The sequence below is a fragment of the Ptychodera flava genome (genome assembly GCF_041260155.1).
Source record: "Ptychodera flava strain L36383 chromosome 3 unlocalized genomic scaffold, AS_Pfla_20210202 Scaffold_25__1_contigs__length_14229661_pilon, whole genome shotgun sequence".
Classification (NCBI taxonomy): Eukaryota; Metazoa; Hemichordata; class Enteropneusta; family Ptychoderidae; genus Ptychodera; species Ptychodera flava.
Window position 1 is genome coordinate 7734830 of NW_027248279.1, and position 72089 is coordinate 7806918.

Below are 72089 nucleotides of genomic sequence, written 5' to 3' on the forward strand. Positions count from 1 at the left end.
GCATGTACGCGTTGCCCTTCCAGCTTGTGTGGTCTCTTACATTAGAGAGAGTTTTCTATCACCAGATGGAACCTATAGAGGTTTTTATTCCCGCCAGATGCGGTGATAAACCAAGACTGGACGTTGTTGCACCATGTGGAGTACATTTCCATGACTTTACCTACATTTTTTAAAAGTAGTGGGCCATCAATTGACACAACTTACCTTGGTAGGAGAGGAGGACCCATCATTTGACCAGAATAATTATATCTATAGTGTTATGAATAATAATTGAGAACCATAAAACATTTTTTTTCAATCAGTATATAAATTTCTTAGGGTTTAAAGTCCGGCGCCAGAACATTATAATAATAATAATAATAATAATAATAATAATAATAATAATAATTTATTCATTTATAAAGCGACTAAATCCACACAAAAGTGTGATCAGAGACGCTAGGTAAAATACAATCAATTTTAAAAGGTTACAAGAATTAAAAACAAAACAACAACAAAAAATACAATGAATGAGTTCAGTTAAAAGCAGAATTAAAAAGAAATGTTTTAAGACTTGATTTAAAACTTGCAGGCTTGGGAGCGACGAACCTCAATTGGAAGTTCGTTACATAAAAAGGGGGCGGCAATACTTAACGCACGGTCCCCATATTTCTTTGTGCGCGACCTGCTTTGACACAGTTTAAATTGGTCAGCGGACCTTAGATTACAGGTTGGGACGTACAAATTAACCATGCTGGAAAGATAAGTTGGACCGAGTAAATGGATACGTTTATAGGTGAAGATAAGAATCTTAAAAGCAATACGTTGAGACACAGGCAGCCAATGCAACTGAAACAAAATCGGGGAGATATGCTCAGTGACTCTTGAGCGAGTAACAATTCTGGCAGTTATATTCTGGATACGTTTAAGGCGATTAATTAAATATTTCGGAAGACCATAAAGAAGCGAATTACATGTAATCAATGCGTGATGTCACAAAAGCGTGAATCAACTGTTTCGTGTCTGATCTAGAAAGATATTAGTGAATATTTGCAATGCGTCGTAAGTTAAAAATAGCTGAGCGGCAGATATTGTTGACATGAGGGTACATCGTAAGACCAGAATCCAGGATAACTCCAAGACTTTTTGCCTGACTTTGAGCAGGAATCAGGGTGTCACCGACCCGTATCCCCTGTATTCTATCATCCGAAGCATTACTGGAAGATGCAGAGAAAGTTACAAATTCAGTTTTATCATCATTCAAACAAAGGAAATTAGCAGACATCCAGGACCTAACTTGTGAAATACAAAGTGCAAGATTGCTGGCTGTCACAGAAGCTTCATTGATCTTAAAAGACATATATAATGATGAATCATCTGCATAAAAACTATACAGGCAACCATGACTTGCAACTAATTTCCCCAAAGGAGATGTATATACATTAAATAGTATAGGGCCAAGAACGGACCCTTGTGGACCCCGGTATCAATTTGACGGAAACATGATTTTGTGGAATCGATAATAACACACTGGCTACGGTTAGAAAGATATGAGCGGAACCAATTAAGCGCATTTCCTGAAACACCAAGAAGGTCTGACAGCCGACTTAATAAAATATTATGATTAACGGTATCGAACGCTGCAGAAAGATCAAGTAAAACCAAAAATACATCATGTTTTGCATCAAGTGCTAAAAATATGTGATTAGTAACCTTTAAGAGAGCAGTCTCTGTGCTGTGACCAGCTTTGTACGCAGATTGTAACGGATCACTCAGGGAATGACTAGCAATATGATTGGTCAGCCTAGTAGCAACTATGCGTTCTAATACCTTTGATAGAAATGGTAAGTTAGAAACAGGACGATAATTTTTAAGAATCTTATTATCGAGAGATGGTTTCTTGAGTAGAGGTTTAACAACAGCGTGTTTAAAATCAGTGGGTACAATACCATCACGTAAAGAGTCATTGAAGAGCTCATTTATGTACGGTAGTAACACCTGTAGGATTTCTGGCTGCTTCAGGATCTTTGTAGGAATTGGATCTAGGCAACATGTGGACGAAGGAGATGACCGAATGGTACGCAAGACTTCCTCAGTGGTTGTTGGCATTAAAGATTCGAAGCGACACTCAGGTTTCAAATCGCAAATCGGTGACGAGCGTTGATGGTGAAGATCGTTGGATGACTGGCTCAAGTTCGAAACTAGAGACTTCACACGATGTAAAAAGAAATCTGCAAAGTGATTGGCGATTTCTGACGGGTTATCATGCTTCGGAAGATGAACAGATCTCCGAGGTTGGCCGATTAACCGTTCAACGATATTAAACAACTGTTTCTGGTTGCCTTTGCTATTGTCAATGAAGTCTGAATAATAATGACGTTTGGCGTTTTCAACGAGGCGAACAACGTGAGTCCGCAACTCTCTGTAAATCTGTCGATGTACTTCTCGTTTAGATTTTCTCCAAATCCGTTCAGCTTTCATTCTTTTTGATCCTGCATTCGTAACAGACTTGGTGATCCATGGCGCAGGTTGTCTATTTTGAACAAATTTCACACGCATAGAGGCATGGTTATCAAATGTGTCACGTAATACGCGATTCATTATGTCCAATTTTCTCGATACCTCGGTGTTTGGCTGAAGCTGAATCGATGATGAGAGATCATTGGCGAATGAATCAGCAGAAAAACACTTCATGTTTCTTGATATTATACGCTGCCGATTTTCTGCAGAGCAATGGCGATGGTTGTTAGTGAAAAGCAAAGGATAGTGATCAGATATGGTATAGATAGGTTCAACTCGGACGTTGGTAATGGTAGTATCATCAATGCGTGTGATTAAGTGGTCAATGGTATGACCAGCACGATGAGTGGGAGCGGAGATCCATTGACGCAGGGAGAAAGAGTCAAGCAGATCACGGTACTTCCCGGCACTTGTGCAGTTGTGATCGTCGACATGGAAGTTAAAATCACCAACGATGATAAATGGCGAATTTTTTCAAGGTGAGATGACAAAAAAATCGTAAAATCCTCAACGAAATTATCGACAGTAAGACCGTTTGTCTTATTTGGCGGAGGGCGGTACACAGTGACAGCAGCTATGTGCGATGACGGAGTCTTTATACGCATTTCCAGCACTTCTATCGAATTAAATGAGCTGGTTAGCGGAACTTGTGACACTGATAATGACGAGTCAAATATGACAGCGACACCTCCTCCACGTCGACTCCGAGGAACACTGATGATGTTATAACCGGGTGGGAGAGAGTCAGAAACTAATGATAAATCACTGGCATCGTTGTGAAGCCATGTTTCCGCCAGGAAAAGTACGTCGAGGTTGCATTCATGCATGAATTCCTTGACGGCGGTAGATATATTACACAGTGAACGGCAATTCATGAAAGAGCAACGAAAGGCATTGTATTGTTTCTGAGATGAAGCAGGTTTTGAAACCAACAGTGGTGGATTTCTGTGCATTGTTTCAGCAGTGATTGTTGTACTGACAGGGATATTAACAAGGTTGGCGTAGTTGTTTGAGAGACTGTGATTGGTTGGATGGAAACGTTTCAGCAGGTGATGAGGAGTTATCTGAGTTTGGATAGGTCGTTGCATTAGTCTGCCAGCAGTGCAGCCTCGCCTGGTATTCGCAGTCTTACAGATGTTCAGATCTTTGAGACACTTCCACAAATTAGCATTAATTCTAAATAAAGCAGGACTCTTCATAACATTCCATCCAATATTCATCAAGGTGGCAGCGTTGTACAGCATTGAAGGCATGGTTCAGAATGGCGATAGTGATTCGGTGTAGTTGCAAAAGACAATTTCAAAGTTCAGAAAAAACTCAGGAACCGCAAAGTTGACAAACTTCGGAGTTAGGTAGATGTGGTGTAGGAACATTCATGAACAAGCCAAACTGGAGGTAGACGCGACCCGGGCGGAAATAACGTAAAAAATGGGTCAATAAAGGAGAGGTAGTCGAGTGCAGCTCACAGCGCAACTCTTGTTCCCCATAGGGGTTTGGGGATTAACATCGTGTTTGCACAGATGTTTATTGGGAAATGATTTTGAATGGGCATGCATATTGGACTGAGCGTTTACGTGAAGGTTATGTTTGAATCATGTAACAACTGTTTCCCAGGCATGGTTTCTATTGTTCTGAAGCCGATTTCCTCTAAAATCTTCGTCACTTCCACCTGCCTTTAATGTCACGACTTGTCACCTGACCCATCATTTCACCGACATGACTTGTCACATGCCCCATTTCACCAAATTTGGTCAATAAGATGTAAATGAAAAATGTTTAAATCAGTTGGACTTGCTTTGAAATTACAATATCTAAAAAATCCTCTATTGTTCTTTAATTTCATAAAAAAATCACACAATTTTGAATAAACTAAACATCAAGAAAAATGTGAATAATGGGAGCAATGTTTCTTTGATCAACATAATGTGACCTTTTGGGTTCAAAGGTTATTTTGTCAATCTTAAGATTTTCGCCAAACAGTAATGTGCAGGGGTGCACTCACTTCCTGCCTAGGTTGGAATAAAGATAGATATTGTAATCTTGCTGCATGCAAATGTCAAAAATACACCATTTTTGTAGAAATCAAAGCAAATACATTGTTTGATTGTGCTATTATCTCACTCGAGTGTCACTGTACTGGCAAAGATATTATAATAATGATGTTCTGCTTTACTAATATCTTTTAGTTTTTTGTCATTTGGAGAGCAACAAAATGTTTTCATTATGATTGACTTCAAACTGAGAGACACTCATTTTGCCCAATCTAAGGCTTTTTCCCTGTGGATTGAGCCATCACTATTTACAGGACAAGCCATGGGATAGATTTGTAGAAGCTGGAAAATTTGCTAAATATTGTAGACTATTCCCTTGCTACAATGACAGAAGAATCAGTTTATGTTTTGAGTTACATCTGCAACTTTTTACAAACGACCATTTTAGTGTTTCTTGAACCTTAATTTAAACAGATGCAGTCAAAGTATCGGTAACCAGGCTGTAAGGTCATGCAGAGGTCGTGAAATTGAATCAGGGTACTGGTGTTATAAAATTATTGGAACCTATTGTCTAAATTCTAAATAAAAAATATCAATAATGAAATAATTACTCTGTGACTGATTATTTTTATTATCTTGCTAGAAAAAAAGAAGTCATTTATTTCAATGCCTTACCGTCAAACAAGTCAGCATACAGTACAAAATACAACTTCACCTGTATTTTACAAAGGTATTAGAGATGTACAAGCGTACATCGCATACTTGTGTGCCTGGAATTTGTTCCTTTCTATAGGATTGCATTAAAGGGTAGATCTCGCCAAATTTTGATACTATTTTGTCTCTATTGTGGTAAACATAGCAGTGACGCTCTTGCTGGTGTGATTATAGAGAAAACAAACATATTTACACACAATGGGACCTCTGTGAAACATTTTCTTCATGCACGTTATGGCGTATTTTGAGAAAAAAGCAAAAAAATATTCACTTTCTCACTTTGAACCATTCGGCATTTCAGGAAATAGCCGAGCATGCCTCGTTCTTATTATTGTTGCAATGCACAGGTGCGTGTGATGCCGATGTACATGCGTAGAGAGAGGGGTCTCTCTATGCATGTACACCGGCAACCCAGGCACCTGTGACTATGTGAGGTAGCTAGTAGAAATAAAATGTCGGCGGTACTGTAAGAATTGCTGGAAAAGCCGCTTCTACTATCATTTTCATGACAATTCAAATAAAGCTCAGTTAAAAGAAATAAACAAGTGATCAAACAAAATTCTATGGTCACCGCTCTTAATTTTGAGTTAAGGGAGCGTTCAGTTATTATGGCCGGGGTAGGCCGGCAAATTCTTCCTGCGCATCAGTCAAAATAAGTGAACCCCCCTACCCATTGTACCAAAAAATTGATGACCCCCCCTTTCAAGATGACAAAAATTTCATGAACCCCCCCCCCCCCCACACACATTGCTTGAGTGAAGCTGCACACACAAACACCTCGGGGGTATGGAGCAATAGAATCCCCCTAAAAGAGCTTAATTGTTTATAAATGACCTTCCTTACAAAACTCAAAACGTGTAATGCTCAGATTTCCCCTTCTGACTTGCTATAATTTTGAAATTACCCCTCAAAGGGGTTGGACAGGTGGATCGCAATATTTTTGCGCAAGCGTGTGTGTACAAAATTTTGATATTTGGATTTAATTAAAAATCAGCTGTTGATAATGTTGATTCACTATACATGGTATACATATATTTTCTCATACATGTATGAGAAATCTATGTAATACTTTTGCAATGCAAAACTATATCTGTGCATTTATAGATATTTGATAATTTACATACATGTACTTAAATGAAATAGGGGTGTTACAACTGGCATGTGGACAACAAGTTTGACCTTGGAATTTCACCAAAAATGTTCATCCACTATACATGGGAGTCAATGATAAAATTTTGAATAATTTTTTTTCCAATGAAAAACTTGGTATACTTGTGCATATACAGATGTTCAATGATTAACATAATTTTACTTGCTTAGAATATGGTGGTTAAAGATGCATATTATGTGTACAAGAAATCTGATTATGGAACTTCACTGAAAATGTTCATCCACTATACATGGGAGTCTATGAGAAAAGTATGAATAATACAAAAATAGGTAAACCCATGTATTTATGTACTCTCGATTATTGATATCAATGTACTTGATTAGATTAGGGTGGTAACAAATGGATGTGTTCGCCAGAAATTGGATTTTGGAATTATACCACAAGTAGATTCACTGTACATGGGCGTCTATGAGGAAAATGAATATTTTTTTCCAATACAAAACTATCAAACTCTGTGTATTTATAGACATTTGATAATTCATTTTAAAGTTCTTATTAGCCTAGGATTGTTAAAGGTTGATATGTGTGCAAGAAATTGGATTTTGGAATTTCACCAAAATGTTGATTCACTATATATTGGAGTCTATGAGAAAACTAAGAATAATTTTTTTACGATGCTAAACTAAATTATATTACCATGCCCTGCCCGTCGGATTTTGATTGGGCGAGCTGAACCACGTGACTGACCACAAATACACAATAATGGTTTGTTTACATGCCCGTGAATATGAATAATAAGATTAACAACTCAAAGTATCGTAACTGTATAGCTATAAACTGGAGCACTTGTGGGTCAAGTTGAGATACTTTTTTCTGAAAACATCTCCGGATTTGCCAATTTTTTACAGCGCGCGTGACAGTGCGTCGCGTATTGCTCAGTTTCTGGGGCCCAGTTGTCGTTCGCTCCGGAAATTTGGAATTTTTGTCGGGTTCGCTGATAGTATAATGGAAATAACAGACTCCGCCCTGACCATTAACGTTTATTTGTGGGCGCGGGCTCGGGGAAAGCCAAATTAACGGGCTCGGCAAGCCTCGCCCGTTAATTTTTGGGTTTCCTCCCCCCCTTGCCCACAAATAAACGTTAATGGTCAGCGCGTCGCCCCTTATTTTTATATTATTTGTACTTTTATAGGTGTTTGATAATTGATACAAATGTACTTGCTTCAAATAGGGTATTTAAAAGTTCAGATGTGGACAACAATTATGATATTGGAATTTCACCTAATGGTACTAGTAGTCTCAGCACAGGTAACTGTTAAATAATTTCCCTGACAAAACTTGCTATATCTCTAACATGTAAGTAATAGGAATTGTTCATCGCCTCAGTGCAGTGAGCTTGATTTACAATAAGACAAGCCTCAGTTGTCAAGTCAAGATGTTCATGTGACAGATAATTGTACTTTTGTTCAGATTTACAGGTGAATAACTTCAGAGAATGAAATCATGCAACGAATCATTTTTATCTCCCAGAATACTTCTGAACACCGAAACTGTTTTTGACGGGACAGATACTTATGAAAATTAGGTGACCCCCCTCTGAGCTGTTTGAAAAATATATGACCCCCCTTTTGCAGTTTTCAAATTTGAGGTGACCCCCCCTGGATTTTGCCGGCCCACCCCCGGTCATAATAACTGAACGCTCCCTAAATTGCATTGAAATTTTTTGCCTATAGAAGAGGAATTGGTGAAAAACTGCTGACTTGACGTTTTTTTTTCTCATAAATGTTAATATTCCTGGTCTTTTATCTCACAAATGAGTGCAATGGTGACACCGATATTTTATTACACATTTTGATAAACTTGCAAAAAGAATCCAAAAATCGACAATTTAGAAAAAACAATACTAAGTCTTTCATCTTTACTGCTCATATATCCACAGGCTACCCAGACAGAATGAATAAGCTTATTATTGAGTTTTTCTCACTGTTTTCTCTATCAGTTCCTCTCCTTTTCTTCATCACAGTCCCTCTATGGATATAGGGACTGTGTCTTCATGCTCTGAATGATCGGAGTAAATAAAATAAACGGTTATATAATCTAACCTAGCCTCTTATAAACCCTTTATTCATTTTACACCCATTACAAGGACGTTTATCTCTCATATACACATCTTGTAATTAATAAGTCAACACAACTAATTATCCTAATCCGCGGACTTATCAAGAGTTGGTCAACATTGCAAAGATAGAGATGTAAATGAAAAAGGAGACGGTATGAAGATCTCGGGAAACGTGTCCCGAGGACGTCGGTAAACATAGTGGACGCTTATATATTCATGATATGCGCAAACAAACACTGCTCATTATTCAAAAATAAACGGGAAGTTGGATAGAAAGGAATGCTGAAAACGCGCATGCTTTTCGTTGCCAAGTGCCAATTTCAAACATAACCAAGCAGACATGGCCCTGCTCCATGTAACAAGTGCCACCCAGAAAGTATCGACCGATCAAACAGAAAAAGATCGCCGGAGTGGCCATTTTATGAGCTTTTCAACAAAATTATATAGATGTATGTTTCACGTCGTCAACGTCGTTTTCTTGGAGTGTATATACCTAGTATAATTTACAAACCGTGTCGTGATTCAAGGCACAATGGTGACACATTAGCAGCAGCGCGCACTGGAGAATTTTTGCCAGCACTGTGAATTTTAAACCATGCAGTCACCGTCATTTCTCTGCACTCGCTATTAAATCCATGTCTACATATCGTTATTTTCTGTCTTAAACTACGTACGAGCAACAGGCCTTTGACGTCAAAGTCGGTTGTTTTCTGATATACGGTAGCAACCAAGCTCATGACTAGAATGACTCTACAGCGTCAAAGAGTTAATCTCGCCGGTTAATTTTTCGCCTAATAAAAGAGAGTTGGTCGCTACATGGAGCTATTTCCCAGCTCTATGGTCGCTACTAGTCTAAGGAATTCATCGATTTCAATGGCGCCTTAAGCTGTTCGTGTACACTTCCCGAAAGAAGCGGCGGACGGGCTATAAAACTTCTTTTGTACTGTTAGGCTAGCTGTCGATTTTCGGACGGGATTTCTGCCTTTTACGGCTTGTTTTGACTTTTACGTTTTTGCACCACAGCCATGGGAACGTCCATGTTCTGCCCGACAGCACGCTTGTCGCAACTTTGTTCGTCGATATTTCGAAACGTTTCCACCCAAATTGCAATTGCAACTCATCAACAGCTTGGTTATTAGGGGCCTACCACGACCAGAAATCCGCTCAAAAATTACCAAACTATCGCCGTTTTTCCAGCTTTTTTCCGACATGACTACTTGCAGACCGTTCTTTTTTCTAGCGTACAAGCGAGGCTCAGAGCAGCCCGTCACTAGAGTCACGTCAGCGGTGACCTCGCAACTTCTGAACACAAACTGACATCACCGACAAGTGAGAATTTTTGCCAGCACTTTGAATTTTTAAACCAGTCACCGTCATTTCTATTCACTCGCTATTACCTCCATGTCTGCCGGTAACATATCGTTATAGAGAAGTTTAGTTGCACCACCGTCCCTCCACCCACGGTGGAGGGACGGTGGTTGCACGTAATTACGTTCCATCATCAGTACGGGAAGCGTCTTTGTCACGTGATAACCAGACTTCGTGTACGTGTAGAACAGACGTTCGTGAACGGCAAACAACACCTCTACGCATACAAAATGTAGTCATAATTACGTGTAGTATTTTTTAGATATTCTTGATGATTTTAGCGAATTTAGACAGGAAACCTTGTAAACTATCATTGCTAACACCTTTGATATCATAATATTTCGTAGAGTTTGCACCAGCGCAAGAAGTACTTGCTATATGATTTCCTTACATTAACGAAATGTTGTCTCATTCCACTTGTTATCTGACGCCGCCCTAAAGATTTCTCCAAACCACATAAATAACTGTATCAAAGAAAATCGGCCGATTTAATTCGAGGATACAACAAGCTAGAACATTCCTGTCATAGAGAAATTAATGTTTCTTAAAACTTAACCATGTTTCGAGCAAAATACAGCAAAATTATCGAGGACTCACAGCTAAACTAAATGACTGACAAAACCTTAGCAACACCACCCGATTGAGAGAACCACTCTTAACCACACGAACTTTGACCCCAGTCAAAATCAGACTTGTCCCTGGGAAATATGTTTACAAGTTTGCCCACATATAAACAACGTAAAGGTCAAAGATTAAAAGGCTTTGACCTTTGACCTTCCGACTGCGTGCTTTAAGGACGTCCTCATGCCATGAACTGCACACAAGGCACTGGTAGGGTTTGCACTGTTCGCGACCATATACATGTTTGAAATTAGAGTAGCTGGCTCCCCTCGGCCATCGAAATACACTGGCTGCAGTAAATTTTGGATTAATGGTCATGAATGGCAGCAATTTAGTAATTTCTGAAAACATTTCAGGAGACCTTCTTACCTCCCTGTTTTAGTAACCTTTCCTATCTTTCGCGATGTTGACCAACCCGTAAAATCCCTGATAAGTCCACGGATTAGCATAATTAGTTGTGTTGACTAATTAATTACAAGATGTGTATATGAGATAAACGTCCTTGTAATGTATGTAAATAAAGGGTTAAAGGCTAGGTTAGATTATATAACCGTTTATTTTATTTACTCTGATCAGTCAGAGCATGAAGACACAGTCCCTATATCCATAGAGGGACTGTGATGAAGAAAAGGAGAGGAACTGATAGAGAAAACAGTGAGAAAAACTCAATAATGAGCTTATTAATACTGTCTGGGTAGCCTGTGATATATCCTTAAGGTAAAGGGCGACGAATTCGGACGCGCACGCGCTTTAGAGCGTTTCTTCGCAGATTTAACTCCAGCCTGCCGCAAATAGGTTATTTTGTAGCGCATGTATTTAACATCACCTGTCATTGTTGAAATTGCGCTTTTACCTAATTTTTTGACCCAGTCTCTTAGAAATACATGTGACCTATGACCTTGTCATATTTTGACCCCCTAGAAAGTTGGTTTTATTCAATATGAGCGAAAAATTAACATTTCTCTCCAATTTACATGGCGCATATTACCCATTCACCTGGAGATATTGTAAAAAGTAGCGTGGTGACACCCTTTTATTAAAAGTGTAAACTAAATGGTATTATATCAGGATTTTATTCGCCAAGTTTGGTCAAAATGACACCATTCAAAGCGACAGGAAGAAAGTTCGAACATTATGTAGTGATATAATTTCGATATCGTCATTTTGTAATCGATACTTATGTTAAAATTTCTTTACAAACATCATGAAAACTATACATTCGATAGATATGGATCTTAAGTCTTGGTGTTTATTAAAATTAACTCATTTGCTAAGCGTTTTATAATTGCTTTCTTTAGTTTAAGTGAATTATATCATTTTTATTTATTTCCGACGATGCCATTTTAACGTCCGTTTCCATGGAAACGAGCGTGGTGACCCCCATTTTTTATTTCATTTTTGCACTTGCACAACTTACAAGAATATTTGTGCAAAGTTTCAAGAAAATGACACCACAACCTAATTTTGACGTAATTCGTAGTACTTCACCTTAAATGTATATAGACTGAAATAGAATCACTAGTTTCCTCATTTCACCATTTGCCTCATGACTATTTCACTGAATACATGTTAAAAATGATATCTTCTAACTTGCATAGTGCCATTTGTTTGGCATCAACAAATGATACCGCAGTACTTTGACTTATTCTGTAAATATCAAATTCCAACAAATAAGCAAATCATCATATGTAAGATGCGAGGGAGGTTAGTATTCATTATGCAAATTGTATTAATGAACATTGCTAAATGTTAAAATTTGATGAAAATCACAACTTTATCAATGGTGAACATTCAGTTACTTCAGATCTGGCACTATATTAAGCAGATTACAGAAACTTATTGGAGACTGTTCATTCATCGGACTGACTGTTACAACTCTGAGACTGGAGCTTTGCTGTCCCAGCTGAGATAAGTAGCCTGTTTACAGTTTGTGTTCTATCCCCATCTTAGTAACAAAATTGGGGGCTCGTCCCGGACAAGTCCTAAATTTTGTTAGGTGACAGATAACGAACAAAAGGTGAACTCAGCAGTTTCCGTATAAATGAAATTTAGTACAAAAAAACTAATTGCAGGCTTGAAGTTGCACAAAATCCGCAGTATAAATCCAGTGTGGCAGTGAAGGTCTTGAAAAGTCTTGAAGTAGTAACACACAAGAGAAATGATCCCAAGTCTCTCCAAGCCTGCTGCCCCAGTATTTATACTCAAGTGGTTATAAAAGAGCATATAAGAACAATCTAGAAGTTTTATTGACATGCTAATTACTGTTCTAAAATTATCCCTCTTACACATCTAATTAATTTCAAATCCAGAACATTCCAAACATGACTAATTGAATTCAGGGTTGTAAGGTCGTTAAGGGCAGTGACCTTGAGAATGTTCTAGACTTACTAAACTTGGGTCATGATGAGTGTGGGGAAAAATGACCTACATAACAACTGTATCCACCCCTCCCCATCCTTTTTTTTCAAAATCTGTCTACACTTATGTGTTGGAAGCGGCTCATAAACAAGTTAATGCCGTCTTCCTTATCTGGATGAACCATTGAAGCTGAGAGGGGGTCAGGAAGGTTTCTCTCATCTGTTCACTCAACCTCTTCATATTTCTGGGAGATGCTCCATAGTCATCAAACAGCGTTTTCATCAGTTTCTCAACATACACTGAGAAAAAAATGTAATGGTATAAGAAAGTGAGGCTACTGTAATGGACTTATAAAAATTTACCAGTAGTAGAAGCAATAATTTATATCAAGATCCTGAATGTTATGGTGAGTATACTTACATATATGATTTCTATGTGTTAAGTATATATACATGTATTTATAAAAATCACATCAAGCATACTTTGCTGACACTGTATTTTGAGTGCTGTCATTGGTTGAGTGGTTTACTTTGAAAATCCGAGAATCTGCAATCTATATGTTCAGATAGAGGTAGACCACGGAAACTGAAGGATACAGAACAAATAAAGCAAAAGATAGATGCCATCAATCTACACCGGATTTTAATCAGATTGAATATCACATTTACTGTATATACAGTACATGCATTACATGCAATACACTAATATAAACTGTAATGCAGCACATTTGTTACCTTATGGGATGCATTAAAGCTGTACTTCATATATATATATATATATATATATATATATATATATATATATATATATATATATATATATTATATATATATATATATATGGTTATATATATATATATATATATATATAGTTATATGTAGTATATTTACCATGATGTAACACATTTATCAGTTTATTCAGTGTATCTGTCACAACATGCAAGGCTATTACCTGTACATGTACAAGCAGTGCATTTAATATTCCATCCTGCTGGTAAATGAATTACATATACTGGTGAATGCCTTGCATACTGTGACAAATGTATCGTTTGTACTGGTAAATGCATTTCATAGTGCATGTTATATTAATATAAATGCAATCCATGTAAAATTAGAATACAATGCATGTAATAGTAAATGCAATACTTGTATTGCTAGAATATGTGACATGTACTGGTTAATGCACTGTATGTAGAGGCAAATAAATGCCTGATATATGTTATATCTTACAAAAATGCATTCTACTATTCATATACATACATGAATGCATGCATATTTGTGTATTCGGGATGTGAGGATTTAAAAGTCTTCTTACTGTATGTGGCTTTCGTTTTCACTGCACGTACAATATATCCTTCTTTCTTGTACTTTGGAAACACAATAGTATACTGAAACTGGCCTTCTTCATTCACCGCATGGGTCTATCATTGTTCTCATTATAATGAAGCCCAGCAAGGATCTGTCTGTTCAAGAAGATTATTTAAAATGTAATTTTAAACGAAAAATTAAAACTCAAACAGAATTTGGCATCAACTCTATTAAAAAATATGCAATCATGTATTCCAAGCAAAACAGAACAAAATTAAAGCTGAGAGACTTTTATATTTTTTCACATTGTCTTGTAATGTGATGTAATGTGTGATATGACTAGGTTTGGAGTGCCTATTGGTCACTGTTGTGTTGACTTATGTTCCAAAGGGATCATGACGGGACGCTTGCATCTAAAAAACAGTGCACTTTTTGGGCTCTTTCTGCACTGATAATATGCAATCTAAAGTAGTTATATCAGATATAATCAGACATTACATAACGCTTAGTCAACAAGTCATCGTTGATGACACAGTCCCCACTTGTTATCGGTATTTTGATTACAGGTCCTCAAAGAGGATAGAGTCCTCTTCATTAGGTCTGTGATAAAAATACTTTTGAATGAATTCGCTTGATACATGTCTGAGTTATGGTTCAGGACATGAAAAAAATCGTAACAAAATGGTCGCACAGCGGCCATATTGGATCGCATCACAAAACAAATTGATGTGCATAGCTATGACATTGGTCGATGTCCTTGTACCAACTTTGAATAAAATTGGTCAAAACATGCGGATATGCCTGAGAAATGGCTCTGTACATGAAAAAATCGTAATAAAATGGCCGCCTGGCGGCCATATTGGATCGTATCACAAAACAGATTGACGTGCATATGTATGACATAGTCAATGTCCTTGTACCAACTTTGAATAAAATCAGTTGAGATATGCCTGAGTTATGGCTCTGTACATGAAAAATCGTAATAAAATGGCCGCAGAGCGGCCATTTTGGATCGTATCACAAAACAAATTGCCGTGCACAGCTATGACATTTGTCAATAAGCTTGTACCAACTTTGAATAAAATCGGTTGAAACGTGCCTGAGTTATGGCTCTGTACATGAAAAAATCGTAATAAAATGGCCGCCTGGCGACCATATCGGATCTTATCACAAAACAAATTGACATGCATATCTATGACATTGGTCAATGTCCTTGTACCAACTCTGAATAAAATTGGTCAAAACATGCCTGAGTAATGGCTCTGTACATGAAAAAATCGTAATAAAATGGCCACACGGCGGCCATATTGGATCGTATCACAAAACAAATTGACATGCATATCTATGACATTGGTCAATGTCCTTGTACCAACTCTGAATAAATCGGTCAAAACATGCCTGAGTAATGGCTCTGTACATGAAAAAATCGTAATAAAATGGCCGCCTGGCGGCCATATTGGATCAGATCACAAAACAAATTGATGTGCATATCTATGACATTGGTCAATGTCCTTGTACCAACTCTGAATAAAATCGGTCAAAACATGCCTGAGTAATGGCTCTGTACATGAAAAAATCGTAATAAAATGGCCGCCTGGCGGCCATATTGGATCGTATCACAAAACAAATTGACGTGCATCTGTATGACATTCGTCAATGTCCTTGTACCAACTTTGAATAAAATCGGTTGGAACATGCCTGAGTTATGGCTCTATACATGAAAAAATCGTAATAAAATGGCCGCCTGGCGGCCATATTGGATCGTATCACAAAACAAATTGACGTGCATCTGTATGCCATATAAAGTAATCCTTGTATAAAGTTTGAATGAAATTGCTCCAGGCATCTCAGAGATATCTGCGTGAATGGACGGACGCACGGACGGACGCACGGACGCACGCACGGACGCACGGACGCACGCACGGACATGACCAAACCTATAAGTCCCCCCCGGACGGTGTCCGTGGGGCTAACAACTTCAGATACCAATAGCTTGGCCGGTACTACTTTATGCCAAGGTATTGTACAGTGAAGCGGCACAAACTCAGTCTCGTGTAAACCTTGACAACCATACTATCATTTCAGGACATCGGAATTTGTTCCTACTTTTATTAATTTGAACTAACATATGGCTTGTAGTATATCTATAGGTCCTATTATGTGAAAATTAGAGTACAATGTTCAAAGAAGTTGATCAAGGCGAACGATTATCTGTATGAGTGAAGTGTGTAAGGCAGAGATGTCTTCCTGTACACCCACTTAATCGCTATCTCCAATCACATATTGCAAACAGCTTACGAGATGCCAAATAACTTTAATTGGGAGCTCCATACCCCTTGAAACCCCTATTTCAAGGGTGAATGTGCATTGAATATGCATTGTTTTTTAGATGGAAACGTCCCTAATGTAAGGCACAAGCTGTGCATTTTGATATCTTTCTAAGTGGCAGAATGTTTATATTAATGTCCTTACAAAATAATGTGTGATGACCTGTACTTGTTTTAGCATGTTTGATGCATACTTTTCTGGTTTTACTTTCGCATTTTTGGTTGCAACCATTAAATTATTTATATGTATATTGAATGCATTGTTCTGTGTATCACATCAGCATAATAACTGGCTGTTACACAAATCTACTAAAATCAACAAAAAAGTCAAAAACAACAAAAACATACAGCTTCTCCCTTTGACCCTTTCACCACCATGGTTTGTTTCAAATCCAGTATTCTATGGCAAAGTTGGATCTCTTCACAGGGAACTGGGGTTGAAAGTGTTAAATCAAAGCTTATTCACATTTACAGTTTTTCCTAAAGTAGCATTTACACCCATATATCTATAGTCATCAGACATTTTACAATTCCAGTAAATCATGTTTGACTGGATAAATATATGTTTTGCTGTATGGTCTCAATATACCTCCATCAAACGTACCTGCTTTGCATGCCTAAGTTGGAAAAGGATGTATGCTTTGGTGCAAAGTGCAACAGCAGGCGTATGAAAAGCCCCAAGAGTAGATGTCTGATAATCTGGAGAGAGCTTGCTAATGTCTTTCAGCAGGGCTTTTGATGTCAACAGACTTTCTAACTTGACTGCAGCTCTACTATCTGAAAGCAATATGAGATATACATGTATGATTTAGCTAGGTGTTGTTTCCATAGGGTGTGTGTGTGTGTGGGGGGGGGGGGTCATGTCCCATTTAGTTTTATAGCGATATGCTAACATTGGTATGTATACCAACTGTGAGCTAAAAATTCATATTCATATATAATTGTAACAGTTACCAAGAGATAGTTTCAAGGACTGGTTACTGTTCTTTGTCAACTATATTTAGGTTCAATCTGATCAATTTCTAAAATAAATCATTTTTTATCAAAGATCCAATGTTTGTGACCCTCCTAACAAACTCTTACATTTACTGAAAAAGCAGTTCATGGTGAATATTATTATTTCATCAAATATAACAAAACTAATGAAAAAAAAACAACACGGTGATTTCATGAAAATAGTTGTAATTCAAATAAATAGCCTAAGACTATTCAACTGATCAAGAATATTTCAGATAAAAGCATATGCATGTACATGTATTTGTAATTTATAATAATTTCATGTGAATTATTACCTTGCAGTGCCCGTTTATTACAATTATACCTATGGCATTGTATATAGATACTTACTTGGTTGAATCCATAACTTGTTTCTGTTTTCTCCTTCTAGAGGTCCATGGGCACAATCTGGAAAGAGCGGGTCAGGGTGATTTGTATGGACATTCTGCACATGTCCTACCAAGGAACACCATTTGGCCACGATCAGATCTCCCCTGTCATCTGGAGTAGAAACAGCAGACCAGTAAAGGTGGTTGACAATGGACTGTTTCCATGCTTGATGTCTGAGCAATCTTTTTGGCTACCAAGTGAATCATTTTTTTACCAATGCCTGTAAAAAGATAAAAAATATACATATGAAGACATGAACTACTCTACAATACAGCAATAAAGTCAACTGTTTTCTGTGACACAATTGGACCTCATCACTTGAAATGAGTATGAAATGGTTTATTTATGATATTCTGCAGAAATCAAAATATGTTTTGCTTCATCAGTCTGGGTAATATCCATATAGAGGATACTATGATTAACCAATCAGCAAACCTGCTGTTGCAACTTCATGAATAATTAACCGTGCAAACCTGGGCTCGTACATTGCAACAAATTCGGAATTTTTGACTTGATTTCACCCTTTCTTTTAGCAATGGGTAGTTTTTAGATGTGGACGCTACGCACAATGTTCAGTACGGTCAAGATGGTGACCGACTCAAGTGTATATTACATCGAAAACAACTTTGTTGGATGATTTCCTGGCCAGGTACTGCTCCTAGAAATCAGGATTTGACCCTTGTAAATTTACAGTAAGTTATTTGTCGCCAAATGTCGCCAATTTTTGGTCAAATTTAACCTTGCCATCTAAAGTATGGCGAATGTTTCAAGCTTTGAAAAGATGGGTCAACTGTTTTAGTCGGCATCGGAGCACGATGGAGCACAAGTTTTTCGATCACCATGCATTTTCCGGTATGATTGACCCTTCGCTAAGAAAAACGCGTGCTGGATCAATCACCGAGAAATTAACTAAAGCTGGAAAAGAGAACGAAAAACGTCCAATAACCCTTTGTCGAACATGGTCAAGGCGGGTGTTTTAATCACCGGTGTTTTAAAACGGTTAGAACGTCGTGAATCGACTTGGGCTGAGCCACTTCCGGGTAGCGAACAGTCTCACTCGATCAGTGGATCTGTCAGGTCAGATTGCGATCTGAGCGCAACATTTCAAAGTGAACCAACATAACCTTTGACCCTTGTTACATATACAGTACGAGATTGGGTCTTGCCTTAACCTCATTAAATACACGGTACGCCATTGGCTCTTCCCAACTATTCTCTATATGGACATTACCCGGACTGTTCACTATTAACTCATTTCTATGAGTGGTAATCTCTCTCTAAAAATAATGGTACAGTCCTTTGGCTCCAAATATGAATAGATTTCATTTGACAAAGCCTAACGTCAACTACAAAATGGCAATTCTTACCTTTAGCTACATACCACACATCATAATAATGTTTTGTATCAGGCAGTTCATCCTTTATCCACTTGGCATTTTGACGGTGCCTGTCACTGATGATTGTTGAAACTTCCAGGCCCGACTCAATAAGAAAGGCAATTGTCCGTTTCAACCCTTCATGCTCGCACCATGCACTATTTGGTACTTCATTACTCTGAAACGCCACCAATGACAAAAATTTAGTGACAAAAACATTGTGATGAAATTTTATTTGAATTTAGGCATTCAAGAATGACAATTTATCAATTATGTATCATCTCAGACACAGAATACAATTGGCAAAAACCTGCACAATAAAGGGGAAATCAGCATAACTATTGTTGTTATACATCTAGCATTCTAGGTGCCCACACATTGAGTATTTACATTTACAGCTCATTGACCTGGAATCCTTGAGTGATATGTACACACCAGTCATTACAGTATTATTGACAAAATTAAGAAACAAATACTAACCTGTACAAGCTGTATATCCAGCACTTTGTTTAGTCTTTGTTCAATCACACTGTAGGAGCCATATTTTGCGCAATGACCAGGGCTGCCAGATCGACCATCACCTGCTAAAATCAAACCACCATCAATGTTGCTGAGTTGGTTGATCATAGTTGCCTGTTCATCCTTCCATACTTTGATGATGGTTAGTTGGAGATAATAATGCTGGTGGCGAAAAAACGTACTCTTTCCAATGCATGACATATTCATGAAATCAAACAGTCTTAAGGTGGTTGGAAAGGCTAGAGCGTCAGTTATAAACTTCAATAAAACTATTAACATATAAAAGTAGTCAACATTCTCTGTGGAATAAAAAAAACTAGACATTTGGGCACAAAGGCATTGCAGAGTTATAGCCTGTTGAAACTTCTGAAAAACTGACCAAATAAGAAGAAGTTAGGAGTCCTCAGTGTATTAACTATGGTAGAGGTCCCCTAGCTTTTAATTAAATGTTTGAAAAGGGAAAGTCATTATTTGCTGTTTTTCAGGAAAGTTTGACAAGGCGGTGCTGGCATTCAGAGTGAGTGACTGCTATTGTAAATGCATTTTTAGATTCTTTGAGTGTCAAAGAGGTGTCAAAAGTGATATTAACCAAAAAACCTGCTCTGTGACTTCAAAACAGGGGTGCAAAAATGGCTTGTTTTCAACATTTTGACAGAATAACAGTTTTCCTACATAATTGTATACCAATTTAATCCAACCTTTGAAATGAGATATGGACATGGAATTTTTACAGCTATTAACAAGGTTACAGATAAGATTGTATGGCACAATTTTCCTGTATTTGAAGTACTTTTTGAAAAATCACATTTTGAAATTTTAAAGAATTTTTAATAATTTTTGATATGTAAACCCATGTAAAATCATAAAAACAATTTTATTTACAAATCCTGCCGTACAAATCTTACAATAAATGGTGTCAACATATTTATAACTAATTTGGTAATATTAATACTATCCAATTATTATTAAATTCAAATATTTATAAAAATATGAAAAATTAAATTTTAATATTTACTGGTGTCATTTTTCAAAATCATGGCTGCAAATATACAATTTTCATATCCTTTGGAGAAAGTATTAACTAAGGGAGTTATCCTGAAAATTTGAACTAAATATCTTGATTCTAACACTTGAAACTTGACATTACTCTGAGAAAAGAATTGGTGCAAAAATAGCCTTTCCAACCACCTTAAACATTGTGTACCATGCATCCAGAAAACAGTATTGCATCAGACAATAAAAGATTCCCAGCTGGCATCTTCCCCAAATATGGCTGACTTGTCCAACTGCGAACATGTCCACATTTATGGCACTTTTGATGAACATGAATCAAGCTACCGACCCTCTTTGTGATGTCACCATTGGTTGGTCCACTGCACTTGGCACATTGTGCAAAGAGTTCAAGTAACTGTTCTTTGAATACTAAAAATGTATCGTCCTTGTATGGAGGTGTCACATTGCCAGGTGGTGGTGGTTGATCACCACTGATGGAGAATGTTTTACTGCTGAAAGAAATTCATAGTAAAATTTATTATGACAAAAATACTATCTGGTTTCAACATTTTTTTTCACAATAACGATTCCAATATATGCATATTGTGACCCAGATAGTAATATCACTAAGACAAGTTTCTCATTGGTGTCTGCCAGTTGAATTCAGCTACACTAGCTGTGTCTTCATAGCTCTGTCACTCTAGAAGATTCACAAAATATTGATACACTGATTTAGTTGGCAGCAAACAAGACCACCAGACATTGTCAATGTAAGTCAATATTAAGGTGACACTAACAACAATATTGACTCTAACACAAGGGATCTTTTAGGAACCGAAAGTGACACCATGACCAAAAATACCGTCAATTAGATGGAGACGCTCACATCTTTTGCAGAATGGATTTTAATACTATTATATTTCAGAAAACAACTTGTAGTTACTAAATCTAGATACTTCTACTGATGTGATATTGGAGCAATCTCTTTGAACAGTATTTTTGTTACTTATATTAACTAAAGATTTCTGTTCAACTACATATAACTGGATGATATGCCAGTATTTTGCAATTTTTGTGAAATGAACATTGATGATATACAGAATTAAAATGCTACAGACTAAAAAGAAATTATGGATAGTATCCAAACATATGAAGCTGCAAAAATCACCTTGGTTTTGTAGGTACAAATCATCATCACTGTAACTTTGCCAGTCGACTCATCACCATCACATTCATCGCTATTGTTGTCATACTCATCATCATCATCATCATCATCATCATCATCACCTCCATCATCATCATAATCATATTCTTCCTCTACTCGGTCACCACATACACTAACAATTTCAACACCAGTATGTGACTGCACATTGCTACCCTGCTCAACAGCATCACTGATGTTACACTGGATACCAACATGACAGACTTGTGGTTTAACTGTAATCCCTAAAGAAGAAACATGCTTTGTTACTCATGATTTTCCCAAATAAATATACATAGTTTTATATGTGCATCACATTATTGTATTATGTGGAACCAAAGAAATTATTCAAATGACAATCTTTGATGATACAAATTAAGGTGAATTATAGGTAAAATAACGTACTGTGCAACAGTACACATTTAAACTCAAGTGTTTGAAACTTTTGACAGGGCACAATACACAAGTTTACCTCACAGACACTGTGTCAACATAATGTACACCATGGTAATAAATAGCTAGCTTGTATCTTACACTATCAACGTAACATAAGTACAATAAACATTTTTACTATTTTAACAGTCTATAACAAAAAATGTATAGTCCAGATCAGAATTCAATTGTAAACTTGGAAAGTGATGGACTGGAAAGGTATGTTGATGAGAGCATCCTCTGTGCAGAGAATGCACTTGTCCAGGGACCTTCCAGTCTAGGGAGATAAATGTAACATATACACAGGGCATACTTAAATGTACTTGGAATTTTAGCATGCAAAAGGAAGTAAAACACAAATGTGCACATATGCATACATGGAAATTTGAAAATTAAGAGTAAAACAAAACCATCAAATATCAAGTCATATATATGTATCACTACATACAGCTGTCAACAATATTTCTACCCACCTTTGCTCCGTCTTTTATTTCTCATTCTTATTTGAGTTCCTGTCGTCACAGTCACTTTCTCTTTTACATATGGCAAGGTTGATGTTGGTTCATTGGTTACAGCATCTGGTTCAGCTGACAGGGTACATGCACGTTTTCTGACTGGTAAAGGTGATATTGGGTTGACCGGTATGGGAAACTTTTCAGGTAACAAAGGGTACCATCTCGTCGAATGTATCCTCATCCAGTGGTGGTGCTGCAGCAGATTGTTCATCTTCATTATCTTTCAGCATCTACAAAGGAAAAATTCAACAACGGGCTATTCCAAACATTGCTTTCATGAAATAAATTGCTTCCAAGAGTTGCTTTTGGCCCCATGCACCCATTTGATTACTAGTACACTGTACTACAGTACTTTATAAACGCAAAAAAAAACTTCAAAAATGAGTATCTGTAAGGCTGCCGTTGTGTACATAACAACTATCCAAAGGTGGTCATACCAAACCCACCTTTCCTTCATAATACTTACTAGTATTATACACCTACTGCCGTAACCTATGGGAGTTTGACCGTCCAATAACTTTCCGTATTTTGTATAGTACGCGGAGTCCCGAATACGGGAGACGCGCGACGCGCCTGTTTGACCTTTGACCTAGCGATTATCGGATGTAAACAAACTATTTTACGGTGAGTTATAGACATAATAACAACTTCCACCAAAATGTATTCCTAGTATAAGGTTTAAAACACGCTAAACACAAAACTGAGTCTAAATGCAATTGATTTTTATTTTAAAAAACTAATTAAATTGAAAAAATTCAGCGAAGTTTGCTTGTACTGCACTGAAAATTAATTGGCTTCATGCCAACGCAACAATCGCGCACGTTCACTCTATCGCGCGTGCTGCATCCCTCAAAATTTACCATAGAATTAGTTTATACGGACGATTAATGGAGGGAGGTGTATAATAATAGGGTTATACACAAAATACGGCCCTGTATGGACTCGGGCTCAGTGATCGACGTATTGGACTTGCCTTCGGCTCGTCCAATACGTCACTCACTGAGCCCTCGTCCATACAGGCCGTATTTTGTGAATAACCCTATAGCATTATACAACATGGTCGACTTAAACGGTGTATATGAGCTATTTCGGTTGGTGCATTTGTGTACAATTGCATAGTTTCCTTCAATCCTCTGCAGTCCACCCTACTCAATATTGCGATGCACCTATCAGTTGTTTCCACCAGGAGGGGGAATGCGGGCTGAACAGGGGAATTTTACTTTTTTGGGGGGCATGTCAAAGTCCCTAACAATGGTCAACAAATACCTGTCAAATTACTGAGTGTGGGAAACTTTGGGCAGATAATCTTGGAATGTCGCAAAATAGAAAGTAAAAAAGAAGAGGCCATTTTGCAGCATTGTCAAATTGCCCCTATCCCAGGCACAGCATGGCGATCAAATTCCCCAGTCTTGGGATATGTTGAGTGGTCAAATTCCTGTTTTGCCCCACACTCCCTCCCCTTGGGGAAACACTGATAGGTGCATGATGGATTGGACCATGCAATTGGACAGAACACACAGTATCGTTCACGTGACATGTATACTACGCACTGACAAAATTTGCAAAATGCAATGATTAACAGGGACAAGCACATAGGGGACACACCGATTGTCACTGCCTTGCCACCTCGGAGTCGAAGCACAGGCACCGCCGTACGTAGTCGACTGCGCTGTTACCAGTAGTAGAAGTTTATATTACACCATGGAGGTAGCAGAGTCACTGAGTCAACAACAGCCGTTCCTGTGACTCGATGTATTACATAGTCCAACCACGACTGAGAACCATTCCACGACTGACCTTTTTTGTTCTGGAATTTCAAGTTTGGTCCATCCTGTAAGCATTTCCGACATAGCTACGGAATTTCGGAAATCCTAGCTACCTCCCGACTCCCGGGATATGAAGGCAGAAAATGCAAGTGCAATTTCTAGCGTGCCACGGCTGTGGCACATGTGTGAGAACGCCGTGAGATGTTCGTCTACTTCTGCATGCTTCTCGTAATACAGGGTGAGGCAAGTGCCGTAGCTTGGTAGGCATTTTGAAAGGTAGATTATCAATGGCCCCTTGGCAAATACGAATAGACAAATTTAGTTCACAAACGTGAACGCTTCCTCCATGTTCCAGAAACGAGTACAAAGTTCAACATTAGCATATCACATGGTTAGATGACTGGGGTCATCGCTAGCGCTCGACGGTAAACATCCCACTGACAATATTTATCGCTGCATTTACTGCAAACTGTAACAGATGAAGTATGTACTTTGGAGCGCATCATTTATGGATCAGATTCCTCGCCATTTTCTGGCATTGTTGTTGTTACACAGACATACAAAATGCACTTTCAACAAACAAGAGTTGACGTGTGGCCGCACCAGACAAAATCGAAAGCGTCGAGTCGGTAATCTCTCGAAGAGAAAAAAATCACGACACAATGTACACGATTGACAAACTATCACTTTGAGAAAATGATCATTAATTAGGATATGGTCATACGTTTAAATGGGGCTGTACATTATTTCAAAAATAACTCGCCAACCATTTATATTTTGTCAGTTTTTCGTACAAGTTCGACGCCAAATGCATGTGCAACCATGGCATTGTTACGCGTAAGACACTGATTTGGTTGAATATGCAGTTGATATACAAGTCGCCCTGGAAAGTTATTCACCCCCGTGCGTAAAATTTAATGTACATATGTCTCTACACATTTTTTTCCTTTTTGACAAACTTAATGTATAGCTGATCATGTATTTTGACTATATACAATACTAACAGCCTTCATTTGGCAGTGTCGGGACACCTTTTACGTCACTACCGTCACCATCGCATGCGAAGAAATTAGAAAAGGTCGCTCGACACTCACTCGGAAAAATGAAACGTTTTTGACATTTGTCATAAGTATATGCATTTATAAATCATTTTCATTCCCATCGAACTAGATCATTCTGTAAAAATATACTTACCCTTGATAAAAACAATTTCTCACGGCTGGTCTACAAGAAATTGATCCAGTAGCAGTGGTGCTAGTGGTATTAGGCAATGCTGATCGCGGTGGTAATGGCTGTGGTTGTTTCCTTTTTTTGACTGGTGGAAGATCACAATCACTGCATGTAGCCTGTGAGATCGACCTTATAGATGGCACAACGCCAGATTTTAAATCTAGGCGGGATTTATACCCAGCTTTCCATTGTGCATGTCCGTCAAAGTCATCTGGTACCCAAAAATGGGCACCACATATGACTTTACCAGTATTGCCGGTTTTCCAGTCTTTTCTTGTAAGTTTCACGAACTTGTCCCATTTAAGTCGAAGTAACCTATCAGTGGGAAAGGTATGGAAGCTGTATCGGCCTTCAAGACTGCTATTACTGCAGCCACCCACGACACATCTCTTCACCATCTTGACAATGATAGCAGAAAGCAGCAGACGATAATAATGTACGTGCAGCAGACGCGCAACAGGTGCAATTGTATTCTACGAATGATGTCATGCTTTGTTGCTAAGGTGCGAAATCCGGAAAAACACGAACGGGCGCACAACTCAAACGTACACAAAAAATGACTTCCAAACTTAATTACAGACGCATATTTATAAAGGTGGTATTTTTAATAAATAATAAAAAGGTGGCAAAACTATCTAACATGATCCATTTTTGAGTAAAACAAATATAAATTTTACGCAATATCTTGCCTTTAAAGTTTTGTTTCTCCTGATACCATTCTCAGAAAGCATCAGTAAACGTTTAATTTAAATTTTAGGAATTTAAAAGTAAAATCTATCTTCTGACAGCTGATGACAAGTTCACTTGATCTGTTTTGAAATGAACGTTTGGTGGTACTTGTCAGAACCTGTTAGAAAGTGGCTGTAAGGCATTAAAGCATGCACAGTACGACTTATTGACAAAGATTTACACAATATTCCTCTTTCACAATTACAGGGTGTGATAAAATTTATCTCTGTAAAGTCACACTATACAGTCAGAGCGATTCTTAAGTACTTAACAATGATACCGGTACAGTGAACAGTATTGTTCCTGCTTATAGTTTTTTTGACAATTAGTTCAAGCATAAATAGACAAGAAAACTAGTTGTGGAAAATGTTGTATGATTATTGTATGTTTTAACATGTTTGTCTTTCAGGTGAGTTTTCAGCAATTATGTGAAAATGTGTTTCAGTAGCTTGTATCAATGTAGCTACTGTTTGCATTAGTATATTGTGATTTGTCCAACTTTTTAAAAACATTCTAAAATAACTCAAATGTGACAAAATTTTTAACTAATATTATATAGTAATATTTGTCATACATGTACGTATAAAGATAAATAATATGTTTCTTATACAACGCAATACATTTAACATATAATTTCTCAAATGTTTCCTCTGAAGTCATTATAGGGTCATCAAAAGCACATAAAAAATTCTGGAATATAATCTGAAATACTAAAACCAGATACTTTTGTTTGACCAACAGCATCCAACACGGAACCACAGCTGATTGGTACCAAACGCTATATTGGTGAAAGAGATACGGTTTATTGGAGACATGGAGGTGAGTGTATAAGGAATCATATTGGTGGTGGGTATGGTAGTGGTAAAGCTTTCAGATAGCTAGGGTCATCCAAGCACCAATGACCAGTCTTAATTGTTGTTCTAGCCGTGTTCAGTGTAGGGGTTAAATCTGCACGAGGAACAACAATTATTATTTCACGAGTACTCATCACAATTCAATGGTTATTTCATTAGATTATTTTGAATTTTTCTAAGTCAATGACATTACGTATTAAGAATGAAAAATAGTGTCATTGTTACTTTGCTCACATTTGGAATCACCCCCCCCCAAAAAAATGCACACATGCAAAGTTCACCAGATTTTGAATAAACTCAACTAAGTTTAGTCCTAGACACGTGCATAACCAGTTTCAAAGCATTTGGACAAGTAATTTCTGAGAATATGGTTTTTTTTTTACCAGAAATTGGAAAAAACTGCCTCCAAAATACAAATAATAACATTTCGCCACAATTGAACACTTCTGAATGGTGAATTACATAAAATCATGCATACCAAGTTAGAAAACAAACCAACAAACAGTTTCAGAGGAGAAGATATTCTGGTTGTGCATACCCTTTCTCTTAAAAATACACAGCCCTTTTAAATTTCCCCTGGCATAGAACTTTCCTGCAGTATCTTCCTCTCTGTTCAACCAAAGAGACACTGTAACCTACAGAGTTCCATCATAGACAAACTCTGTGTAGCCAATGTAAGGGAAACCCTGTTAAAATAAAGGAGAGTATACATCTACAGTTTACTCGACCACAACGTTCACTGCTGTCAAAAGCTTGAAAGAAAATATCAATGAGGTAGACACATAAAATGTGCAGTTGTCTGCAAGTCAAACTCTTTAATGAATCTCGAAATCAACAATCTCTTGGAAACTTTAGCGTACTGTTTTAACACATGCATGAAAAACGAACAGCTGATCTGAATCAACGCTTACTATACTACACTAAACTACAAGGCCTTTTCTCAATATGACAGAAATGAGTTATGATACTGTAACTACACTGTAGAGATGTGTTTACATCTATCGCCAGAGCCACTTGTCCCGTTTCAATGACTGAGAACTGTATCTTGAGTCTTTTAGATGCATCAATCGAAATATCAGAAGTTCGCTTGTATAGTCGCTAAAAATAGCTCATTAAACACATGGCGCGTCTCCTCATGGGTGGTGAACTAATCCAAACTTTCAACTGAGCAGAACTCGGCAAAATCACTGAAATATTATACCAAACATACCTGTTCAAATAATGGAGAGTATACATCTACAGTTTACTTGACCACAACGTTCACTGCTGTCAAAAGCTTGAAAGAAATATCAATGAGGTAGTCACAGAAAAGGTGCAGTTATCTGCAAGTCAAACTCTTTAATGAATCTCGCCAGCTATCACGAGATTCTCAGCAGTGAAAGTCTGACACTGGTGGTACTGTACCAGCTCTCGCTAACAAGTTACTCAATTGTATCAGGTAAGTACATATAAGCTTTGTACCTGTATATAATATATATATATATATATATATATATATATATATATATATATATATATATATATATATATATATATATATATATATATATATATATATATATATATTATATACAATCAGAAAAGAAAATAAAAATAAAAAAATTGCCTACGGTTTTCACACTCTCCTGCTTTCTGGAATACCGTCCCGATATTCACAAGAAAATACAGTCTGTGATTAACCCTTCAAAACAATGTCAATCAACGTGGCACAAAGATGTTCTGCAGAATCTCCTGGGCGTTAAACTTCACAGATGTAAGATAATCTGCTTTGACCATCCACTCTGGCTTACTGCAAACCTGAGTAAGATTCAGGTGATCTGGTGGTCGTATTGTCCGCTTTGATCTCCTTAAGGGTTCCCCTTCCACTTCTTCCATGGGTTCTAAGTGTACTTCCTCCTGAATTTCCAACTGCTTGTGTGGCTCAGCATCCCCCTGTAGACTTGAGTCATTTGGTCGCACCAAACTTCTGTTCGCTTCTTTCACAACAGCACATTGTACTTCTGGTAGTGAGGAATTCTCAATGGAAAATATATCTGAAGTAGTCTCTTGTTGGCTGGTGCCACTAACCACTCACGTGAGCTTTTTGCAACCATGGCCTGTTTCTCCTCTTGGGGCACAGTATCTGGGTCTGATGCCTCTTCTGCCTTGCTTGTCGATCTTGTATAATCAACAGTCTCCTTGGGTTTTGCTCTTTGATTTTCAGATGGGCAGGTCAATGAGAAGCATGGTAACAGTAGGTTGCAATGGAGGGTTCTTCCTCTTCAACCCTAGACTCTAGCCGGACCATATACACAGGGAGGTCAGGATGGGTCTTGCCAACAACTACATACACATCTCTCTCCCATCGGTCAGCAATCTTGTGTTTCCCTTGTATGCTAACATTCTTCACCAAAACCCGGTCACCATGCTCCAACACAGCTCCCTTGCCCTACTGTCATACCTCTTCTTGTTGTATGAGGACTTCTTAGCAGCTGCCTTTGATGCAATCGTGTATGCACAATCTAGTCGGTCTCTGAGGTCTTGAGCATATTCACCATATGTATTTGGCAAATCGCCCTCAAGGTACACGTCGATTGGTAATCTGGGATGGCGTCCAAACATGAGGTAGTAGGGGGCATAACCAGTGGAATAATTGGTAATACAGTTGTATGCATGCACAAGTGGACCAACATACGATTTCCAGTCCTTCTTCTGGTGCTCCTCCAAGGTGCCAAGCATATCAAGTAACGTACGGTAAAATGCTCTGTCTGTCCATTGCCGATGGGGTGGTATGGGGTCGTTCTTGACTTTTTAACTCCTGTTATTTTGCAAAGTTGTTGAATGACCTCAGACTCAAAGTTTCTTCCCTGGTCTGAAAGATGCCTAGCTGTAGTCTGTGTGGTCTTATTCTGAGTCGGGATTGCGACTGCATAGCGTGTGAAGTGATCGGTGATCACCAGAATGTTAGATATCCTCCCTTGGATTCTTCTAGGGTCAGATAGTCCATGCATACTAATTCCATTGGCTGACCGGTCTGTATGTTCACCAATGGAGCAACTGATCTTGCACCTTGGGCCTCTTCCTTCTCACACATGTCTCACATGACTTAATCTTAGTCTCAACATCATGCGCCATGTAAGGCCAGAAGAAGCGAGATCTCACCAAGTCTAATGTTTTGTCCTTACCAACATGTCCAACATCATCATGCAGACCTCTGAGAACCATGGCTCTGTACTGTCTTGGAGTACTAGTTAATGCACCTTGTTGCCATCACCCGTAATACGACTCCTGTACAAAACACCGCTCTTGAAACTGAGTCTCCACCATTCTCTCAGTCTTCCTTTTTGTTCTGGTTGGAAGTTTTCCCACTCTCCTTGAGCATGAAGATGCATTGAATGGCGGAGTCCCTTTGCTGTGCAGCCACCCACTCATCCCTAGTCAGTGTGGGTAAAGATTCACTCCCTTGCAGCATTGGGGGACTATCTATGGTCTCTGGTACTGCTGTATTTGAACAACCAACCATCTCTGCCAAGGGAATCCTTGCAGTCATATAAGACTGACACACAGTCTCTACCGATTCACATGGCACTTCACTCCCTCCTGTCTCATAGTGACTGAGGGTATCCTGAAGTGAGTCAGAGTCGTCTCTGGTTAGGAGTGTGAGGTCGGCGAGATAGGCCATCAGCATCGGCATTTCTTGTTCCTGGTGGGTAAGCAAGACTGAAGTTATACGTTGAAAGTGCGGCAAGCCATCGATGACCAGTGGCATCTAACTTTGCACTCATTGTTAGATAGGTTAAAGGGTTGTTGTCAGTAACTACCTTGAATGAGTTCCCATACAGGTAATCGTGGAACTTGTCAGTTACTGCCCACTTTAAGGCTAGAAACTCAAGCTTATGAGCTGGGTAGTTTCTTTCACCCAGAGACATACACCTACTCGCATATGCAACAACTCTCTTCCTGCCATCTTGTTCTTGATATAGAGCAGCATCTAGACCATTAAGGCTCGCATCTGTGTGGAGCTCAAATGGGATGCCATAGTCAGCATAAGCAAGTAAGGATGGGTTTGATAACCTGTGAATGATGTCATTCAAAGCAGTCTGGCATTGGTCTGTCCACACAAACTCAGGCAGTGATGAGTGTATGGTTCTTCTTCGGTCTTTGCGCTTGCTTGGGAGTCCAGCTGTCAAATCTTTCAATGGGTTCACTACCTTTGAAAAAGGTGGGCTGATCCTCCGATAGTAACCGGCAAAACCTAAGAAGGACTTGACCTCGTTGACACTCCTCGGAACAGGCCATGTTTTCAGGCCTCAACCTTGTCTGGATCAGTCATTACGCCATCTCCTGAAACCACGTGCCCACGTACTTGACTTGACTCTTAAAAAGTTGGCATTTGGATGCCTTTACCTTCAGCCCATAATCTTGGAGAGATCAAAGACTGCCTCAAGCCGCTGAAGGTATCTTCAAAAGTGGATGAGAATATGATTATATCGTCCAGATACATAAGGCATATCTTTAGATTATAGTCTCCCATACACTTTTCCATGAGCTTCTGAAATGTGCTTGGAGCGTTGGTCAACCCGAATGGCATACAATTGCACTTGTATAATTCGAAGGGCATGGTAAAGGCCGTCTTTGGACTATCTTTGTCCGCTATTCCAATCTGCCAATAGCCACTTTTCAAATCAACTGTTGAAAACCACTTGGCCCCTTTCAAGGCATCCATACTCTCCTCTATTCTTGGCATGGCATACGAGTCTATGACGGTCTTGGTGGTCAACCTTCTGTAATCCACACATAGGCGAATTGACCCATTTTTCTTCTTGACAAGCTTAATGGGGGCTGCCCATGGACTACTTGACTCATGTATGGCCCCAATTGCCAACATACCCTTGAGGAGGGACCTCACTTCATCATACATGGCAGGGGGTATGCGGCGATCCTTTCACGAATAGGGTGGGGATCACTGAGTGGTAGCTCATGTTGTACAGCCGTACAATAACAAGATCATTGTCACGTTTTGAGAATACATCAGACTTCCTAGCTAGTAGCTCTTGGCCAGCTGACATTGAGTAGCACTCAAGTGGTGTAAGTCTATATCGCTGCCCAGTGATCATTAGCAACCAGGTGATCACTAGAATTACAATCCTGTTTGGCGGCTGTCATCTGTTGTTGAATCCCAAGCTGGTATTGTGAAGGTGATCCGGCCCATGTAACAGCATGCACATCACCAATCACATCCCCTGGCCTCACAGTTACTGTCTTGTTAGAGAAGTTCTGCAATTGCACGGGTACTCTACATTTCTTCCCAGAACACTTCATAGTTAGGGCTGATGGGTTGACAACAAGACCACCTGGAAACTTTCTTGTTCCTCTGGGTTCGAAAGTAACAATGTATTTGTCTCCCTGAGGGCCAGATTTAGTGTTACCCATATTGATAACGCTGTTAGGTTCAACTCTAACTGGGCGCCGCAGCTGGGCTCTCAACACACCAAGATTACCATCTTCACACAGAAATTGTCCCTGGCATCGGTTCTGCCTACCACCCGCCAACTGGTTGAGGCAGCTGGGGGTTTAAATGACCAGATTGCTCAGGTATAGAAGGGGCATTGTCCACCAATTGGGGAATTCGGCAACCTCTGGTTATGTGTCCCTCCTGACCACATCTGTAACAAATTACAGGTCCTCGGATGTGGCAAGTACCTTCTGGACTTCTACCTCTCCTTCTTGTGCCAGCATTTTGTTCAGGCAGATTCCTCTCTTTGCCTACCTCTACCATGACCCTGCTGTGTGGGTATGTCTTGGGGGTTAGTGCCTGAACTTGTACCATTAGCCTCCATCCTGTCAAGTCTGGCTGCCAAAGACTGCATGTGTTGCTGAATTTCCTTTACTACTGGGTCCTCCTTCACAGCGTTTGTCTTTTTGGGAACAACGGTCTGATTGGAGAGGCCAGCACGTGTAGGTTTGGCGTACGCAAATGTTTCCTTAACTTCTTGTTCTGCTAGGCTAGCGATATCTAGTATTTTTTGTTCACTCGTTCATCACGCAAACCCTTCCAAAATACAGTTCTGAGAGCTTCATCCACCGCCACTGCTGCTATACCACCTCTCTCCTTGGCCTTGTTAATTGCCAACTCAAGGTGACATCCATGGCCATATCCAGCCACTGTTTCCTTCTCTTCCTGTTTGCTTTTATAAAATTGCTGTAGTAGAGTAGCACCAGTTTCAACCACACCATATATCCCACTCAACTTTTCCAGGATAGCCTCAATGGTAACATCTAAACCCATGTGCATCACATCTATACCTGCTTCACCGTGCAGTGACTTCCTAATTGCTGTAGCCAGTGTCTCCTTGCTTTGTGTTCCATCTCTCTGCAAACACTCAATTTCATATATCCAGGACTCAAAGTGTGGATCACCTTTATTCTTTGGGTCACCAGAAAAAGTTGAAATTCTTGGTGGTTGAAACAATGCAGCTGGTAGCATGACTGTAGACTTGTCCGTTGTACCTGGACATGACACGCTGGGCTAGCGTACTTTGGTTTGACTCCTGTACCAGGTTGCCGAATGACAGGGGTTACGTCATGTCCAGCTTTACGCAGAACTTCAATCATGCGGTTCAATTCTGCCTGGTCGACTTCACCGGTATTGGTTAATTCACTCTCGTACTGTACCTTGTGACAGGGTGTATACCCGGTTGGCGTGACAACTGGTCTGGATGTCATATTGCTACTCATTCTCTTAGGTATGGTGTTTGATGCTGATGGTGTGGCCTCATATCGGAGTCGATTGTATAAACTTACGGGCACCCTAGTAATTGTCAACTTGCTGCCCAGGAACAGTCAGCCATTAAGTTTCACAATTGCTTCTTGAGCTATGGCCTTGTCAGCAAACTGGCAGAACGCATGGTCACTACGACTAACTGACTCTGGGTCGATCGGCCAGACAATATGGATGACTGTACTGACAGATGACAGGAATTCATTCAACTCCTCACATGTAGCACTCCCTGCAATGCCCTTAATATAAACCGTATGGTCCAACAGGGCTCTAAATTCACTGGGTGTACAGGTGTGTGGAAGGGTATCTATCATTGCTTGTAAAAACACAAGTATGCCAATCAGTAGGTATTTATAATAGAAGAAAAGAAAATATATACAGTTTACACAGTCTGTCTTGTACTTTCAACTAGCACAGCAACAGTTCAGTTCAGACCTCTTTATTTCTCTTCAGCGGGGTATAACTTGTGGTTCACTTTCATAGTTGACTGGAGTTACCATGGAGATAATGCTCGATACATCACCTGTCAAACACTGCAGCATAAACTTCATAGGGCACCATATGCTTGTGTACTGAAACACTTTTGCAACGGAGCCCAACGTTGGGTGCCAAATTATCTAGCCAGTGTAAGGGAAACTGTGTTAAAATAAAGGAGAGTATACATCTACAGTTTACTTGACCACAATGTTCACTGCTGTCAAAAGCTTGAAAGAAATATCAATGAGGCAGACACAAAAATGTGCAGTTGACTGCGAGTCAGACTCTTTCATGAATCGCGCCAGATATCGCGTGATTCTCAGCAGTGAAAGTCTGACACTGGTGGCGCTGTAACCACTCTCGCTAACAGGTTACTCACTTGTATTAGGTAGGTACATATAAGCAATTCATAGGCCTATCAATTTGAAAGAGTAATTCAAGCCACGCTGGCAGAGATTGATGATAAATGATGATAGAAAATCAGAGATTTTACTTATGGCCGATTGACTATATGTAATTGAATCCCCTAGAAAAGTTAGATGACATTAGAATTGACAATTGAAAATCAGTGATTTTGCTGTCTTGAAACAACTATATTTGTTGTCAATAGAACAAACACAATCTTCAAAAAAGTCTGTTCAAAATTATGACGCAAAAAAGAAGAGTTTAAACAGCAGTGTTCTGTATTGCTCTATACAGCAGTGTTCTCAAATCACTGTACAAAACATGTTCTCACATAACTGTATACAGCAGTGTTCTCACATCACTGTATACAGCAGTGTTTTCACATCACTGTACACAGCAGTGTTTTCACATCACTGTACACAGCGGTGTTCTCACATCACTGTACACAGCAGTGTTCTCACATCACTGTACACAATTGTGTTCGCACATCACTTTACACAACTGTGTTCTAACATCACTGTACACAGCAGTGTTCTCAGATCACTGTACACAATTGTGTTCGCACATCACTTTACACAACTGTGTTCTAACATCACTGTACACAGCAGTGTTCTCATATCACTGCAGTGTTTCATCTAGGCTGCGCGATTGCGGGATTCCCCCTCTTTGGTGTGCTGTGCACCGCCAATTGCATGTTGAAGGGGCGATCCTGCACTGAGGGCACTGAGCTCAGGCTAGAATGGCATATCAAATATCATGGGTGTCACACTTCGATGCATTTGACCCGTTATCGGCACCTGTTAATAGTGTGGCATTTACAGGCATTGTATAGTGTAGCGGAAAGGACTAATTTTAGTTAGATTTTGATACTTTTTGAACTGCACTGTTGAAACAATACCACGCGTTAATTTCCGTACGCTGATTTTACATATGAAAGCTTGTCAGCAGAGTTACGTTCACAAAAGTTCATTGCCCTAGATAGACATGACTTCTGTGTCACATTATCTCTGTACGATTGAGAAAAGATGACAAACTGAAGTTTTTGTGCATCGTATGAATGCCCATAACACTATGAATATAATTCTGATAGCAATAATTGACACGAAAAATTGGACTTTACTGTCACAGAAACGTGTTCAGTTCACACTGCATGCAATGAAAGTCACAAGAGAGCAGTGGCATCAATGGGTCCGGTTTTTGAATTCAGTGGACAGACACTGACTAATTTTCGGGCAAATATACCCTAAAGTTAGCTGTTTGTGACAACCAACCTTTCTGTTTGTTATTTTCCCCATTCTAAAATGACTGACAAAAAGCAAGTGGAGCGAATCTGACATCGAGAAACTCCGCATTCAAAATATGGCAGACTGGTCCGAAGCTCTAAGTTGTTCGTTTTAACTCTACTGAGTCTGCGCACAAAACTACAAGACCAGCTAGGTCACTAGAAAAAATACAGCTAAGTGGTTTGTATAGGGTAATGTTGATCCAAACTTACAGTGGTGAGGGATGATATAAGCACAGTAAAAACGTGCTAAACAAGTACATTAATTTTTCAGAAGCTGCAAAACATTCCTTATAACTACTAAAGCTTTTTTCTTGCTTTGTGTTAGTGCAGACAGTTCAGTTAAAAATGAAAAAATCCTTGAAGGTACAGTGGAATGGCTAGCTGTTGTTAATTTTTATTTTTGAATGTACTTTAAGCCCTAAGAAAACAAACATACACAATATGTACAAATAAAAATACAGAATATTGTAGCATGCTACAATTTTTTCAGGAGTATTAATGCTTAATATTAATGAGCTATCCGCCACTCTTGGAAGCCCTATTCATTCACAACAGTGATACCCAAATGTTTTGACTTTTGAAAATAATCTTATAGAGGATGGTGTTTGTAGTTGGCAGTTTGGAATGTGTAAGCAAGTGATTTATGGCTTGTCGTATGTATATAACAAGTGACATCACTGCAACATTAAAACTCATGTGTAAAGACGTCATTATATGTTTCCATTAAATCCCCTCCCCCAAAAATTAACATCCCTTTCAAAATTTCCTGTAGAGGGGGATCATTCCCCCTGGTGGAGCATCCTAGATGAAACACTGCACTGTACACGGCAGTGTTCTCACATCACTGTACACGGCAGTGTCCTCACATCACTGTACACAGCAGTGTTCTCACATCACTGTACACCGCAGTGTTCTCACATCACTGTACACAGCGGTGTTCTCACATCACTGTTGTCACATCACTGTACGCGGCAGTGTTCTCACATCACTGTACATCAGGCAGTGTTCTCACATCACTGTACACAGCATTGTTCTCACATCACTGTACACAGCAGTGTTCTTACATCACTGTACACAGCAGTGTTCTCACATCACTGTACACAGCGGTGTTCTCACATCACTGTTGTCACATCACTGTTCGCGGCAGTGTTCTCACATCACTGTACATCAGGCAGTGTTCTCACATCAGTGTTCTCACATCACTGTACACAACAGTGTTCGCACATGACTGTACACAACTGTGTTCTCACATCACTGTACACGGCTGTGTTCTCACATCACTGTACACAGCAGTGTTCTCACATCACTGTACACAGCAGTGTTCTCACAGCACTGTACACAGCGGTGTTCTCACATCACTGTTGTCACATCACTGTACGCGGCAGTGTTCTCACATCACTGTACATCAGGCAGTGTTCTCACATCACTGTACACAGCGTTGTTCTCACATCACTGTACACAGCAGTGTTCTCACATCACTGTACACAGCAGTGTTCTCACATCACTGTACACAGCGGTGTTCTCACATCACTGTTGTCACATCACTGTTCGCGGCAGTGTTCTCACATCACTGTACATCAGGCAGTGTTCTCACATCAGTGTTCTCACATCACTGTACACAACAGTGTTCGCACATGACTGTACACAACTGTGTTCTCACATCACTGTACACGGCTGTGTTCTCACATCACTGTACACAGCAGTGTTCTCACATCACTGTACACAGCAGTGTTCTCACAGCACTGTACACGGCAGTGTTCTCAGGTACATCACTGTACATCAGGCAGTACGTGTTCTCACATCACTGTACACAACAGTGTTCTCACATCACTGTACACAGTTCTCACATCACTTTTTTCGATTTCTATTTGTAGTCAGCTGTTCATAAAGTTTTCCTAAATTTATCCAGTTCTGTTATTCAGCTTTTACACTGTTATGTGTTTTGCCTCGCAGAGGTACTGCTGTTTTAAGAAGGAATTTTAAGCATTCCTTTTTACGTGTTGGAAGTTGGAACATCCAGGGTGGTTTATCAAAAACATGTGGAGATGAAGATTTCCTATCAATTGTTACCACTTTGATTTAATATGTATTCAAGAAACGTGGCTTTCGAAGACAAACACTGTTGCTTTGATAGTTATAGTTATTTTTAGATCTGATAGAAATTTACAACATAAACGTAGTATACGTGCTGCTGGGGATCTGTTGTTGTATTTAAGTAATGCTTTAAGTCAGGTATCCATTAGATGAATTCAAAATTTCTGACTTGCTCTGGGTAAAACTTGATAAGGATTTTTTCTCATTCAGTAGTAATGTTTTATGTGTTGTGTATATTTGCCTCCACAAGGATCTGTAATGCATGTAAATAATGATTATTTTGAAGCTCTTCATTCTGAGATTCTTGAATTTTCGAGTTTGGGAGACATAATTTTAGTAGGGGACTTTAATGCTAGGACAGGTAATTTGCAAGATTATATTCAACATGATGACATAAATCACTGTCCTACACCTAATGATTTTATTCCTGACTCCGTACATCATAGAATTTCAATGGATAATGGTAATTGTAGTATCAATCCCTTTGGGAGACATTCCAGCTTTTGGCCAAAGGATTTTTGACGTGGGCACTATACGGTCTAGGCCCTGAGAACCGTATAGTGCCCACGTCTATGAACCCTTACCGAAATGACAAAGTGAAAACTAGCTTCTAGCATGCCAGATTGATAAACAGTTCATGATAGTTGGAAATCAATATGCCTAAAAGATATTTACAAATAGCTACTGAAGTGTTTAAGCCCAGGGACACTTCTGTTCGTGCTGTGTATACATATACCATACATGTTATTTTTTTTGCATTCATGTTTGAAACGGGTAAGTCTGAGAGCGGATTTCAGGCCATGCACTGTTTACATGAGATAAATATGTTTAATACCGGTATATGCATATTGCTGACTTGGTTTTTTTTTCTGAAGTGCAGTTTTATAAAATAAAGCACATCTTATCTGTAGAAACCTGCATACCAAATATCATAGCTATCAGACTTGTAATTTTTGAGAAACCCTTTTTCGACGAAAAAATTGTAAAAAATTCCCCAAATTACAAAATTGTAGATTTCGTCATCGTTTGAAAGACTCATCACATTTTTATTATCCCCATTAACCCGCATACCAAATATCAAAGCTATAAGGCAAGTAGTTTTGGCGAAAACAATAGTTTGACCAAAGTTTGACCAAATTAAATCGCATATAACATTGATAATTTTGAGTGGTAACAAAAAATGTCATCTTTGTTTGTAAACATTCATTGTTTAAATTTACGACACATATTTACGAGCACTGGACCAATAAGATCTTCATGTAGATTTGGTTTTTGTTTTCAACATCGAGTGACTTGAAAGCAGTTACTGTCAGAGTCGAAAATACCATGTGGTTAATTGTCAGCCCTATACGACACAAACAAATTGAGTTTCAGTAGGGATATTCAGTCGTCGATAGAGCCACGGTCACTCTACGTTATAGCATGGAGGTAGAAAGAGGGGGCTTACTTCCGGGTTTACAAGAATGCCTCGCTGCAAAACTAAAGTTTGCTTAAATTATATTCCCTTAACGAAGAATTAGTTTCTAGTAGTCTTTAAAAGCATCTTGAGTAACTTTCACGAAATATTTCAAGGATGGACGCACGAAATACATTAGATTTGTACTACTCTATGCTCATAGTACAGCTCTGAGCTGCGCAATTGAATGAGTCTATCAATAGTATCAAGGGTACACAGCTGACTCCGTGTCAAAGGTAAGTCATGTGATGTCAGAGGTCATTGAATGAACACCTTAAAAACGCTTGTTTTTGTTCTAAACAAAGAATCGTAACCGTAATTGTCGTATAAATTGTGTGCACAGACATTTCAATTAGTTGCCAAAAAATCCCAGCGAATCGAATCTTCTGATCGCAAGTAAAACGGGGTCGACGCTTGACTTCCGTTATGAACCAGAACGAGGCTTGATCAGTTTGAACGTCAATTTGACATCAACAGTCAATTTGAACTGTTCAAGGCTGCCACGTAGACAGCTTGCAGCTGCCGGTGTCAGCTCCGTTGCTGTGTAATCGCTGTCATTTTTACACAAGAAATCATGACTTTGGTGTGTTGTGAGAACGATTCAGACGTCAGAAAATGAGTTGAGTCTGTAAAATACCATTGTAGCGGATTCCTCTGCATGTCCTGGAAGACTGGCGATTCAATGGCGATTTGACTCTCGAGACGGCGTCACTGCATGAGTTTGTACCACCAGTGGTTGACACGAATTCAAATGTTGCCATGTAATGGCAGCAGAATGATGACAAAACCACCCTGATGCCATCTACATTACTCAGGGTAAGTGTAGTTTTAGCCCTGCGGACAGGTTTGTGTGTTCCTGGCGTTATACGGCCACAGCCACAGCCCTGCAACGGTCTATGGAGATAACTGTGTTCTTGCAGCGAGATTCAAAATGGCGACCTCCATGGGCAAAGTGGTAAACAACCTGTCGAGTACGTTATGTTTCAGAAAACGAACGGCTTTGGACGTTAGGAGAAGTTCATTGCATCTTTTCTTGGGTCGGTTAGGAGGTAAAGGTAGGCAGGGAAAGGATTTTGCCCCGATAGAGCAGAATTTCGGCAAAAAAGACCGTGTTTTTGTTAAGGTCCGGATCAGCCCCAGTTATCTCCATAGACCATTGCAAGGCTTTGGTGGAAGCCGTATAACGCCGAGAACACACAGACCTGTACGCAGGGCTACTGTTGCTAAATCATTTGTATTTCTGTGTTGTTATAAAATGCATTGGCAAAATTGAATTCAGTCAGACAGCCAAGCCAAGAATTGTGGTTAATTATTCTATGGTTGTAACTTGGGGGCAATTTTTAGCGTTGTTGGTCAAAAAAATCTTTTTGTTTGAAAATTTATATTCACGATCCTTGGGTTGACCTCTGTCAGATTTATTAAAATTGTGGTGATATTTATTTATCTGTGTTTTTAGCAATTTCTCTTATTTTTTTCCTCTGCTGCCTGAATTCAATGCTTATCAAACAGGCTACTTTCTCAGTTGTCATCTGTCCATCTGTCGTCCGTCAACAATTGCCTTCTCCTCTGAAACCGTAAATCCGATTGCTTAGAAATTTGATAATTATTCACTTGGCATGACTTCACTGCTCATGCAGGCAAAGTCAAATTCCAAAGCTGGCTATCACCACAGTAGAGGGGCTGTGCTATCACCATGTGTGTCGATCAAAGGCTGATGATAGGGGCAGAGTAGTTTTTGAAAGACAAGATATGACAGAATATTTCCTGAGAATTCATAAACTTAACAATAAATCAGGCTACAAAAATAACAAAATTGTAAATGGCCAATCATACATATACTTTTTCCCGTAAATTTTTATATTTGTTCTCAATTTATGAACATTATGAGCGACAGCGAGAGCACAGTTGATAGGTTTTTTTTTGTAGACGAAATATTTCATTAGATCAAGCAGATTACTTCAGTATACTAATGTATAACTGGACAGATTTCATTTATCAACAGTAACAATAGTGATTACACGTGTGAAGGACATGTTTTCAAACAATGCACAGTACTTTTTAAGGATTCTGTGGGGAGCAGAATATAAACATCAAATGGAACTATTACTAATCATGTGTTATAATAATGTACTTCACCTTTTTTCTTAAACAGAGCTTTGTTTCACAAAAGTAAACAACTACGAGCTGGGTATCAAAGACTGACCCATAACCTTGAAGCATTAAATGGTAAGTAAAGTTCAACCTTAGGATTCCTAAATGAATAGTACTCTCAGTGAGTCTGTGCAACTCGAGCTTGGCTTAAAGAGGGAGTTTTCCAAGGGTGATATTTACATATGTTCTCGCTTGAAGGTCAATTATTCCATTTATAACTTGCGCAGATTTTTACAAATAAGATAAACTCTGTGGCAGAAGTTGCATTATAGGGCTTCATCATGGGAAAAGCTGCCAAGATTGGTGCTTTCATCAGGTCATATGGCAGGGACCATCTTCCAATGGGTATGGCATTGTCAGTAACGTTCACACCAGGCTTTGTGTATTTACATAACTATTGTGTATTTTTTTTTATTGAAATTGTGACTCACCCCACTATACGATTATTTTTAATTATTTTGTTTATTATTTGTATATTGGGTGTGAGTCACAACTTTTAACCCCAAAATTGCATTTCTCTGGCTGCATCATTTGTATGACTGATCCTCATTACCAAAAGTCAATTCCTAAGTTGGCGGCTTCTGTGCAAGTCCCTGCTGGGTCATTTTCATTTCATTTACCACATTTACTATGCAAATACTCACAGCCTTGCATGAATGTGAGAGAGTGGACAATGCCATACCAATCAGAAGATGCACCCTGCCATATCATTTGATGAAAGCGCCAAGCTTGGTCTATTTTTCTCATCATTCAAATAATTTAGTTGATGAAGCCCAAAAATGCAACTTCTGCCACTATTTTTATCCATTTTTGTAAAATTATCAAGTTATAAATGGCAAAATTGGCAATTCTTGAATAAGTGACCAAAAACAAATATTAAAAATAGCGTCAATGATGACACTGTGCTCCTCAGTGCATTTAGCGGTAGGGATGCAAGGAGAGAGGTTTGGGGAATGTTGCTGAGAAAGATGTGAAACTGTAATAAAACCTATTGGTTTTTTAGCAGTGAGCGTCCAGCTTGGTAAACATTCCATCTTGTACATGAAGGCAAAAAACATAATTTTCACATGTCCACCAAACTTGGAATTTGCATAGATGTACATAGATCATCCAAATTGATTTATCTGCAAGATTTTGTATGTTCCTTGCTACAAAATTCTGACCCAATTGAATTATAACAGGAAAACGTGCACCAATGATTGGACAGTGTGGACTGTGTATTGGATGCACTACATCTGCCGTGATGATGGATTGCCAGACGACCACACTGCATCAAAGAACTGTAGTTTAAAACGAAAATATAATTCTAAACAAGTCATTGACAATGACAAAGTAATAGGAGTATTAGTCTTGATGGGGCAGGGAATGTGGTCATTAAGAAGTATCACTGGATTGATATGTTGAGATCTATGGGCACATAGGTCTATGTCGTTGTTCCCAATTTGAAACACATGAGGCATGTCTAAGTTATTGTTCTAAATTGGGAAAAAAGATCAGACCTGTAGCTGTATTGGCCAGCCAAGAAATACATATGTGCATAATAAATGAGGTACAAGATGTGACATCTTAAGGTCTAATATCCTATCAAAATTGAAGGGTATAGAACTTACTGAGATATGCATATATATATATGTATAATCAAGGTCAAAGGTCATTGAGGTCACGTGACATTTTGAAAAAAAATGTATTGCTAATACTGTAAAAGGAGTAATAATCGCTGGGTTTAAATTTCGCGCAGTTGCTTTCACAGACATTTTCGCGGTGTTTTTATTTCGCGCATCAGTCATTTGAAATGATGACAACGTAAATTAACCCACAATGCAACTGATCAAAGTTATTTTGCCGACGCCTCTTACCCCACCCTGCGCATTGTTCGTTTGAGTGCCAGCGCACTTGATGGGTTGGTTACAGACAGATTGTAAACAATAGCGCACTGCCGATCTTCGTAGTTCATACTTCACACCTTTTCATGTAATTGAATGAATAGCGGCTGTTTACAGGGATTTTCCTGTAAACAAGTAACCGCCCGACATGGCCGACAAAGGGAACAGTTGTTCACAGCCGAAAGATGAAAGAAAAATAATGTATAAATAGAGTTCGAATTTCGATGAAAGCTCATTCGATTGAAAGCTACTGATGTGTACACATCTCAGCAAGTCTCATCGATAAATTCGCTATGTCTCTCTACAAGTGATTGAAGAAAGCTGCCTTGCCAGTTCCTACTGTACCGGGTCTACCCGATCCAAACAACGATGTTGACGTAAAAGAATGCAACATCGAGCCTGAAGCCATCGCTACAATCAATGAGGAAATATCCTCAGCGAGTAGAAAGCGAAAGCGGGGCAACTACCAGTACTACAGTGACCAGACACGGGCGAAGATTGCTCGATATGCCATTGATAATGGTGTCATGAATGCTGTTCGAAAGTTCAGTAAAGAACTCGAAAATCCTATCCATGAGAGCACTGTAAGAAGTATGAAGAAATCATACTTGAAAGAAGTCCAGGCCGGAAAAGAAAACATATCTTCATTGCCAGCAACAAGAGGTCGGCCCGTACTTCTCGGCAACGAACTTGATGCACAAATTCAGGCCTACATTCGGCGTCTCAGAATCAACGGCGGCGTAGTCAACTCCTCTGTCTGCATAGCAATCGCTCGGGGCATCGTCCTTCATAAAAATCGAAGTCTTCTGGAGGAGTTTGGCAGCCATATGCGATTACCAACTTAATGGGCAAAATCACTATTACGGCGGATGGGCTACGTAAAGCGTAAAGGCACAAAAGCTGTAAAGAAGATCGTCACAGATTTCCCTGCCATCAAAGAAACTTTTCTCCAAAGAATAACAGAAATCATCAAGAAATTCAACATTCCTCCCGAAATGGTCATTAACTGGGATCAGACCGGCGTTGCGATCATACCAGCAGGCGAGTGGACAATGGAAGCTGAGGGGTCTCGTTAGGTCACTATCGCGGGTCTCGACGACAAGCGACAGATCACTGCAGTATTTGCAGCTTCCGCCGCAGGGGATTTTCTGCCACCACAACTGCTTTATCATGGGAAACAGACCGATGCCCATCCAGTCTTCAAATTCCAGAAAATTGGGACATCCACCATACTGAAAGTCATTGGTCCAACCAGGAATCCATGATGCGATACATCGATAAAGTTATAATCCCTCACGTCGAAGCAACGAGAACGAGGCTTCAACTTCCAGCTGATCAACGTGGGATCGCCATCTTTGATGTGTATAAGGCTCACCGCGGCGAGGACTTGCTGAAGAAGTTGCATGAAAACAACATTTCTCCTGTGTTTGTGCCTGCCTGCTGCACTGACCGTCTGCAACCAATGGACTTGGCAGTGAACAAACTGTTCAAAGACTTTCTGAAGCGGGAATTCCAGCATTGGTACGGCGGCCGAGTATGTAATGCGTTGAACGATGGCGACAACGAACCCACGCTTGAACTGAAGCTTGCTGAACTGAAACCATTACATGCGAAATGGGTGGTGACGGCCGTACAACTCATTTCAACCCGCTCTGAAGAACTTGTTGGTGGTTTTAAGGAGGCTGGAATTTTGGACTGTTTTCAGTAAAAACTCTCCCAAGTGCAATTTATTGTAGGTAAAGTCGAATACACTTTGTGTAAGCACATTTCCAACCGCGAACTTACTGGTAGTAGCCGTATAGTAGTTTTTAAGTTAATTCTATTTTGTGACGATTTTTTACCTGTATTTTCATGTTTTAACAAAGAATAAGAATAATAATTTATGAACACTCGTCCCTTTTTATAGTTTTGTCCTACAATGACGACATTTTTTTTTCGATCTGATCCTGTACATCTATTTCTTCCACGGCAATTTCCGACTTTTTATTCATGAAAACATATTTTTGACGTTGTATAATTGTTATTAGCTAAGTAAAGTTTTATAATAAATAAACATGATACACATTATCTTTTTGTAGCATGATAACTATATTTGTGTGTTTAGCAATGCTAGTTAGTGTGCGAGTTTGGGCATATCAAAGAAGTGTGGTCGAAAAATCTCCCTCCAATCAAAACAAAATGGCGGTGTTTTTATTTCGCACATTTTGTGTCTACGCAAATTGCGCAAAATTTAATCCCCGCGAACAATTAGTCCTTTTACAGTAAATCCCTATATGCCAAAATCAGACCTCTACCTCTATTCGCTTGCCCAGAATTAGATATGTGCATAATAAATGAGGTAAAGCGTGTGTTGTCATAAGGTCTCCCATCCTACTAAATATAAAGGACATAGCACTTGTGGGACTTATTTATTGACATAAACGTATATTTTAGGTAAAAAATCAAGTTCACATGACATTTTGTCAAAAAATTTCTATCCTATAGGTTTCCCTATATACGAAAAAATCAGACATCCAGCTCTATTGGCTTGCTCAGAATTAGATATGCACATAATTAATGAGGTACAGTATGTGGCGTCATAAGGTCTCCATCATACGAGATATGAAGGGTGTGGCACTTGTGGTTACTGAGTTATGGACAAATATGTATATTTGAGGTCAAAGGTCATTGAGGTCACGTGACATGTCAAAAAAAAATTGTATTGCTAAGTTATCCCTATATACCAAAAATCAGACCTCTAGCTCTATGGCTTGCTCAAAATTAGATATGTGCATAATTAATGAGGTATAATATGTGGCGTCATCCCATCATACCATATATGAAGGGTGTAGCACTTGTGGCTACTGAGGTATGGACAAATATGTATATTTGAGGTCAAAGGTCACCAATGTCACGTGACATTTTGTCAAAATGTCTGAGATATCTGTGTGAAAGGATGGACGAACGGATGGACGAACGGACAAAATGACACGGACACCATGACCCAATCTATAAGCCCCTGGACTTCATTCGTGGGGACTAAAAACTGTGTCACTGCATCCTTTTTGCACTAGAATACGATGAGAAACTAAATTTTATTTTTCTTGGCCTTATACATGGGCGTCTACGGAGAACTGACTTATACATGGGAGTCTATGCAGAACTGCCTTTACATGGGAGTCTTTGGAGGACTGCCTTATACCTGGGAGTCTATGGAGAACTGCCTTATACATGGGAGTCTATGGAGGACTGCCTTATACATGGGAGTTAGAACTGCCTTAAACATGGGAGTCTATGGAGGTGTAAACTAAAAAGTCCTCCAAGTCTAACACGGCCAAATTTGATCGCATTGTGAAACAAATCGACGTGCATCTGTATGGGGTAGGGTACTATCCTTGTGCAAAGTTTGAAAGAAACTGACCAGGGCATGTCTCAGTCTGATGTCTGCGTGAACGGACGGACGGACGTACGCACGCACGCACAGACGGACATGACCCAATCTATAAGTCCCCCCAGACTTCGTCCGTGGGGACTGACAAACTTTCTTCGTGTCATTGATGGCCTTGATTTTCTTTGGATATTGACTGGACACATTTATTAAAGACGTCACTTTAGCTTGTCAATGACAGTGAAATGATTTTTTGCAGAAACTTGATCGGTCCAGCCAAGTACACATGCTTACTCATAACAGCTGGACTGCGATGATCACAACATTGTTTTGTGATATTCCGATACAAAATTAAAATAATTTTATTAATATGTCGCATTGACTATAAAGTTGCAAATGTTTCCTTGGGTGTTGAAACATGTGAGCATAGTGTACGTGTTACAAATCAACACATCAAACAGCAATGTTCATTAAGAACAACCTGCTTGATTTCCATGGACTTTCTGGTCCATCACACTGTTATGTCTGTTTCCCCTCTAGCTTCCGAAATTCTTAGTAAATTTACAAATTCACACTCCAAAGTTTTAGCGCAGATATATTTTCATTTGATATTTTGATATCATCAAGAAATGTCTGGTGATGTTCACTTCTAGATCATTAAACTGGTGGAATCTACAATAATATTAAAATCATTCAGAATCACATAATTTCTTGTTTAAGTTATAGCAGTTTGAAAGTAGGCCGAATGGGAGTCAATCAAGCTGAATGCCATTTAAATTGGAAGGCAGCAAAATGCCATTTAAATTGGAAGGCAGCAAAATTACCTTTCACCTATTGGACCACCCTAGGTAGTTTCGTGTGAACCATAATTGCGTAATTAGGGGGTCTTCATGCCTGACATCACATGATGAGATGACCTAGACTTGACCTTTCAGATAACCTCAGTTTTTCTCCTTTTCCTTTGTATTATGACTCCATTTGTGAAAGTTTCCTTTGAAATAATGGTTTTACTATCAAACTGAGTAGTTGCAGGCCAAATTTTGATACAGCAAAGTAGGTAACACTTTTGATAGACTCAAGGACGACCCTGCAGGCCCGGCCTGCAGGACTCACAGAGGCAAAGCAGGCCTCAGTGTATTCATGGACGTTACGTTCATGATGTATTGTAGTATCGAACAGCAACAGTGTTTGTTTTACGTACCAGGGGATTTGTAACTTTGTAGAAAGGAGAGTAAAGTGTTTCAATACATTGCAACTTTGTAGGAAGGAGGGTAAACTGTTTCAACATCTCACAACATTTTATTGTTAGGTGTAGTTCACACACAGTAGTTCACACACAGCATCGTACGCAGGGCTAGCGAGAGAGTTGCCGACATCGACGGTTATTTACGAGAAGTGAATAAAAGACTGGCATTTTTGGAAGCGATCGAGTAGCTGAGGGGTAGGCTGGGATACGACTTGGGCCCAAGAATGCTGAATTTCGGCAGTAATTTGGCTTTTTACGTCAAGTCCCAAAATGGATTTGAAGTCACCGACCCTACGTACGGGTCTTTGCAGGGCTGTGGTGAGTGGGGCGATTAGCTGTAGCGGAACACACAGCATCGTACGCAGGGCTAGTACAACATGTGATCATGGAGGTAGTAGGAGACTGAGGTTTCTTGCACGGTCGCGCCAATGAAATGGGAAGCTGAAATTTTCGCTCGTAATTTTGCAAACGAAACCGTAAATCCACTCAAAACTTCGTATTTTTTTTTACATATTTGAAACCCATGAGGAACGTAATTCATTCTCCCCTGCAAAGTAAAAGGAGATCGAAACGACATGCATGTCAGACAAAGACCAAACGCACGCAAGATGTCCATCCACATCCACCAATCTCGTAATTTACACCGACAGAACAAAAACAATTTGATCGAGCATGGACGTTCTAACGTAAATGCATCATTGTCTATCGCATTTTCATGTAAGCCAATACACTCACACGTACGCTCTAGGTTCAATTATAATGTCAATCCAACACGATACTATTTTCGCTGATAGTGAGTGTGCAGCGTGAATGGTATGCTGTAGTCGTTAGATAACACTGATCACGTGGTGTGACAAAATAGTTTTACGGAAGTTGTTGATGGAAGTGACGTCAACTTTGCTTCTCCCAACTCTATAAGCTTCCTCAGTTACGTAACTTCGTCGCTAAAAATGGTCTTCTTTGGTGAACTCGCCTTTAATACAAAAACCTACCTTTTTCCTATGCTGCGTTCCAATTTGACTTGAGAACGTTCATGTACATATGCAATGAAGTGTACTCAAACCAAATGAGTGGACGTTACATAGTAGACTGTGTATAATTTTAATTGAATTATACCAATAAACATTTACTTCGCTTGAACCTTTGCAAATCATACAATATTGACTCATGAAGTTTAAATGAGGTAATAACATACTTGGATAAAATGTTCTGGCATATATACATTAAGATCAAGTACAGATCAATTTTTATGGCAACGTTTCTGTCTTATTCCGTACATGATAACTTTAAAGATTCATTGACTTAATAAAGAGGGAAATCAACATTTTTTTCCGCGGGATAAATCATATGAAAAAATAAATTTTGTTTTATGTCATTGATTCTACTGTCTATGGATATACTAGTTTGAAGGTATTTGCAATATGAACAGATTTATACTTGTACAACAAATCACATTGGATCATTCGCAAATTGAGGGTATATAATAGTTTCTTTATTTTCTGACTACATGCAAATTTCATTCTTCAATGTTTAATAGCTGTTGAAAGAGTCAAAATTGTCAGCTTTTAGCAATTCTAACATTTTACATATTTTTGTTATAAACTGAATAAGCTTTATATCTTACTTGATGTTTTTTTTTTTTCCAGCTTATGCATAGGACAACCTCAAGATGACAGGTCAAGCAATAACTGAAACCATAACAGACAATCACAGCGTACACTTTTAAACAGAGCTCATGGTCATGGCAATATGAAGTTCTTGACTTTATGGACACTTGAACATTTTTTCAACTTAACAGTTTGATGTTGATTATGTTGATCAGCTTTTAAAGTCTGGTGGATTAAATTTAATTAATACCAAATTTTTTAGCTCTCGCATTATTTTTGTTTGTGCAGAAGAGTGTTCTGAAGTGGTAAGGTGATGGCAGTTTCTCAGCAGCAGTGATAAAAACGTTTCAAGTTGTTGGGGTGACTATAATTCAGAGTGCAGAAGGTAGGTTGATTTTATAAAGCACAGCATTAGGAAATCTGCCCAGCAGAGAGGCAGCTAATTGCCAGGCAGAGTGGCAGCTTACCTGTTAATCTTTCCAGAAGAGATCCAGAAAATCTAATCCTGGGCTCTCCGGGAAAGATTTTCCAGGAGCTCTTGTGCCCTTGAGGGACCTTCATGGAAGAGGAGAGATTCTTGATTGCCAACATGTCAGAGATGTGTTGCGTTCATGTGACAAACATGTTGCATTGAACAGCACAGATTTTGGGTGTAGCTACCTGGATTTCAAGCCATACATGCTTCTAACATGTATTGTTCATGTTTTCAATACATAACGGAAAGTTAAAATCAATATGGTCAGAGACATGTTTTGAAACCTGTAGGTAGCATGTATATGACACATGTTTCTTACAAGTAAGAAGCACAATATAAATGGGTGTCATTTCGGTAAGGGAATATTCAGCATGAACGAGGGAGATAAAACTACAAAGACTGTTTCGGCTGGCCGGAACGCAAACAAATTATCTCGACTTTATCCCTTATTCTACACTTGGCTCTTCTAAATATTTCTCTGCACTCCCACCTGACAAGTCCACAGCAACAAGATTTTCGGTAGTTTCACCTAACGATGGTCCATTGTGTCATTTGAGTCGAACGGATACTAGCAAACCATCAAAAGTGCATGTTATGTTGTAAAATATGTAAGTCAGCATGTTTATGGTCGCAAATGAAAATAAATGCGTTGAGACACACGATAATTTTGAGTATTTAACACCCCCTCTAAAGTCCCTTAAAACTACGGCTATATGTGAACGCGCTCGCTGTCATCCGCTTTAAGCTGATAGTATAGCATTGTGGCATTACTCGTCAGCGACGACTGTTATGGTACGATCATGTCGATCGGTACGACATGTGTCAATGGTCCTGTTTATGATCAGGCTACTTGAATGACTATAAAACTGATGTTTTCTCCGTTATTATGGACAAGTGTCCTGCATACACAGGGGCAGAACATTCCGGTCAATGGGATAAACACTCATACAAAAATTGACGTACTTCGCCTGTTTGTAAGCACAAGCGTTCCCAGACAAAAAGATTTGGTCCGCCCGTACACCGGCCGCGGCAACTCTCTCCCAACCCTATATGTAGCATGCGGTTATAAACGGGTTTTCTTTTTTTATCTAATGTAGGTATAATATATCCATGTAAGATATTGATGTGGTCCAATTATGATATATTGTAGTCTAATTTTGATATGCTGACTTATTAATTATGTTAACAGACACACAAAAAAATGCTCACATACCCCTCACATGCCGGCTAACCCGTGTAACGCCGGGAACACACGGAGGCTGTACCAAACTCACGGCTAACATTGCCCGCGAAATTCAAGTACGTCGCGATTGACAGTGGCACAGCTTTAGCAGTGCCCATCAGGCTCATTCTGCCTCTTCAGGCGAGGGAAACTATCCACAACCCTACTAGAAGCATTTAGTAGGGTCGGAAGGTAGGGTTCCCATGCACCCCATGGATGTATTTTTTAACCTACATTTTTGTAATCCTTAGGGTCTATATTTAATGAACTTTGATGTTCCCAAAATCAAATCGTGTCCCATGGGGTTCATTTGGCGCCATCTTTGCCGCCATCTTGGCCGCCATCTTGGATTTCAACAATGGGGTAGGGGTCACGTATCTACCGCTCGACGGAAACAGAAACAATAAAATACTATAAACGTTATATTTTTAGAAAGCCAAGATCATGGCCTTTTCATTGATATATAACTTAATAGGTATTTATTAATATTCGAACGTCTATTAGACTTTATATCGGCATTGGCCGAAAATCGTAAAATTTGCTAAAAATTTAATTTCCCGTTCCTCCAAACAATTTTTCATAAGGTATTTATACATTTTTGGAAGACCTCAGTGCAATAAACAAGAAAAACAACATTAAAAGTATGTGTTTTGAGATTTAGTTGGTGCATGAGCTTGTTTTCTTATGCCACATATCCTTGTGTAACATAAGGGGTAGGGTAATGTTTCCCTTTCTGTTTCGAATGATGAATGATGAAACCATAAAAATGTTACAGTTTTTGAAAGTGCTGCATCAGACCTTTCTAAAAATATATAGATTATGGGGAAAAGTCCATATTTTAAAGTTACAAACTGAAACCTTTCGGTTTGTGTCGATTTTAAGTGATTTTTTAAAACAAAACTTTAATATAAGGGGTAGGGGTAATGTTTCCCGTTCTGCCTTGAACCATGAATTACGAAACCATATAAATGTTATACTGTTTAAAAGCTCTGAAATGGGCCTTTCCAAACATGTATAGTTTTATTTGGAAAAGTCCATATTTTAAAGTTACAAAGCTTATGCCTTTCAGTTTGTGTCAATTTTAAGTGATTTTTTAAGAACGAAATTACAACATATGGGATAGGGGTAATGTTTCCCTTTCTGCCTCGAACCATGAATTATGAAACCATATAAATGTTATACTGTTTGAAAGCTCTGAAATTGGCCTTTCAAAACACGTATAGTTTTATTGGGAAAAGTCCATATTTTAAAGTAACAAAGCTTAAACCTTTCAGTTTGTGTCAATTTTAAGTCATTTTTTTAAACAAAATTTTAATATAAGGGGTAGGGGTAATGTTTCCCGTTCTGCCTTAAACCATGAATTATGAAGCAATATAAATGTTATACTATTTAAAAGCTCTGAAATGGGCCTTTCCAAACATGTATAGTTTTATTGGGAAAAGTCCATATTTTAAAGTTACAAAGCTTATGCCTTTCAGTTTGTGTCAATTTTAAGTGATTTTTTTAAACAAAATTATAATATAAGGGGTAGGGGTAATGTTTCCCTTTCTGCCTTGAACCATGAATTATGAAACCATATAAATGTTATACTGTTTGACAGCTCTGAAATAGGCCTTTCCAAACATGTATAGTTTTATTGGGAAAAGTTGCATATTTGAAAGTTACAAAGCTTAAGCCTTTCAGTTTGTGTCAATTTTAAGTGATTTTTTGAACAATATGCACAAAACAGTTAGTCCGTTGGCCAGGTATCGAAATCATCCCCTCTAAGGCATTTTACCCACTATGATTTTCTGTTAGCTAGTATTCTCAGCTGTCATAATCTGCTTATTTTCCATTTAACTGATGGTGTGTGAGAGTGTAACGACTTGTTTGTGAAGGGCTCTCACGTCCTCAGTAGTAAAATAGGAATGGGTTAGGGGTAACATATTACCGCTAGTCAAACAAAAAACAAAAAAGTGCCATAAACAATACATTCTTAGAAAGCCCAGATATAAGCGTTTTATTTTTTGATAATTATTCGACTTTAGATGGCGCCAATATTTCGTATGTACATGGCGGTCAGCAGCTGAATCATTCATATAACGAACGTTGATATGGCCTGAAACTTCGGTAAATTCATTCAAGCAAACTCTTGTTTGATTAAGTTGATAGTTTCCTTTCTTTTTTATTTCGAGTATTTGCCATGGCATGACTGAAACGAACCTTGAAACGAAGGCTGTACGTATCTATATTAGTCCGAGCCTGAGCGTTATCTGAGAGCAAACAGATCCGCAGATAATGCGAACGGTCGCAACCGTTACCAACAGCCTCATTATGCAGAGCCATGCCCCAAAACGCCCAACCAAACTTGGCACTGATCATGATCCCAGTCCATTTCGAGCCGGGCTTTAAGGGAAGTGCGGTGGCCTTTGAAAGACCCTTTGTTTGGTTGTTTGTACCGTAGTATAGGAAGAAAACCCGACCTGTCGTCGTTGCTGTGAATGTTTGTGTTGTTTTTAGCTTCTTTTTTTTCCTATTTGAAGAATCGTCTTTGCAGCCTTCCATCCTACGTTCTGTGTAGCGAGTGTCTTCGATCGCTCTCTTAAGTTTGTGATGTACAACTGTCTTGAGTCCCGGTGCTTTATTGGGTGTAGAGGTAAATAGTTAGAGATCAGGGTGATAAATTGGTTGCCGCAGTGTCTTTCCAGGTGTTGCCACTTTTGAAGGAATTCAACACTCGGTATTTTGGCCTGGTAAGTATTTTTTAAGGTGTACCTGTACGCTACGTGGTACTTAATAGGGGCCACTTAGGTTTCAACACATTCGATACTCTTGGCTTTCGCTTATACCCCGTTGTATGAGTAACTGGGATCGGAAATGGGAAAGGCTTAATTAATATCCATCTTTGCTTATATTAATTCTCGTTTGGCTTACAGATGGCCACTTCTACTTGTTTCGGTGAAAATTTGACTTTCAATTGGACAAAACATTGAGTATGAATTTCTTCTGTGTGTTATTTAGGCCTATGAAAAATATGAAAATTGTGTATATATTGTTGTCAAATATCTCAAATCTTAGATTGTAAGAGATAGGCTTAGGCTTCCCTGTAATCATACAAATGAGTTAAATGGGAATTTATTGGAGTACATTACAGAAATCGAAGAGAATGGTTGACACTATAGAAAGACTTATCTCGGATTGCGGGGACCTAACTATAAAAGAACAGCACAGAATACTTGCCGGATGTATTGACTGTTCATGTATAGTACAGGCTAGTACAACATGGAATGTAAAACATACAAATCAAAGAAGTGGCAAATTTTAAATTCCATCATTACTATCAGGATTAGGATTTTCCCAATCTATAAATAAGCTATTACTTGATTACACCTTGATTCAGCATGACTAACATTTTGCATTTGCCACGCAACCAGCCATGCCCGTCCCTGGGATCGCGAACAATGCTTTTAACGAAGCCTTTAAAGCTTTTTGTGAATTGTGTAAGAATGTCCTCTCTGTGGAGTATAATGTGTGAAGCCGTTGTCTAGCTCGCTTGACTCTGATGATTATGTTGACTTTTTTTTCTCAGCTGCTGGTGGCTGATCTAGCTCGAAAGTTAGATCAATCTAGTCTCTCTGATTCGATCATGCTGGTGGGAATGGTATCTTCAAGCATTGACCCTAAAACGTCCGTTTGTAGGGTCTTTGCTTCAAAGACGTCAGGGTCTAACATTGGTTAAATGTCATCTATGATAAGAAACTAATGATAGATTCAATCACAAGGCATTTTAAACATTGAGGTGTCAATGGGAATATAAGCCTTTTAAGTCATTTTCTGAGGTTTGTCTCGCCTTCTTATTGCTTGGTGTAGAGAGTGTTTGTTCGCCTTCTGTTTACTATTTAGTTGCGTAATTTGAATGCGTTCTGCGCCATTTGGCTTTTCGGGTTTTAGTTCCAGAATTATTTTCCTATTGAATTTTAGTACCCAGTCGAAAATGTAATCCTCATTGGGCGCTCGTATGAATCCACAGGAGTGCCACGTCTTTACGATGGCTCCTGAATTTCGTTAATTTTTGCTGGTTCCCTGGTGGCTTTTGAAGATTATTACTTGTCTGAAATATGGTATGCGGTTAATTTTAAGTCTCTGTGCTATTCTAAATGACGAAAGGACACCGAAGACGACGACAATCCTCAAAAACTCTGACCAGTCCCAGGGAGAGTGGGGCGGCACGGAAACGCACTAAGATGGCGGCCGCTGAAAGTGTTGAAACCAGTCCAGGTGTTGATTGCGACAATAGTGATGGCGAAATTCTGGAAAGTTCATTCGACCAAGCTAAGTGTAAAGAGGAGTCTAATCTTACATTAGAGATGGTTTTTACCAAGCTAATGAGTAAGTTGGACTCAATTTCTGCTGAATTGCGAACTGAAATTCGATGTATGAAACAAAGTCTGTCGCACCTGGACGACACCGTCACAGGCCACGATACGAGGATCTTTGCAGTAGAGAGTGAGATAGGATCTTTGAGAAAAGAGGTGGAGGACATAAGAGATAGACAGAACACCTCTGAACAGTATAATCGAAGATATTTATTGGAAATACATGGGCTTCACACAGAAAGTGGATCTTTTGACGAAATTGCTCTTGCTGTATGTAAAATAGCGAAGGCCACAGGTGTTGTAATGTCCGTCAACGATATTGACAATTGCCATCCTATACCACGCTCTAGCCAAGGTTTACCCGTACACGTGGTGAAGTTCAAGTCAAGTTACCTAGCCAGTAATTTCTACGCTGCGAGAACAAAATTACGACTGGTCAAGAATGAAGACGTGGGAATTTCTGCACAGTGTAGGCGAATCTTTATAAATGAAAGTTTAACAAAGGAAAACGCGGAGATTTTTAAGAGAGCAAGAAAAATGTGCAAGGAGCGAAATTGGTATAGTGCGTGGACGAAGTATGGGGTGACGTTTCTGAAGACCGTGAAAGGAGCAAGAACTCTCAAGTTTATCGAACTGAACGTATAGTGACAGTCTCTGAAGACGAGTGTTCTGTCTTCTGGTACTAAAATAATGTACTTTTGTAGTTGGAAATTCGCCACATAACAGTTTGAACATGAAATTTGTTGTTTGTCGTTTTCGATTCCATATCGTCGACATTGTAGCAACGTTAGCCACCAATTTTTATATGGCCACCAGTGAGAGTCATGTTTAGTATATCTCGATTTTTTTTGCGCCCAAAATTTTCTTCAATGTGTCTTTCCTTTTTCTGTGTTGTCTCCCTGTTGTTTTGCTTGTTTCGCTGTGTTTTTCGTTTGTGTATTTTGTCGCTTGTCAGGTTTAATTCAAGGCTTTTTTCGGCATTTATGAAGTCATTTTTCATCGCCAGCTATGTGAAGATGTTCAAGAGGGAACCATGTGTAGAGTTGAAGTTTTCTCTGTTTCCAATTTTTAGTTTTAATATCAAATATCGTACAGTTTTGTTACAGCCACAGATATGAGTCAAAACTTTAGGATTATCTCTCTCAATGTGAGAGGTCTGCGTGACGTTACCAAAAGGAAAGATGTTATGAATTGGTTACGCAAGAAAAACGCATCAATTTATTGTTTACAAGAGACTCATTGTACCGTAAATGACATTACCAGGTGGCGTTTAGAGTGGGGAGCACCTGTCTTTTTCAGTGCCGGGGACACGAAAGGTAGAGGGGTCATGATTTTATTTAAGAATAATTTTGAATATAAATTGCATTCACAGCAAGGTGATACCAAAGGCCGCTACATTCTGTTGGATCTCACAGTGGAGCACATTCGGTTCACATTAGTTTGTCTGTATGGTCCAAACGAAGATTCTCCAGAGTTTTTTCTCGATTTGAAAGAGAAAATTAGCTCTATCGGCAATGATTCTGTTATGATGGTAGGAGACTGGAATGTAGTCAGGAATTTTCACTCAGATACAGATGGCCGTACTCGAGACGCACATACGTCTGCGCGACACGAAATAGATAGCATTTGTAATGAATATAATCTGGTTGACATTTGGCGTATGTTCAATGAGGAATCCCGACAGTACACGTGGCGACGGCATAACCCAACCATCGTTCAGAGCAGGTTAGATTATTTCCTTGTTACTCCTGATTTTGTCTCTATGACTTCTACAGCAGATATTAGTGCCGGTTATCGTAGTGACCATTCAACAATTTCCATTTCATTAAGTTTCACCCGCAATGAACGTGGAAGGGGTTTTTGGAAGTTCAACACTGCTTTGCTGCGGGATCGAGCCTATATACAGTTAGTAAAGGATACAATTTTAGAAACCGTAGATGAATATAAAGATGAAGAAAATCTTGGAACGGGGAAGTTTAGTATTTCTGATTCACTTTTTTTTGATGTTCTAAAGATGAAAATAAGGGGCGCTACGATCCCGTTCTCTGCTAGGAAAAAGGCGGGGCGTCTTCAGGCAGAGGAATCAATTCAATTAGAAGTTGAACAACTTGAATCTCGTATACATGTCTCACCGTCAAAGGAACTCAGTGAACAACTACTCTTGAAGCAGGAGCAGCTTGTTGATTTACGTCGCGAGAAAGTTGAGGGCAGTCGAATTAGGGCACGGGCGAGGTGGTCTGTAGAGGGGGAGAAGCCAACAAGTTATTTTTGTTCTTTAGAAAAGCGTAATTTTATCAATAAGACGATAGGTAAGCTTCATCTCGGCGATGGAACGCATACAACTGATGATAAGGTCATTTTGAAGGCACAAGCTGATTTTTATACAAATTTATACTCAGTCCCCGAAACTCTAGACTCTAGCGATGATTCGTTTGATGATTTCTTGTCTCATGAAGAGACTTTACCAAAGCTCAGTGACTTTGAAAAAGAATCTTTGGAGGGAATTTTGACCGAGGACGAGTGTAAGCAAGCCCTTTCAGCAATTGCAAACAACAAGTCACCGGGTACAGACGGTTTCCCCGCAGAGTTTTACAAGTTTTTTTGGCCGGATATTGGTTGTTATGTTGTTGACTCTATAAATGATGCCTATCGCTCTGGCCATTTGTCGGTTTCTCAAAAACAGGGTATTATCACTTGTATTCCCAAGCCAGATAGGAATAGATTTTTGTTGAAGAACTGGCGGCCTATCACCTTGCTTAATACAGATTATAAAATTGCTTCTGGTGTCATCGCTAGTCGCATGAAGAAGGTTTTACCAAATATTATTCATTCAGATCAGAAGGGTTTTCTTAAGGGTAGATACATAGGTGAGAACACAAGGTTAATCTATGACGTGTTATTGACGTCACAGTTAGATAATGTCCCAGGCTTGCTCGTTTTGTTAGATTTTGAAAAAGCTTTTGATACCTTGTCCTGGAAATTCATAGATAAAGTTCTCCTCCGGTTCAATTTTGGTACTTCATTTCGTAAATTGGTTCATAACAAGTTGTGTTATTAATAATGGTAATTTCTCTCATTTCTTCTCTTTAGAGCGAGGTGTTCGTCAAGGTGATCCCCTTTCACCTTATCTTTTCATTACATGTGTGGAAATTCTCGCACATGAAATTCGAGCAAACCTAGGCATTAAAGGTATTAGGTTAAGAGAGAAAGAGTTTTTACTTGGTCAATATGCAGATGATACGTTCCTTTTCTTAGATGGTTCTAAAAATTCTTTGAGAAACCTTTTGTATGTTTTGGAGTCCTTTTCACGTATTTCTGGTCTCCGTATAAATTATGATAAAACTAAGTTAGTATGGTTTGGCTCCAAACGCCACTCTAGAGACGTTCTCCTTCCAGACAGAGATCTAACGTGGACGGATGATTGTTTTAATGTATTAGGGATAACATTTAGTGTAGATATTGAAAGGTTAGAAGAGTTAAATTTTTCGCAAAGGGTGGAAGATGTGTCACTGCTGCTTGATAAATGGTCATGGCGTCCTTTCACTCTGTGTGGGAAAATAACCATTGTGAAGACTCTCGCATTATCTAAGTTGATTCATATTTTTTCAATTCTCCCCCACATGCCGGAAAACTTAATGCATTCCTTAATTCGTACCATTTATAAATTTATTTGGAGCTCAAGACAAGATAAAATTAACAGATTAAGGCTCTGCTGTGACTATAAGCAAGGGGGTTTGCGGATGACACATATTCCAACTTTTATACAAGCTATTCATGCTTCTTGGATCCATAGATTAATGCATAATCAGGATTGTCAATGGGCTCATTTATTTAGAGCCTGGGCGGGGATTAGCCCTGATTGTCTTGTTTATTTCTCAACAGAACAAGTGAGAGAGTTTGCTAGGAAACGTTTTGTTAATCATAAATTTTGGTATTCGGCCTTATTTAGTTGGTCCAATACTCTTTCTAAGACAAGGAGAGTTGGTGTGCAAAATCAGTGTATCTGGTTTAATCCTGAAATCAAAATTAACAATAATACAGTCTTTTACCCTAATTGGTACCAACATGGGGTTATTTACCTTTCCAATCTAGTAGATGAGTCAGGTTCATTCTTGAAATTTGCAGATTTTTGTAACAAGTATAATTTCACACCAAATTTTCTTGAATACTACGGTTTGATTAGTGCCATACCAAGGTCTTGGGTGAGAGAGATACGAGGGCCGGGAGTTTTAAATCAACAAGTAACATCGCATCTAAACGTTTTCCTTCCAAGGGGTTCTTGCAAAAAAAGCTATGTAATTTTATTGGAGAAACATATGGATGAATTCCTGAAACCTATGAAGTGTGTACACAAGTGGGAATTGCTTTTTGGTAAACTAAAGTTTAACATGTATTTTGCTCTGCCTTTTGCCATTACAAGAGATTGTAGCTTGCGTAATTTTCAATTCAGAATTCTCTCTAGAATCCTTACAACCAATAGGTTTTTGAAAATTAGACAGATTGTCGACTCAGACAGGTGCAGTTTTTGCGGAAGTTATACGGAGAGTCTTATTCATCTGTTTTTTGAATGTGAACATATTCTTGAGTTCTGGCATCAGATAGAGTTGAAACTTCAAAATTCTTGCGGTATCACCATTGAATTCTCACCGTTAGAAGTTCTCTTGGGCATAACTTTTAAGCCCAATTCTCCGTATACAAAGTCACAATCGTATGCGTTGAATTATTTTCTCCTGTTAATTAAAAAATTTATTTTTAAATGTAGATACGCAAAAGTCACGCCTAATTTGGCTGGTTTAGGTTCCTACTTAATGACTGTGCAAAAATCAGATATTGTACAAAAGAATGTGATGGAAAATGATCTTCATAGTCAATATTGGGATATGTTCATTGGATTCTTGTAATCTGTAATAAATGTAATGTACACCTTTTTCTGGTAAGTGACAATAAAAAAAATTAAAAAAAAATCCTCATTGGGAGTATATAGTGTTCTGCGTTGTAAAATAATTTCGAAAAGTTGGTTATGATCTCTTGTTTTCTGGTAAGGAAGGTAAAGTATTGTCGATCCATCTTATCTTATTATGGAGAAGCTATATTGTGGATTAATGGTGATTGTTTTCAGCGATAAAATATTCTCTCGTGTTCCCGTGTGGTATTAAAAGTAACACTATTAAGAGTGAGCTCTGATTTGCCCAGACGGTCACGTGACTGTGCATGTATTTACTATATACTGTAAAGTTGGCCATTCCTATCTCGCAAGTGGGTTTCTTTCACATTGTTTGTATTTTCATCACAAGTTTCAATATACTGATATAATATAGCGATAAACAACCCCTATAAGTTGGGTACACCACTCGAGCTCGGTTTTGACCATTTCACTCCTTATACACACGACTGAAGTTCGTGCGTAATGGTATGTTGTTTACCGGTCGAAACCGTGTGGTATCCTTTCAAAGTGGTGCTTTATTGCTTTATATATCTCTCGCGATACAATTAAAGAAAAGGGATTGATTGTTGCTGCTGTCATATCAGCTTTGCATGACGACTATGACATCCAATTTAGTGTTTGTGGGTTTGGAATATATAATTTTTGACATATCATAGCTGTTAACTTTCTTTCCCTAATTTGAGTTATTGAAATGGGTAAAACGTCTTTTATTAACCACCATTTTAGCTTTTTAGTGCTATTTAATGCCTAAGAGTATTTTTCTATGTTCCTTTTAACAAGTTAATGTCAGTAAAGTAACACAAACTTTTGAGTTTAGGCATTGTCACTGCATAATTTCTGAGTTTACCCCATCAAGCCATATCTTGTTGGAAAAACAACTGCGTTAGTGTTTCAGAGATATGATATTTATGTGGCTCCTTATTCGCTGCGTTTGGTAGGAGAGGAAACATTACCCATACCCCTATCCCTTGAATGTATATTATAAAGGGATGTACGGCATACCATATATTAGGTAAACAATCGACGCACCCCATAAGTCTCAAGAAGATACACTCTTTTAATGTTTTTTTACTTCTCTATTGCGTTCTTTCAAATGATATATGAACACCTTGTAAAATTGTTTGGAGGAACATGAACTTAATTATTGGGTTTGAAATTAAGCAAATTTTACAATTTACATTTCATGTCCGATATAAAATCTAATCGATGTTTGAATATCGATCTATCCCAATTTAGTTGTATACCAATGGTAAGGGGATTATCTGGGCTTTCTAAGAATGTATTGTTTATGGTACTTTTTTGTTATTGTTTCCGACTAGCAGTAAATATGTAACCCCTAACCCATTCCTATTTTACTACTGAGGGCGTGACAGCCCTTCACAGACAAGTCGTTACACTCTCACACACCATCAGTTAAATGGAAAATAGGCAGATTATGACAGCTGAGAATACTAGCTACTGAAAATCATAGTGGGTAAAATGCCTTAGAGGGGATGATTTCGATACCTGGCCAACGGACTAACTGTTTTGTGCATATTGTTCAAAAAATCACTTAAAATTGACACAAACTGAAAGGCTTAAGCTTTGTAACTTTCAAATATGCAAATTTCCCCAATATAACTATACATGTTTGGAAAGGCCCATTTCAGAGCTTTCAAACAGTATAACATTTATATGGTTTCATAATTCATGGTTCAAGGCAGAACGGGAAACATTACCCCTACCCCTTATATTATAATTTTGTTTAAAAAATCACTTAAAATTGACACAAACTGAAAGGCATAAGCTTTGTAACTTATTAGTATGGACTTTTCGCAATAAAACTATACATGTTTGGAAAGGCTCATTGCAGAGCTTTCAAACGGTATAACATTTATATGGTTTCATAATTCATAATTCGAGGCAGAAAGGGAAACATTACCCCTACCCCATATGTTATAATTGCGTTCTTAAAATGACTTAAAATTGACGCAAACTGAAAGGTTTAAGCTTTGTAACTTTAAAATATGGATTTTTCCCAATAAAACTATACATGTTTTCAAAGGCCAATTTTAGAGCTTTCAAACAGTATAACATTTATATGGTTTCATAATTACGGCTCGAGGCAGAAAGGGAAACATTACCCTACCCCATATGTTGTAATTTCGTCCTTAAAAAATCACTTAAAATTGACACAAACTGAAAGGCATAAGCTTTGTAACTTTAAAATATGGACTTTTCCCAATAAAACTATACATGTTTAGAAAGGCCAATTTCAGAGCTTTAAAGAGTATAACATTTATATGGTATTGTAATTCATGGTTCGAGGCAGAAAGGGAAACATTACCCCTACCCCATATGTTGAAATTTCGTTCTTAAAAAATCACTTAAAATCGACACAAACCGAAAGGTTTAAGCTTTGTAACTTTTAAATATGCAATTTTTCCCCATAAAACTATATATTTTTAGAAAGGTCTGATGCAGCACTTTCAAAAACTGTAACATTTTTATGGTTTCATCATTCATGATTCGAAACAGAAAGGGAAACATTACCCCTACCCCTTATGTTACACACGGATATGTGGCATACCGCGTAATAAGAAAACAAGCTCATGCACCAACTAAATCTCAAGACACATACTTTTAATGTTGTTTTTCTTGTTTATTGCACTGATTTCTTCCAAAAAATATATAAATACCTTATGAAAAATTGTTTGGAGGAACGGGAACTTAATTATTGTGTGTGGAATTTAGCAAATTTTACGATTTACGGCCAATGGCCGATATAAAGTCTAATAGACGTTCGAATATTAATTAATACCTATTAAGTTATATATCAATGAAAAGGCCATGATCTTGGTTTTCTAAAAATGTAACGTTTATAGTATTTTATTGTTTCTGTTTCCGTCGAGCGGTAGATACGTGACGCCTACGCCATTGTTGAAATCCAAGATGGCGGCAAAGATGGCGAAGCCAATGGGACAAGATTTGATTTTGGGAACATCAAAATCATTAAATATAGACCCTAAGGATTACAAAAATGTAGGTTAAAAAATACATCCATGGGGTGCATGGGAACCCTACCTTCCGACTAGACTAATTTGTTCCTAGTTTGTGGCTTATTTTTGATGTTACGGTATTTTTGCTGCTTGCACAGAAAAGTCTAATCGATAAAAGAGAATGCCAAAAAAATGCAAATAGATTTTCCTCCAATAGGCCTAAACCCAAGACGGTCACAGTAGTACAATATTATAAACCAGTCTTGTTTATATGCGGGGCAGCGTATATACTAATGTTTTTGATTTCATCTGTCCGTTCAAATGACGAAGTTTCTCTTACATGTAAAACTAAACGAACAAGACTCAAATTCTATAATGATCATTCTTTCTTGTATGTCGCTGTATAGCAGCAGCCATTCCTCTCGTACGTGCGAAGGAAAAAACAATGACTCTTTTTGTCGTTGCACGACTCAGTGTTTTTCCGTTGCAACCCCTATTCGCCTGGGGGAAAACAAAGAGAGCTACGACTTCACGTATGAAGGCCTCTGCTTCCTTGTGGAATAGATTTTCTAGACATATTCGTTCAGTATCAAGTAGTTAAGTTTTCAATTTTGACTAAAGACCTGCTTCTTTGAGAAAGAAAACTTATGGTCATGCGACACGTGTAAACCGCTAGTGAAAATTCAGCCTGCCCATTAACCCATGGAGGTAGTACCTCCATGATGAAATTTCCACCCACGTACGTATCATTCAGCCTGCCCATTAACCCATGGAGGTAATACCTCCATGATGAAATTTCCACCCACGTACGTATAGAGGTACCGTGCTTGGGAGGACATCGCGACATTGCACTTTAATTTTATATGATATCCGATATTTACGGCCACTAGACTAATACAATATCGAAGTTAGATTGGCCTAGCTAGATCTAAAAAGGGCTGAAATCTCTGATATATCGGATATTTACTTGCGATTTAAAAGAATCTAGTATCGTGTAGTATCGGAGCTAGAGTCAGTCCTTGGAAGTCGGGTTTGGCCAGAACTGTGAGGTGGTGAAATCTGCGATATTAATCATCGGATATTTACTTGCGATTTGACAGAATCTAGTCTCGTCTATCGAAGCTATAGAGTCAGTCCTTGGAAGTCGGGTTTGACCAGAACTGTGAGGTGTTGAGATCTCTGATATAGGCCTATATCGGCTATTTACTTGCGATTTGACAGAATCTAGTCTCGTCTAGTATCGAAGCTAGAGTCAGTCCTTGAAAGTCGGGTTTGGCCAGAACTGTGAGGTGTTGAAATCTCCGATATATATCGGATATTTATTTGCGATTTGACAGAATCTAGTCTCGTCTAGTATCGAAGCTATAGAGTCAGTCCTTGGAAGTCTGGTTTGACCAGAACTGTGAGGTGGTGAAATCTCCGATATAGGCCTATATCGGCTATTTACTTGCGATTTGACAGAATCTAGTCTCGTCTAGTATCGAAGCTTGATTCACCTAATTTCCCGATAAATATCGGGTAAATATCGGAGATTTCTCAGATCTGGCGTGCCGAGGCACAGGGGAAGTTATTCTAGTATCGTCCAGTATCAAAATTTGTGGCGAAGGGAAATTCGTCTTTGTGTGACGGATGGATAGACAAGCAGACACGATGTGTTCTGTAATTCTGCTGCAACACACGTCACTTTATTCCGTGGTTCTCATAGGCCTATAGGCCTACACCAAAGTTAAATGTCAAAGTTGGCATAAAATTAACAACGGAAAGGTCAGATTTGCATATTATGGCTTCAGTAAACTAACAAATAAACTAATAGATAAACTGACGCTGTGAAATCGTCATTAGTATGCGTATAGAGAACCCTGGATAATAATTTAACAGGAAATAAACTTCATCTGTTCTGCATTATTTCTGTCGGATTTCCATTCCCGACAATATTAGAGTCCCCAAATCGCCGATAAAAATCGGAGATTTCACAGATCCGGCGCGCCGAGGCCCAAAGGAAAGTCATTCTAGTATCGTCTAGTATCGATATTAGAGTCCCCAAATCGCCGAAAAATATTTATCGGGTAAATATCGAAGATTTCACAGATCTGGCGTGCAGAGGCACAGGGGAAGTTATTCTAGTATCGTCCAGTATCGAAATTTGTGGCGAGGGGAAATTCGGCTTTGTGTGACGGATGGATAGACAAGCAGACACGATGTGTTCTGTAATTCTGCTGCAACACACGTCACTTTATTCCGTGGTTCTCATAGGCCTATAGGCCTACACCAAAGTTAAATGTCAAAGTTGGCATTCTAGTATCGTCTAGAATCGATATGCCTAGAGCGATTACATAGGTGCTCAACTCAAGTCTGAAGTTGTACAAAAAGTGGCGTCCAGGACCCGATAAACAAGATGTTTTACTTACAGTGGGGGTGTCCTTGATAAATTGAACAGCGTTTCTGTCCAATCACTGGCCATGCTTGGTTCAGGCGTCAAATTTAAAATTCATTATATTCAGTGGGTACATATTGACACACACGCTTACTAACTCATTAAGTTGGCATTAGCTCTCGCAGAAATTCGTATGGCAAAAAGCTGTCATGGACAACTTATCGATCTAACTTATCGATCTTTGTATTCAAATAACTTACAGATTTTAAATGGTAGAACTGCAAGGGATCTTTATATGGAAACCAACTTGTTACAAGGGAAATGGATTTAGTACAGTAGATTATGGTATTGTTACAAAGGATTTAGTGGACCGGATAGATTATTTCAAAGTATATGCTTTAGACATTTCTCTTAACATTGTGCAATAGGTTTTCTATGAATATAAATAATATTGTGAAGCGGTCAAATGATGTAGAGTGTAAACCATGTCCACGTAAATATTTGTGGAATGATAATGCTAAACAAGATTTCTTAAATACTCTGCAAAGTTCAATCTTTATTGATTTCAGGATCTGAAACAGGCTTACAAAGCCGCTTAGATGAACTTCATAGTTTTTGTCGTGAATGTAAATTATCTATTAACATAAAGAAAACGAAAGTTATTGTGTTCAACAAAAGTAATCATCTTGTAAAAGGAGTAACACTCACTTACAAAGAATTTAGTGGACCGGATAGATTATTTCAAAGTATATGCTTTTAGACATTTCTCTTAACATTGTGCAATAGATAATTGTGTGAGTGAGTAAGTGAGTGTAAAAGGAGTTACACTCACTTACAATGGAGTGACTCTTGACTTAGTGAAAGACTACTGTTACCTTGGTTTTGTCATTACCCCAAATGGTAAATCCAAAGGTAATTTTCACAATCTTAAATTGAAGGCAATGAAAGCTCTTTTCAGCCTTCGTAAGGCCCTTCAAATGGTTCACTTTCAGTAAAAGTGGCATTATCACACTTTGATAGTTTAATTGTTCCTATTATCACATATGGCTGTGAAATATGGGGACATGAAATTAATGACAAGTGTAACTTTCTCAATGATGTTAGTATATCTTATTATAGATTTATCCTAGGAGTCTCTAAACATGCACCGTCTGATGGTGTTGTTGGAGAGCTGGGTAGATATCCAATTCACTTTATGGTGATAAACACATGCTCAAATACTGGCATCGATTGGTTTGATCAGATGACATCTTATTGAGATCTGCTTATACATCCAGGTTGAATTCAGATTGGTATAATTATATACAAAGCATATTGAACTCTCACAGTGGGAGCGATATATGGTCTTGTGTTTGCAATATTAATTCCACAGTTAATAATGTATATGATAGTTTATGTGAAACTTATGAACAACATGGCTGAAAAACATTCATATGATACAAGGAAGTGTGCAATGCAGAGGAATAAGCTCCGGACTTACAGACTTTTTATGAAAAAATTTGAATTTGAAAGTTACTTGCTAGATATAAGATCTTTTACCTATAGGAGGTGGCTGACAAAACTAATAATTTCGAATCACAACCTACAAATAGAACTGGGTAGAAGGTCAATTCCAAAAGTTCCTGCAAATGAAAGATTCTGCAAGTTTTGTAAGTCTTTAGTTGAGGATGAATTTCACTTTGTTATAGAATGTCCAAAATACAGAACGTATCGAGATGGTCTATTTTCATCCACAAGTTTGTATAATCCAGGCTTTCTTGATTTGAATGACAGAGAAAAGTTCATGTATATCTTACTCACAAAGATAAACTACCTCTTGCCAAATTTATTTCTTGTACTTTAGTTTCTCCCCCAGCAGCAGCTTCATCCAGTGTTGTTGCTGAGTTCAGTGAGCGAAATTAAGAGAAAATAGCTTCAGGTCATAAGGGCTGCACCAAGCCAAAGCTTCAGGTCCTTACAGAAAACTGCCGGTCCTCAATAAATGCAGTTGTTAACGACCATTAAAGTCAACTTCTCCACCAATACTATGCTTTTGAATGTTGTAATATTTAATTTTTCATGTCCTTTTATCAATAGAGTCAGTAAGTATTCTCTCAAAAGGATTATTCTTCACATATATTGCAGAATAGTGTGAGTGAATGATCATGAATCATTCATCTACATGATCTGGAATCTGAAAAAGATCACAGCCCTCATCTTCCTCACTGTCATGCGCACACATTTATCAATGTTTTCCACCACGGGGGGGGACTATGGGACTAACAGGAGAAAATTTATTTTTTTTGCTAGTCATGTCAAATCCCCCAACTCTCGGATTATAAATGATGTCAAACACCCAGGGGCCGGGGAATACAGGCTCATGCACTGGCTACATGTGGCTGATGAAAGCGAGAAAGTTTGTCTCTCATGGGGAATGGTGTTCTCTACATTGCTGTATACAATTGTACACTACACCAGAGCATGGTATATTGTGATTTGAAAATGGCTGGCGAGCTGAAAATCACTTCTGAAATTAGCCAACGCGAGTAGTAGAAGAGTGAGTGAATAACTTAGTACCCTGAAAACAATATGAGTAAGGGGAGTGTATGAATATTTTTATGCAAACATTGATCACTATGTCTTTTTTATTGTAATATAAAACAGAAGGGAAAAATACCTGGTTTGTATTTTGATATGACGTATGGATTGCTTTCAAAATTTTTCAAAAAATAAATATGCTTAAATGTGGCCTCTGTTGCATCATGAAGAAACAGATGAAGTTATACTTTTCGGCCAAAGTAATTAAATTCTTTGTTTTGCGTCCACTCTAAATGGGAAAAGGTACGCGTCTAAGCGGCTGAAAAACACACACAAGAAAATTAACACAATGTATTTTGATTGCAGCAAATAAAAAATTGTAACAAAATATTTAGTTCAGAAAAGCTAAGCGGTAATGTCCTAAAATTTCCTATTCGAATACACTGTGTGTGTTTTTCATGAAAACCTTGAAAACCTAAGTGGGTGGGGACGCAAAACAAAGAATTTAATTACTTTGGCCTTAATTAAAAGGACAAGTATCGTAACTTTTTTCTCGATTATAGAAATTGCAGACATCATGAATGGCACACGTCGCCACTCGCGGAAATGAATGCATATTTTCTGATCGAAAAATTTTGCATGAGCGATTGCTGGGTCTCATCGCCCTTTCAAAGCTTAAAGTTATTAAAATGTTTGTAAAAAGTTTGACAGACACTCGATACTGCTGAAAACCATCGCCACGATCAGTTAATGATACCGTAAAATCTCAAAAGACATAATTTTTGCGACATTTAGGCATACAGCCCAGGATGACGGTGAGTTTTGCATACCTGTCGTAAAATGGTATACATCGAAACAATGTTGCCCCGCACTCCCACGGTGGAAAACATTGATAGGTGCATGACATTCGAAGTCTGAATCACATGATTCAGAGTCAGTCATCATCTGCATCTGTTATAGGTCTTGACGGAGACATTTTCATCACTTATTCCAAATTTCAGTCGGTCATAAGGACCGACATGTTGCTATAAACTTTCGGCCCGACGAGAAATCTGTCGGTCTCGGACCGTCGGACCGACGTTAATTTCGCACACTGGCTGAGTTTTGTAATTTTTGCCTTACCGCACTCCTTGAGTGTGTTGTTGAGCAATAAAGTATTGTACTGTACACAGCAGTGTTCTCACATCACTGTACACAGCAGTGTTCTCACTGACAGCAGTGTTCTGACATCACTGTACGCGGCAGTGTTCTCACATCACTGTACACAACTGTGTTCTACATCACTGTACACGGCGGCGTTCTCACATCACTGTACACAACAGTGTTCTGCCATCACTGTACACAGCAGTGTTCTCACTGACAGCAGCGTTCTGACATCACTGTACGCAGCAGTGTTCTCACATCACTGTACACAGTAGTGTTCTCCTCACATCACTGTACACATGCAGCAGCAGTGTTCTCACATCACTGTGCACACCCTTATGAAAATTTAGCCTTCCCGACAAGATTTTCGGGAGCTCTCCAGAAAAGGTCCCGCAATGGTTCAGGAGCAGTCCAGGACCATCTTTCCGGGGAGAGCGTGGTATCGCTAACCAAATTAGGTTTGCTGGATCCCTCCCGGAAGATAATGTCGCTCTGCAGGACAGGTTAGCTGCCGCTCTGCCGGGCAGGTTAGCTGCCGCTCTGCCGGGCAGGTTAGCTGCCGCTTTGCTGGGCAGGTTAGCTGCTGCTCTGCCGGGCAGGCTGGCTGCTGCTTTGCCAGGCAGGCTCGCTGCTGCTCTGCCATACAAAAATCAACCTACCTTCTGCACTCTGACTAACAGTTACTCCAACAACCAGAAAGCCATCACCTTACAACTTTACACCACTCTGCTGCCCAGAAAAAAAGGAATGCAAGGGCTAAAATTTGGTAGGAATAAAATTTAATCCATCATATTTTTAAAGCCAATCAACATGGCGGATATAATACTTAACGTTAAAAAAACACGTTCAAGTGTCCGTAAAGTCCTTAACTTCATATTGTTACAACGACGGACTATTTTGATAGACTTGTACTTGTCTGTTACAACAAAAAAATCAAATAATTGAATGTTGATCCTTTATGTTTTGAACCAATATTCCAAAGTCAAGGTTTCTTTCAAATTTTGCGTGATGGAGGAGTATTAAACATTATACAAACGTTTGTTCCGTGCTTGTATAAAAATCACACAATAAAATAATAATTGATAAGGGAATATTTTTCCTTCACTACATACAGAGTCACACTAATTGAAGCGGCAGTCAGTGAGAATATGTGAAAGGATAGAAAGTAAAATCAACTTAATTCTACCTGCCTTTTAACTATTCATACACAGTCCCTTTCTAATGTCCCTGGGCTCTCTGGTCTACAAACATGTACATCTCTGCTCTACCAAGCTTGGAAGGGGAACTGAAAACAAAAAAAAATACCAAAAATGATTTATCAGAATTGGTATGTAAAATTTACACATATAATTTGGCATATTTACATACTTCTTGACAATAAGTATCATTGTTCTTAAAAATTAGCATACATGATGGCTATATATTCAAGTCTCGATGCATGAACAAAATTGCAAAACAAGGAATCGACAACATTGACGCACCCACATCCAACATTTCGTACTTTGTATGATCAAAATTATCATGCTTTTAAACTTGATATACCAAGTCAACAACTGAAAATGGACAGTGATACCCAATACAGAGGGCAGCTTCCAGCAGAGTTCATGGGACAGTGTACATGGTAGCCTTCCCAATACCTCCATCCATTACAAATTTACTCAGTTCAGCTAGGCGACTGATGCCATATGTTGTTGGTTCGAATCCGATTGCAAACTATCCGTATTTTCTACCCTGGGTTGGTAACACTGCTGGTGGACAGAATTGTCCCCGAGGTTATAGTTCGCCCAGTTAAAGCGATGAAATTCGTTTCTTCGCTTCGATAAAGTGTGTATGTGCTATGTATGATAGTAAGCATGCGTGCGTGAGTGCTTCACGAACTCTACAACGTGTTGAGCGGTCTCAGTCAGAAAAATGTAACAACTTAGCCGGCTAT

At 38.7% G+C, this 72089-nt stretch overlaps 2 protein-coding genes and 1 long non-coding RNA gene across 4 annotated transcripts; 1 reads left to right on the forward strand and 2 right to left on the reverse strand.

Moving 5' to 3' along the window:
* Positions 1 to 10995: 10995 nt before the first annotated feature.
* LOC139125536 (uncharacterized) lies at positions 10996 to 20406 on the reverse strand. The gene is made up of 6 exons (XM_070691602.1): positions 19658 to 20406; positions 19169 to 19355; positions 17763 to 18021; positions 17020 to 17192; positions 14096 to 14243; positions 10996 to 13080 (listed from the first exon to the last, which is right to left on the reverse strand). The coding sequence occupies exons 1-3, from the start codon at positions 20018 to 20020 to the stop codon at positions 17909 to 17911; spliced, it is 663 nt and encodes a 220-aa protein (XP_070547703.1). The 5' UTR covers positions 20021 to 20406; the 3' UTR covers positions 10996 to 13080; positions 14096 to 14243; positions 17020 to 17192; positions 17763 to 17908.
* A 315-nt stretch (positions 20407 to 20721) lies between these two features.
* LOC139125491 (uncharacterized) lies at positions 20722 to 23601 on the reverse strand. 2 transcript variants are annotated; one of them, XM_070691557.1, is made up of 3 exons: positions 22796 to 23601; positions 21858 to 22135; positions 20722 to 21198 (listed from the first exon to the last, which is right to left on the reverse strand). In XM_070691557.1, the coding sequence occupies exons 1-3, from the start codon at positions 23052 to 23054 to the stop codon at positions 21196 to 21198; spliced, it is 540 nt and encodes a 179-aa protein (XP_070547658.1). In that variant the 5' UTR covers positions 23055 to 23601; the 3' UTR covers positions 20722 to 21195. The 2 variants fall into 2 exon arrangements, with proteins under 2 accessions (XP_070547658.1, XP_070547657.1); XM_070691556.1 differs by having other exon boundaries at positions 20722 to 21201.
* A 16608-nt stretch (positions 23602 to 40209) lies between these two features.
* On the forward strand, positions 40210 to 50401 carry LOC139125198 (uncharacterized). Its single transcript, XR_011550156.1, has 3 exons — positions 40210 to 40709; positions 42046 to 42119; positions 50187 to 50401. It is a non-coding gene; the product is annotated as an uncharacterized lncRNA (long non-coding RNA).
* The last annotated feature ends 21688 nt before the right edge of the window (positions 50402 to 72089 follow it).

Bases quoted from the DNA above. Each gene is read 5' to 3' on its own strand.
- LOC139125536 (XM_070691602.1), bottom strand. From the start codon at position 20,020: ATGTCTAGTTTTTTTTATTCCACAGAGAATGTTGACTACTTTTATATG. The intron at 19,356-19,657 runs GTTAGTATTTGT...GTGGCGTTTCAG, and splicing joins TGGATATACAGCTTGTACAG to AGTAATGAAGTACCAAATAG. The intron at 18,022-19,168 runs GTAAGAATTGCC...ATCTTTTTACAG, and splicing joins TGTGTGGTATGTAGCTAAAG to GCATTGGTAAAAAAATGATT.
- LOC139125491 (XM_070691556.1), bottom strand. From the start codon at position 23,054: ATGAAGATGAACAATCTGCTGCAGCACCACCACTGGATGAGGATACAT. The intron at 22,136-22,795 runs GTGGGTAGAAAT...TTTCTTCTTTAG, and splicing joins AAATAAAAGACGGAGCAAAG to GGATTACAGTTAAACCACAA.